The sequence below is a fragment of the Strix aluco genome, chromosome 5 (genome assembly GCF_031877795.1).
Source record: "Strix aluco isolate bStrAlu1 chromosome 5, bStrAlu1.hap1, whole genome shotgun sequence".
Taxonomy (NCBI): domain Eukaryota; kingdom Metazoa; phylum Chordata; class Aves; order Strigiformes; family Strigidae; genus Strix; species Strix aluco.
This window is the reverse complement of record NC_133935.1, coordinates 6276412-6348500: the sequence shown is the minus strand read 5'-3', so window position 1 is coordinate 6348500 and position 72089 is coordinate 6276412. Positions and strand designations below refer to the sequence as shown.

General features: G+C 39.9%; 1 long non-coding RNA gene across 1 annotated transcript; it reads right to left on the bottom strand.

Annotated features, from left to right (window-relative positions):
• Positions 1-37857: 37857 nt before the first annotated feature.
• LOC141923679 (uncharacterized) lies at positions 37858-69505 on the bottom strand. The gene is made up of 3 exons (XR_012623378.1): positions 69428-69505; positions 69047-69256; positions 37858-37965 (listed from the first exon to the last, which is right to left on the bottom strand). It is a non-coding gene; the product is annotated as an uncharacterized LOC141923679 (long non-coding RNA).
• Positions 69506-72089: the final 2584 nt, after the last annotated feature.

The following is a 72089-nucleotide window of genomic DNA, read 5'->3' as shown; positions in this document are numbered from 1 at the left end:
TTAGTTGCATCACTAACACTATAAACCTAAGGTTTTATAGGGTTTATAAACTTCTTTAACTTTTATGAAGTCAGCTATTTGGAGTTCAGTAAGAGCCAAAAAGAAAAAAAAAAATTAGGGACATAAACATATTTCAGTTTTAAGAACTAACTTCTTGGGTATGCCCAGGACTGAAAGCAAATGACATATTTTGTTCTCCACTCTTACTTATTAAAATTGTTCTTGTTTTGAACTCTGTCAGATAAATCTTTTGTACCAGGCATTGACATGTGGTGAGTAGCCATTGCTGCATTTTGGGGGAGTTTTACACTGAGAGGCAGAAGGAGAGAACCTTTTAGCAGTAAGTGTTTTCTTTTTTTTTCAAATATGGCAGCTGCAGAAAACTCCCCAGAGGTCTGGCATGCTGAGAGCAGCCTGGGGGAGATGGATTAGCGAGCAGGGGGCAAGCGAGTTCATCAGAGACGCATGAGGAATTGCAGAACTACGTGATAAACACTTTTTTTATCACAGGGCTATCTTAAGAAACCTACACTCTTTTCTAGAGAGAGGGCCCTAGCTCATGAGGGAGAACTGCCCCACCAAAAGCATGCTAGAGGGTTTTCAAAGCAGGTAGAGAAAGAAGAAAACATCTGATGAGCAATGATGACTTAGACTGCTGAATGTCAAAACTGCACTGAGGGAGTGCATGGTGTTCCCAGCTGGGGTGTGTGTAACAGAAGTGTCACTGTGGTCCTTCCCTCCTTCCCCTCCCTTTGCCCCTCCCAGGAGCAAATCTTTTGCCCTACCCACAAACCCTGTTACTTCTTCAAGGAGTAAGAATAAAGTTAGCACCCATGACACCTTTGTGCCCATTTGCAGTAAGTTAAAATGAAAACTGAATTCCATTATTCAGCCAATAGCAGGGAAGACTTGAGGGGTGGCTTCCTTCCCTTACCTCTCCTCCATGTCCATCGGTTCTAGATGAGGGGCTGAGAGACCATAGATTTTCTACCACCCTCAGCAATCCAAACATAAATAGGAGCACCTATTCCTCAGCTGTCTTTATTCTTCCTGTTCTTCAACTTGAGTGCCTCGTGCTCCTTTATGCATTTTTGCTTAAACATCTATTGGAAATTAGCAGGCCGTCTGGGCAACAGCTGTGTAGAGTAGTCACTTAACAAAAAAAAGCTGAAGCACCTGCATATCCATCACTCCCCTTCACACATGCAAATAAATAAATCTGACAACTAACTCCCCCAATGTATGTGCTAAATACCACCTATAAGTGCCTAGGTCTAAAACTTCAGCCACTATGATGGCAGTTCATTTTCTGCTCCTCTTTAAAGATGCCTAAATTTTCACTTACATTTTGACTGCTGAAGCTCCAGCCTCAGCTTACTGTTTGGAAAAATTAGAATTTAGGGCACTCACCAAGGGTGTGGGAGACTCAACTCCAATGCCCTTCTGGGAGAGTCTCCCATACCCTGGTGCATGTCATAACTGCCACTTACTCTTGCATGGGCTTCATCGCTGAAGCTGCCCTTTTGACAATTAGTCTTGCTAAATGTTCTTCAGAAGAGGGAGATAAGATGTGTAAATGTGACCTCATATGCTAGTGATAAGGGCACTCAGTCAGTGGAGGGAGGCTCTGGATTTCTGCCTCTTTTCCGTTGAACATTTATGCATTTTTAGGAACTGGAACCCGGGGTTAGGTAGGCGTTTGTTTTTGACAAGAGAGAGGTGATGACATCTTATGGAGAAGAGGGAAGAGAAAATATCAGAGCTGATTATTGAAGTCCCTCTTTAGTTCTTAGCATGAGTAAAGAAGCAATGCTTTGGATAACAGAAGTTCAAGGCTCATCTGGTCTGTTTTCTGCTCCATGGGAAGCCTCCTTTCAGCACAGGTGTTTCATTTTGAGCAGGGGCTATATCTCATAGAGTTAAATTAGTTCTATTCTTCAGTTGGACTGATTACAGTTTGGCTCTGGCATATGCACTCTCTCCCATGGGCCAACACATGCAGAGAATATACCCATCCAGCTGCTCCTCAGACCTCCTATGATCTCATCCTTTTACTTTCAGACAGGTACCCAAGCTGTAATTTAGGGTGGACTGTCTCGGGAAATCACACTCTGGGCTTACTGTGTCCTCCATTTGGCAATACCTATCATACCCACATTCCCCACATGGTTCTTACAGTTAAAATGTGACAAGATTCATGGGTAATGAGGACAAACAAAGAGATTTCTTTGGTGTGACTGCTGGGCACAGGTTATTTTCTCTGGCTTTTGCATTCCAAGCCTGTGGTGTTACACTGTCTCTTTGGCTGAGGGGAAATTTCTGCTTCAGGAAACCTGGAACTTCTATAAAACAAGCTTGAAATAATCAAGACTAATCATTGAGGATAGACCATACAGGCTGAATACAGCAGCTATATCAGAGTTGAATACAGTGCCTTGAGGCTAGGTGACTTCTGTTTAGGAAAAAGCCTGTTGTCTCCAACTGTAAATTGCCACTTGCAAAACACAATTAACTACCCAACTGCACAGAGATGAACTGAAAATTTAAACAGAGCTGTATTTGACTGAGTGCCATACAGAAAATGTTAACTGCCAAGAAGGTTCTAGCTGTGGGCAGTGTCTCCTAGCCAACAGCTAATTGTGTCTCTTTGTAGTTTGTGAAGAGAAAAAAACCCACAATCAAACCCCCAAACCTCAGTTCTCTAATGAACTTCACAAGATTTCAGGCATGATGAAGAAAGTCTGAAGCACAGTTCCCTGCCTCCTGTCTATCCTTTTGCTTCTCCCGTAGAAAGCTTGTGGGCTCCAGGGGAGTCAGGACAATGACTTGCCTGTCCCAAGGACAGCACCCACAGGAACTCTTCATCAGGCACTAAAGTGTATTTGGCATATGGTACTCTGAGACATTTAATGTCTAATCTCTGATTTGGGTGCAAATAATTTCCTTTTGCTCTATATTCTACTTCTTAGGGTAAAGACCAGCAACAGTGTGGCTGAGAGCTCAACAGACCTTGCCTGACCCTAATCCCTGAGAATACAGGGATTTGTTCTAATAAAGGAAGATTAGGGAAAATAGTGATAAAACCTTATGTCTCTGTTCCCTTCGTACTATCTCATGGCTGGCATATATAGCAGATGTGACAAATACAGAGGGGTGCCCACTGTTTTGTTGATAAAGGTGGTGGGACTAACACACTGCTTTTCTACCCATGCTCCTCAAAATTATTTTGTACATCTCTGTGTTGTCTCCATCTTTACCTAAAGGTGGCCTGAGAATGACAAAGCAACAAGGTAGCCCTTAGCTAAGAGAAATTCGCTATGAGTTGTTGAAAGTAGCCTTCTCTTTTTCCCTTCTGGTGAGTAAAGGCATACACCAAAGAGGGAATAATTTTGCTCCCATGCTCATGTGTTATGTTATGCCAAGTGTCCTGACAGATTATTTTCTATTTGTCTATCTTTTGGTTAGATCCCAAACTCTGGGAATTTGGCTCTGGGAATTTACACTTTGTTTAGGGAGAGGGTAGGAACTGTCTCCTAGAAACAGAAATAGCATGCTGGACTCACGAACACCAGGATTTAGCTCAGGCATCAGGAGGCATCCAGGTCTTTGCTTTTAGAAGTTGTTCTGTTCCTTGCCAGATTTCTGAACTTTAGTCTACATTCATGTATCAGTGTGAGATAAAGAGAAATGCTGTAAAACTTTAGGTTAATTTAAAGGGGGATAGGAGCCTACAGACCATGTCAGTCAAAGTCTTGAAGAGACCACATTTTTGGTGACTTCAGCTTTTGTGTGCCCTGTAAAATGCATGTGGGATCTTGAACAACACACACTGAACATGAGGCTTCTGGCTGACAATCTCCTTTTCAAAACATCTACTACTGCTTAAGAAGATGACTTCATCTCAGCTCAGAGGCTTAGTCTGGGGAGCCTGTGTTTGGAAAACTGTGTACAAAGCCAGAGTAAGTTTAAGAGGTATGTGAGAAACACACATCTAAGGTCTTAACCTGAGACCTCAATCCTGCCGCAGCAACTAGACGGGAACTTCAAGCCACGACTGGGCTGCCACAAAATCTCGATCCCCCTCATCCTTGAGGGCCTGCTGTCCTCAGAGTAGAACACTGCTTGCACGAGCAGGTGTGGAGATTTCAGTCTGCAGTATTTTGTATGATGAAGACATTTGATTGCATTTGTATTTATTTTAGAAACTGAACAACATCCATGTGCAGTGGCATATTTTTGTGCTGACTTGATGGGAGTCATTGAGTGAAAAGTTGGCAGGCGGGACATGTGATTTAGTCTCCTTGTTGATGTCCCTTCAACTCAGGTGGTGATTTTATTGCCAGAGGAAAGATTTAACATGTTTTAAATAATCTCAGAAGAAATCTTTCCCAGATCCCAGATCTAACACCTAATTCTTCATTAACTTGCCACTCTGTTACCAATTCCCCCACCCAGGGCTGAATAACTGATTGCTATCAGTCATGTCAATTCCCCTCATCATGCTGAAGGCACAGAAATTTCTGCTTTGTAGGAAGATTAATACTAGTTTCATAATGGAGGGAGTAGGTCTTGGGGATGGGAATTAAACACACCTTAATATGTGTAGGGGGAAAAATGCAACATCACAACTGTTGGCTTTATTCCTAAATTAGTGTTAAAACTAGAGCTGTTCCAAAATAACAGACTTCTAAATTTTAAGCCATTGTTCTATATAAAACTGAATAATTATTCAGTTTTCATCTCGAGCAACTTACTAAGATTTCTTTGGGCCCAATGGTGATATTTTCCCCATTTTTCTGTTAGCGTTCTGTCGAGAATTCAGGAATCAGGATAGTGGGGTGTACGTCTCAAAGTTTGCTTCTTGCCAGCTAGTTAAGATATCACACATTTGAAAGCAATTTAAAATTAGTATTGCTACCTAAAAAAGAAATGAAAAGAAAAAACAGCCCTCATACATTTTTGGGAGGAAGGTTTTGCAATTTATTGGTTATTCCAATTTAAGCTGTAGATGCTACAAAACCAGAACCATGGAGGTTTTATTAAAGGCTCTATAGACTGTAGCTGTATTGAATGAAAAGCTTGTAAACATAAACACATCCTTCATGCAAACATATTGTCTCAGCTATTTATTAATAACCTAACATTACATATTCTGTGATTATTTTTTTTTTTTACCAATTTCATTAGATTTGTCAATAAAATATATCAAGTTCTTGCTGCTTGAATTGGTATTTGAATACTGAATCCTCACTTTCTAGAATTTACAGTCCAGCAATGGCAATAAAGTAGATATCCCCATCGTGTTAGGAATTAAGGGAAAAGTTTAAATATACATGTTTTGAAAATAAACTATAAACTCAAACTAATTTAATATATATTCTCAGATTTGGCTTTATATGTAAGGCTGACAAATGGGTCATAGTTGAAGTTTATAATTTCAGCTGCCTTTGAATAATGCTAGAAAAATTCAGTTTGAAAGCTTAGTAACTTAAGAGCAAATTTAAGCTTACCATTCAATACTGGACCAAAAGTAATTTTCACAAACATCCCAAAGAAAATTAAAATATGAGTTCCAAATTTTGACAAACTGCATGCAACTGGTTTGAGGTTGTACTTATTTTTATCACAATATTATCAATTCTTATGAATGGGAGAAGGTGAAATTAGGAAGTGTACTTCACACTAACCTGTAAAAATTTGCCCGGCTGTAAGGAACTAAATTTTTTAACACGGGTTCATTTAGGCAGGGACAAAGTAGATAAAGGCTGCGATTTTTTGTAGCACATCAAAGATAGGAAAAGAGAATTTTAAAATGAGGTAGTAATAAAGGTTTCTATAAAGAAATGTTGGTAATTTGGGCTTTTTTGTTCACCGTAGCTATTTTAAAAACTCTGCAGTTCCATTTTAAACCTTTTCTCTAACATTAAGACAAGCTCCCAAACCTCTTAAAGTTGCTAGTCATCCTTCTGTTGGTCTCAGGATCTCTTCCAGCACTGTTTTCAGTGATGACACCTTATCTGTGATATGGTGATTAGTGCTGCTTGCTGTATTCCAGATGAGCTCTATCAGCAAAAATACAACATCCTTTTGCTTTATATTCACTCTCCCTGCAAAGATAGCCACGTGCCTTGAGTTTCCTTTATTATTGTAGCTGTGTGGTGGGTTGATTTTTTCCCCTGATAACTCCTAGGTTCACTTCCAGATCAGTAAGTTATCTGGTCTGTTTTTAATTCACACATACCTCATGTGGTCTCTTTTCTCTCAGGTCTTCTACTGCATTTTTCAATGATCTGTACTTTATTAGTAGATCTCTGTAGCTCTCAAAACCACAGATAATATGCTCAGACTTCTGCTATTCAGGAATAATATGAAAGAAAAATACTAAGAGATAGGAAACTCAGTCTATTTATCCTGTCTTTCCTGTGATGTAACATCACTGCCCTTGCTATTATATAACTGAAGAGTTGCAATGGCACCTCTGCTAATTGACAGTCACTCAGAGAATATTCCCCTTCTGTCCTGCTTCTGGCTTTGCCCATTCATCCTTTCTCTTTGTGTTTCTTTTATTTCTCAGGTACAGGCCTTCAATTACCTCTCAGTTGGACCTCAGCCTCAGTCTAATTTCTTATCCTTTTATGCAGTTAAACAATCAGGACCAGCTTTTCTCACCCAGAGATCTAACATTTGTTCCATTTATTTTCTACAAAAGTTTTTTATACATATAAATGTATATGTATGGATGTATGCATGTATGTATGTGTATATTCATGAATTATCTTTGTGATTACACAAAATAGAACCTAAATATTTGATTTTCTTTGCTGTCTTCCACCCCCTTAACTCTGTGGTTTTAGAAGAAAAGAAAAATAGTAGAGAATTTAACCTTCAATGGTTTCTAAGCACAGGAGTTTTCCCAATACTTGCTATTCTGTACCAGTAGAGTATCATATAAGGAAGTAATGCCTTCAGGAGTAAAACTTTTTTGGAGGGAATGAGAGTTTATTTACTGCAAGAAAACCTGGATGATTTAACTGAGAAATAAATTTTTAACACATTAATATGTGCAAGGAACTTTCCAAATCATTCCAAACCGTTCTCTATCCCTCATTCCCTCAGTTCCAACAGGAAAGTCTTTTTCTAAACTTTTTTGTTTCATTCTCCTGCATTCTAGGGGCAAAGGCATTATATTCCTTGCTATCATATGAGGTCATTGTACAGCAGACTGCAAGAAAGGAAAAGCACTGAGTTCCTGGACTCATCTAGGAGGGACAGAAAATGATGTGAATAAGTCTGACCTCTCCTGCAGTTCAGATTCACCTCCTTGTCCTACATCTTCCTAAGGAAAATGTATTTAAATGCATTCTGAGCACCTCCCATAGAGTTAGGAGAGCTCTACCCATCATCTCAATAAAAAAAATTTTAATCGTCCATTCATAAATACATTTATTTCTTCTTGCTGTTGTTATTTTTTATGTAACAACAAAATTTCTCCAGCATGCAAAGTGTGAAACTGGGAACTAAAACCAGAAAAGTTTCCCCATGCACAAATCATTACAGCCTGTAAATCTCCTAAGAAGCTCTTTTTCCAGTATTCTCAAGTCTTTCTAGTTGTCTTACAGAAGTATCAACGACTCTATAGAAGCCTTATGGTTTGGAAATGAAGAGCAAACCTCTCTGTATTTACCTGTGTAGAGAATTAAGACCTCAGAGGAGGAACAGAAAAAGCAGCAAAGTCTAATGTGCATGTGTTACAGCACATCCCAAGAAGGAGAAAGACTTGGTTTCCTCAATGGAGAAAACAAAAATTGATCTCACAGCGGTTGGTTATATGTTGGTGATGGCCGATTCTTCTTCTCACTGTGTTTTTGGTAAAATCTGGTTTGATACACACATTAGGATGATGTGTTTTGGAGCAGCCAGTATAGTCAGATGAAGGGAGGAAACACCAAATCTGAGCATCCCCCCATGATTTAGGCTGTTCTGAGCAGTACTAATGGTGTTGAGACTTTTTCCCTGTCCAGAATGGGCATCCAGCCCATTTAAGTATTGCCAAGTGGCCAGGAAAAAAATTAAATACTGTGTACATTAAAACACTTTTCCCTGATACATTAATTAGTTTCACTGTTGTTAATTAAACAGGTTCAACAGATTCCTACTATTTGCCATCTTTGAGAACTGAAATTTGGAGTTTTCTGTATATTAGAACTGTTTTGGGATTTTTTTTAATAATGAGTGGCATGGCTCAAATTAACAATGTCAAGGCTAGAACATCATCTCTGTATCGAGCTGTAGTAAATGCAGGGTTTAAAGAAAACAGTTTGCAGTGGTTTCACATACAACTGAGTATAGTATGTAAACCCTAATGCCAGCCAGACCACTGCTAGACTCCTGCTAAATTCCCAATACCAGCAGCAGGAAAAAAGCTAATCTTGTAAGAGTTTCCTGCTCCCTTGTGAAAGGGATTGAGAAATATAAATGCAGGCTGTGCCCTTGGAGGCACGACTGGAGTGCTCTGAAGTCTTTCACAGGCAAACAGCTCTGGCACGAAGATGTATTGCCATCGGCATCTCTGTCCCAAAAGTGGGGCATTGTAGGTGCTGAGGGGGGTCAAGGTTGACAATGTAGAGAAGGCAATTAGGACCAAGTAAAACCAAGCCAAACAAAAGTCTTACATAGTATGCAAAATCAGTGAGGGCTTCATGAGGTCTTTCCAACAGGGCATATGGAAGCAATAGAGGGATTTGTTTCCTTCTCCAGGCTTCTTAAATCAAAAGGCTTGCTAAAGCAAAAGAAATTCTGATTAGATAAAAGGACCAACTTGCAAGGGTGCTCAAACACTGAAACAGGTTCCCAGAGTGGTTGTGAAGTCTCTGTCCTTAGACCTATTCAAAGTTTGGCTGGATACAGCCCTGAGCAACTGCTCTAATTCAGTATTTACTCATGGTCTGGTTAGGGGGCTGGGCCATGGGACTTCCAAAGGTTTTTCCTACCTAAATTATTTTGTGATTCTATACTAGCTTCTGAAGAACTTTGTGTTTTGACCTAAATGCAAGTGCATTAAATAAGAAAAGCTTTAAATGAATCCCTCCTTCACCCTTGTTGCACCTATTAATTTGAAGGTTCAGGGAAAGATTGAAAAAGTGCAAGCTATATGTGACTGGCATTACCAACAATCTGAAAGTATTTTTTTTAGAGGTGGGATGGGATAACCAGATCAAAGTCACAGTAGGAGCAGTGTGGGAGTGTTACATACAGGTACAACGAGAAATGTCTTTTTCCACAAGCCATTTGAGCCCACTTTCAGTATGGTACATTTTGAAGCCATCACAATTGCAAATGCATATGATCCCTTCCCTACCCTATACCATGGCAGGCCTCATGTATATAAGAGCTTTAACTTATCCTTAATTTGCTATTTCCTACCGAATCTGAAAAGCCCATGAAATACAGTGGTTATTGGCAATCTCTGAGCTCTCGACTCAGTGAATCATTCTAGTTATGTTACTACAAGGGAGTGGAGTCTGGCAGAGGCCTTGTTTGAAATGATTTAATGGAGTAATTCCTTTAAAAGGAATTTATTTTTTTTTGCTTTTTGGCTTTTGCTTTGGGGGATTTTGTTTTTTTGAGGATGGAGGATCTTTTGTTTTCCCTTGTATTTAGTCCTTCCAGCCTTGTCTTGACAACAACATAACAACTAACTGGAGGATTCCCTCCCCCTCAGATTTCAACATAAGATAGCTCAGCATACATTTTGAAAGGAGTTGAACATCTGGAGGTTGGGAACTGCTGTCTTCTGAAGCACTTTATTTCTCACAGAACATCTTCCCTGGAAATTTGAAGGTCCAGAGATTTCAGGGTGCCATTATAGCTTTTGCAGTCAGGGACTTTGTTTTAATATGAGAATACTCTAAAAACATGCCCATTAGCAAAAATCCAGCAGTATATTTGGTACAGTTCAGTAGTAGGGTCCCTACTCCCTCTTCTTCTAGTCACTATCCTTTCACATGTGAACAAACATATTTTCCCCAAGGACATATTTTCATAACCTTTAAATGCAGAAGGACATCTGGCAGCACTGACTGAGGAAGAATATCAGCCAGGTCCTGGTATGAATACCTGTAGTTCAGCCAGCATCACTTCAATCAGACTATTTATACCAGTTTATAATCTAATCTGCTGACCTTTTTCCCCCCTCACTTTCCTACAGCAGTAGAAGCATATGTTGATATGCAGGGAAAAAGAGTGCCAAGTGGTCACCGTCAGTTGTAAGATCACTCAGCTTCAAAGAAAACAGGAGTTGGCATACTGGGTGAGAACTAGTGGCCACGAAAACAGGCTTTCTGTCTTAGACATACATGTGGCAGATGTCTGAGAAAGACCGACGAGGCAGATGTGAGGGTAAAGAGTTCTCCTCTCCTCTTCTTTCAACACCAATTGAAATCTTGATCTGTATTATGTGACACAATGTTTTTGTTGTTATCAAATGGTTACAGATATGCATATGAATATTCAATCTTATTATGGATCTGATTAAATTTATGGCTTCTCTGACTCTTTGTTTCTCACTGTACTTATGCCTCGCATGATTTTTTTTAAAAGCTTTTATCACTTTGAAATTTCTTGCATTTAAATGTCATTAGATACATATCATTATTTGTTATGGACTATCACAAACAGAAGCTTGCAATATAATTACCACACACAATTAATTATTTTTCAAATGCTTTTGATATCTTCTTGTATTTGTCCCTCTTCTCAGTTAAACCTTTACAGTCATTTTAATTTCTCTTCAGGGCATGTAATTCTTTGGTCTTTTCTAACCTGGGGTATGTTCTCACATATATCACATGAGATAAGGATACTGTCAAAAAGATTGTTTCACTGGGATCTCTTTTCCAGATATTTTACTGCCTGAATACAAGGAAGACCTCTCAACAGAATCAGTAGCAAGATTCAATGGTGGGCAAAGCAGACCCATGATACATTCACAGGAATATCGCAGTGAGTGAAAGACAATTTAAGCTACCTGTAAATGCAATGAACAGGGCCTTATACAGATCTTGGTGAAGATATACAGTTGTTATTGTATGTGGGTTTTTTTTCCCATCAGTTCCATGTTATGTTCACTGATAGTCCCTAAATGTCATGCTTCTGCGCAGCACTGTATGGCTAGTTCCCAGCACTGTTAAAATGTGCAAAAATGGATCAGAGAAGAAACTCTGCAAACTAGAAAGGAGGAGAAGAGTGCAGGGCATGGGGGAACGACCAAGAACAGCTAGGAAAAAAATATTTCCAAATGGAAAAAGTTGTGTAAGTTAATGAAAGATAGATGGATTCCCATGTTGCACACAAATTTTGAGGCAAACTTTTTTCTCTAATACTTATTAAAGCCTCCTCTTACCCAGATTCATATTGCTTTCCTTCCTTTTTTTTTTTTTTTTTTTTAAACACAATCCACTTGTCTTGAAGGTCATGGTGTGGAGTTGATTTCAATAAACCACAAGAAATTAAGTTCATGATCTTGATCTGTTTCCCTAAAATGATAAAATCCTCTGTGGACGGCCAGGCCTGTTCCATCTCCAGCCAGACCTTGGGAATGCCTTGGCAGGGGACAATAAATTCAGTTTGACATTCTTCTTTCCCTGGATCCCAGTGTCTAGGTTACGCCCAGTAAAAATCAGCTGACTTTTAAGCAGGCTTTCCTTTGTTTCAGCTTGGAATCTCCTCTCCGTTTTATCTTTTCCTGGAAATTTTTTCTCTCCCTGATGAGGTGGCCTTGGTGGAAATGAAATTATTGTGGCTAAGGAAGAGAGAAGAGAGAGATGCTGGGAGTACCATGTGGCTCATATGTTTGCTTTCTTTCTGACAACATTCCTTTGAAGAGGCAGAAGATAAATTTCTAAGCCTATTGTGATCCAACTTGTTACAGAAAGTTCCTATGGAAGAAGTCTCAAAGTCATTTGTAACTTACTACACTGTCAAATGTTAACACTGTCCAGCAAGGTATAACATTGATCTGCTTGTTTTCTTAGCAGTTCTGAAAGCAGTGTGTGAGCTCCTCTATGTATAATGAGCCTTGCCCGTGGCAGGAGAGTGTCTTATGTTTCTTGTTACAGTGCAAACTTTGTTGATTAGAAACAAATGCAAACCTTTGGGACTTGCCCTGTTCAACAACTACCCTAGAGCCAAGAGAATAATTTCCTATGTATGTTCACATGGTTCCCACTCACTCACACAGACAGAGCCATCACCTCACACTTAAAACATAAAAATAGAGGGTACTGTAGCAACTGCCTTTAGGGAACAGCTCTGTGGTATTGGCAGTGAGCAGCAACATTACTCCAGAGAAAAGTCCACGTGGCATTGTGCCTGCGGCTGGCACAATGTCTCTCAGAGCTCTGCAGCATGCAGTTACTACAGTATGCTTGATGGGAGATGGCTGTGTGTGAATCTCTGGTCTTCTCCATGCTCTCTTAAGCAACGCAGAGAGGAGGACCTGAACAAGGACTTCTTACTTCAAAGAAATGCAAGACCCCATAATACCTAGTGCTTTTGCAAGGGTTAGCTAGGCTCCTTTTGCCTTTCTGCCCTTTTGATCCACACAAAAGCAGTCACAGCCTACAGGGCGTTCAGTCTGGCAGAGAATATTATATCTGATGAGAATTGGCTCCACAAGTGTTTCTGCATTAAAAAAAAAAAAGGGGGGGGGGGGGGGGGGGAAACAAAATAGAGATTAAAAAGTCTGTCTGAGTACAGAGTAAAAACAATACATAGAATTCAACAAAAAACTGTATAGAATTTGTATTTATATTAAGAATAACAGCATTTCTTTGTCAAAGTAGCTAAACAAAGAAATTAAAGATTTTATTAAATGTTTCTGAGGGAAAAACGATCTTGGAAGAGAAAACAGATTCACAGATCATGGAGGGAGGGAGTGGAATTGGTGTTGACACAAAAATGTCTTGCAGATCTACTGTTACTGCTATAACTACTGCTATACTGCTATTTCTGAAATGCCGTAGAGAATGTAGTGAAATACTTGGAGAAAAATAAATAGAGAATATATTTTGTTCCCTAAGAGAAGAAGAGGAAAGGTTGAAAAAGAAGCATAAGTTGTCTCCTATGTCAGTCTGTAAGCTGTGGTACCAAGTAGCTTAAATGATATCACCCTCATTTTCTAGTCAAACTTTTCATTAAGGGGTTTAGTTCAAAGCATTTAGGCAATTACCATTATCTCAAATGCTTCTTAGACCAAAACTACTCAACTGTGAGGTGGGCAGTTGGCTCAAAAGGAAACTTAAATAGGCAGAGCCCTTTGAATCAAACCTTATTCTGCCTGTATTGCTGACTTAGCTTGGCAGCGACTTGCTCCCAAAATACAGGCACTGTGCATGGGATGAGTGAAGGCTGTGATAGATCCCATTGATCCGGGCTACAGTGTGCTCAGATGCTGCTCTGCCTAACTGTCTGTGATGGCTTGAGCTTGGACTGCAGCCAGACACCCACCCAGCTGCTCTCTCACTGCCCGTCCTCAACAGGACAAGGGGAGAAAATGAGATGAAAAAACTTGTGGGTTGAGATAAAGACAGGGAGATCACTTACCAATTACTGTCACGGGCAAAACAGACTTGACTTGGGGAAAATTAATATAGTTTATTGCCAATTAAAATAGATCTGGATAGCGAAAAACAAAGACAAATTAAAACAACACCTTTACTTTACCCACCCTCCTTTTTTCCCAGCTCAACTTCACTCTTCACTCCCAACTCATCTACCTCCTGCCACCTCAAGTGGTGCAGGAGGATGGGGAACAGCAGGTTATGGGGTCAGTCCATAACGGCTCCTCTCTGCCTCTCCTTCCTCCTTCCACTTTTGCCCAGCTCCATCGTGGGCCCTTCCACAGACTGCAGTCCTTCAGGAAAAACCTGCTCCAGCATGGGCTCCCCATGATCCACAGGGGAATCTCTGCTCGGGTGCCTGGAATGCCACCTCCTGCTCTCACCTTGGTGTCTGCAGGGCTGTTTCTCACACTTTTCCTCACTCCTCTCTGCTTATGTGGCATTTTTGCCCTTCCCTAAATATGTTTTCTGAGACACACCACCATCTTGTCCGAGGGGCTCAGTGGTGCCCTGCAGAGGGATGGTTTGAGCTGCATGGGGCAGCCCTAGCCTCTCCTCACAGAGGCTGCCCTGCAGCCACCACTGCCAGTGCCTGGGCACCTGCACCCGGTAGATCCTCATGAAGCAAAATGTTGGAAGACATGGTGTGTAAACAGATTAAAAAGATGGGACAGTCCATCAGGACTCAGATATGTTCAAACCTGCAGCCTGTCAGCTACGTTCCCACCGAGGCAGGTGGTCAGAAGAGGCAGGAAGGAGGTCACATCAAGTCACACGATGGTTATGTGAACTCTGGAAGCAAGGTGTGATGCATTGAGTCAGCACTGGTTCAGAGACGTGTCTAGCAGCAAAAATATAGAAACAAAGAGAAACTGCCTTGGGATACACAGAATGACTGGTTCATGAAGCCAGAAAAAGGGTCAACTGCATTTAAAGAGAAGTGTACTGGGCCAAGAGAATTTTCTTATTCCCACCACCAAGAGATTAATGCCATATCAACTTCTCAGACACTGAGGAAGATGGTTACTAAAGAGGAAGCCACATTTAGATCATTCGTAATCAGAGATATCTTTGTGTTCCATTGCCTGCATGTCAGCTCTGTCTATCCATTCTTTCCTTAGGAGCTGAAGGCTGTACTTTGAACCAGGTGATGACAAGTCTCATACACCCAGAAGAAGCATGTTTCCAACTTTTCTTGCATGTATTTCCATAAGATAAACAAGAATAGTTTGCTTGGCACACAGTTTATTCTAATAATATTCCAAGTAATAGCGTAAGGCAATAACTGGGACACTGTTAGGACTTCCACTGGACTTTAAAGTCTTTTTTATGATCAGTATATCTACCTACAGGAGCATCACTGTTTTGTCTCATTCTGGACTGAATCCCTTGACATTAATTGAATCATTGCTATTAACTTAAAAGGGAGCAGGGCCTGTTTTTGTTGGCTATCTAAAAAAATGCAGGCCATGAGAAATGCCTACATTTCCCTGAAAGACCAAGTACATCTCCAAAAGGCATTTCAAACTTGTAGTCTGTTCAGTTTGCTTTTTCTACCAGCTGCAAAACCCTAGGGAAGTTTGGACTGTAGAAGATTTTCAGTTGCTAACCGGCTTTTCTCTGAAGCAGGAACAGTTCCAGTGCCATATAATCAGCTAAGCTCAAAAAATAAAAACCTAAGCCCCTTCTCTTGGCCTTGATCCCTTGTCTTTCCATCCATGTTCAGTTCTCTCACCTCATCTGCCCTTTGTGTGTTGTCATGTCCCTCAACCCTGCCACTGGATGTCCTCTATCCTTTTTTTCTCTTCTCCACGAATCTTTCCCTAGTGAATTTTTGTTTCCTCAGTGTCTCTTCTCTACTTCTTGTCCAAGCTTCTGGATTTGTTTTCTCTCCCTTATGTCCCACACACACGGCCAGACCTTCTTCTTGCTCTCTGTTTTTTTATTCTTCAGTCAGTATACGATAACCTTTTAATAAGGAATTTGAACAATAATAAGGATTTTGAATGATCTTATAAAAAGAGAATAAATAATGCTATCCTTACTAAGGATTTCCAAATGGATTGTGAAATCAGCCATTTCACAAACAGTAGGACTACTGAATCCTGATTCCTACTCAGTTTGTGCCATGAGGCTGAACTGGGCAGAATCTCTGATGTCTAATAAAAGGAAAAGTCATTTTAGTTTTTCCCTCAAAGGGAACCTTAAAGGATCTCTTGGCTTTTCGCAGATGCCATTTAATAGTAATGTGTTATGTTCCAATGACTATTACCCCTTAGGATAGTTGTCGGTCCCTGTTTGTGCAGACCAGCTGAGCAAAGAGTGTCTATCCTGTGTTTTAACCCATGGCATCCCACAGGGGGATGCACACAGATGTGTGCCCTCAGCCCAAGCCTTCCACATGAGACTGAAGCTTGCAGCCCTGTGCTCCCAGCTGGACCATTAGGAAAAGAAATCTTTAAAAACGCCGCATTTCATTTCAACATGACAATATGTTCGTTTTCTGTCTTTTGGCTGAGGAGACCTATGCAGCCTATGTTGCTTTCAAATGAGCAAAGCAATATTATGGAGTCCAACCTACAAATTACTGTTTTCTTTATTTGTCAGTGCTGATACACAGGCAGCTGTGCAGTAATTACTGCAGAGTGGTGTGCCTGTGGTGGTAAGGCTTACTGAAGCATTCTGGCCTCCGGCAAGAGCAGAAGAAACAACAAAACTGGCCATCACCTTTTAGTAAATCTTCTTCTTCATAGGAGCCCTGAAATGGGGAAAGCAGAAATTAGTCAGAGACCTCAAATTAATTACAAAGTGTTGACTTAACTAGTTCTTGCAGGACAGCAAAGTGAAATGAATGGACTAACATGTAACAACAACAAAACTGTGACTGAGCATTACTGAAATGAAGCAACATTGCTTTAAATTATGTGATGGGGAATCTGAAGATGGGATGGGATGGTGATTTGGATCAGCATTGCCGTGAATAATACATGTTTCTAAACTAGTGGTTTTAACACCAGTATGCCACTACCAAACCTTAGAAGCAATGTGTGCTTCATCACAGCAGAATTCAGTTAAAGACCTATTACCTTTTACTATCAATTACTATTTCTTGAAGTTGAAGGGGTTTTTCCCTTTTTTTTTTTTTATTCTGGTTTTAGGCAAAAAAGAGCGTGCATTATGTGTAATTCAAGAAAGCACATGCCACAGGAATGTCATCCTGCCCTCAGGCAAATAACTTAGCAAACCCCAAACACCAGACTTTCAAAAGCAAATTCATAAGCTCCTTTCTGCAACCCACTATAAATTAGCAGGCGTGAATTAAACATGCTTATCCCTCCCATTGCTTTGCTGAGGCAACTGTTGTTGTATAAGAACAAAACTACCTAGAGGGATATGATCTCAAATGTCAGGTAATAAACCTTTCCTGTTCTCAGTAAATTTTTATGTTTATATTTTTAATAATATCCAAACTTAGGACACTTTCCTTCCTCCAGAATTTTTTAACCCTGCAGGAAATATTGCTGATGAAAACCAACCATGAAGTGTTTTAATATTTGGCTGCATTATCTCATACAATTAGAGGTAATTCTGGGTTAATAGCTGAAACTATCTAAGAACAAAAAAAAGAGGAAAAATAAAAGAGTGGCTTTGCTGCGGATATTCCTGGTTTATGTTGTGTTGAACTAACCAGCAATCAAGGGTACTCTTCATGCCATTAAGTACAAGAATTGGGATTGTTAGCACTCATTTGTCTGTCCAGGTCTTGCTATTTGTTTCTTGAGATGCCAATCTGTTATAAAGGACACTGCCTGGTGCCTGGTCCACAAGAGTTTAAGTCAGGTTCAATATCTACTTCGTTGCCCCTTGTGAGCCTCCATCCTGGAACCCTTCTCCTGAAACAAAGCGAAGTGGTGGCTTGTGCAGCAGGCGTTTATGAGGGACATATATTCCTGCCACTAGAGGGTATGATGTCTCCATCACTTATAGCTGGTCAGGCTTCATTGTGTGTGTATGTACACTTGGCTTTTTCAGGAGTTTTAAAACTGAGGCAAAGCTCCTCAGGGAACCCCAAAGGAATTAAGGATCTTTTGAATATAAGCACCTAACTTCTGCAGTCTGCTTTGACGATCTCAGCCTGAGACTACTTTTCAGAAAGCTGCAAGTGTGAATGAGAACTGACTAATGCATCTAAAGGGAAAACAAAATTCCTAGGATTTGTGGGAAAACGTAATTAAAACAATCAATAACCAGAGCTGTTTAGCGGACAGCGAACAGGAGAGGGAAATCCTAGTCTGTCATCCCAGCTGAATGTGGAGGGTTGATGTAACATGAAGCATAAGCCAAACATCCATTAATCATATTTCTTGGGTGGTAGGATATCTCAACAGTCAAAACAAAGGTCCCAAGGCTGAGCAGCAGCCCTGGATAAAAATACAACTGAAGAGATCTCTGTTAATTCTGAGGAGGAAACAGCTCATTCTCACTCCACTGAGGTAACGAGCTCTGTGCCTGTGCAACAGTCCCATGACAGGGTCCTCAACCAGGACAGAGGGTACCATAGCCCCAGCCAGAGACAAGGGTTGTGCCGTGGCAGCCCTTCTTCCAGAGGATGGGATTCTTCAGGAGCAAAATCTGTGTGTTCAGCTCTAGGATTTGTTCTGCCGGGTGACCAATGTATTTTTATGCTTCCAGCTAATGAGAAAACAGCTTTAAGAGGAAAGTTACTTGTGAACTGTTAGAAGGATCCATGCAATTTATCATCCTAATCTCTAGCATTTAGGAACAAGATATATCTTTGATTGTCTGTCTTACAGTAATACCTTGCTGTACTGTACTTTGGGAATCTTGCTGTTCTACATACTGTAGAAACCCAGTGAGAAAATTTGTGGGCTAAATTGTACATGCAGAAGCTCCTTCTTAACCTCTTAGAAAAAGGAGAAAGGTATTAGGTTCTCAGTCCAGCCCTTCTCTGTCTTGTGATCTCTTACAGACAGGTGAAACAATTAAAAATGCTAAATCCATAGGTGTTGTATATGAGGAAAGAAGGATGAGTATTCCTTTAAACAGCAGGAGATTCAGACCCTGTCTAAAAGAAAGAGGGTGCTGCCTTGCCTTTGAAAGGATCAAAATGCATGCTGACACGAAGTCAGACACTGAATTTAGGTAAGCAGAATGTCTTTCTCAGGCAAATAGTGCTGCCGCTGTCTGCCTCCAGCTCCCCTCAGAGCACAGACGCTTCCCCACACCGCAGTGCTGGGCAGCCAGGGCTTTTAGATGGCACCTGAGTGTTAACGTAAAAACGCCAGCGCCGAGTTCCAGATTTGCCACAGTTCAGTCTTTTATTGCGAAGACATCAAGTAGTCTCAGAAGTATTTGCTCTGCTAATCTGGGCTACATTTAATGGCTATCAGATAACCCCACCATGGTGATTGTTAAGGGGCTTTTGTCCCCAGCCAGTGGAAGGGCAGATGGCCTAGCAGCAAGACTGCTTTTCCTGAGAGGGCAGTGCCTGAGGAAAGAAGGAACGCAGAAATTCTGTGTTAAAAAAGACTGTGGATGGGTCAGGGCTACAAGGTATCCATGACTGAACTCATCCCCCTCCATCCTGCGTGTGGAGGGCCTGGGCAGGTAGAATAAATCCCCGATGAGAAGCCAAGTTGATGGGAACTGTGTCTGCTATAAACCATAAACTGTGAAACCTCCCAGTACTGCAGCTCACTGGTAGTGTTGGGAAGGGGCGTAGGAGGATTAGGTGTATCAACTGTGCACCCATTAGCCATAATACAGAGAGTCTGCTGCTGCTCTCGTGCAAGGAAATAGAGCCAAAACCCTTGTGAACTTCACTGGAGCTAAATTTGTCCCTCTGGGAAAATATGTTATATTGTGAAGTTTCCTTCAGGAATGGGGCAGTTAGGGGTTATAAGTGAGAAGCAGAGAAGATGTGTGAGCAGGATTAGAAATGCCAGACCAGTGAAACTTTGACATCTGGAAATAAGGGACTCAAATCTGGGTAAGATGTGATCTTTGTCTGCAGATTTAAATAGGAAGTATATCAGGCCCTGTTTCTGTTTGCTAACATCACCAAGAGCCTTGTCTGTCTGTCCCGTTTCTAACCTGTCGGAATAGTATCTTGTTTGTTATTTTTTCCCAATTAATTCCTTAAAAAAGTAATTTTAAATAAGAAAATCCACCTCTCCTACTTTCTGAAGATGTGCTTATTGATTTATTTACCATTAAATATTAAAAGCATTGTGTTACTTCTTTTCTCCAAAACACCTGTATACAGGTAAAATAGGGGTATTCTCTGCATAAACCTCCCCACATGGAGAGGAGGAGATTCCAATGGAAGGTATTATATGCTCAAAACCAAAAAGATTATTGCAACAATAAAACATGTACAATCCATTTAAAAAAAAAAAATCACTTGCAGAGATTTTAGAAAAGGTTTTAAGAGGATTATCCTGACAATAAAGGACATAAAGAGGCAGGTTTGTATATTCTGTCAAAAATAGAGGGACTTGTCATGAAACTACTTTGCAATGGAAGTGGGAATTGTGTGGATTATGTGTGAGTCTGAAAAAGGCCTGGAAATTAGTGCAACTACTTGTATTTTGTAATCAGTTCTTATTATACAGTATGATACTCTAACCCTAGTGGGTCCCTTTCAGTTCCTGGAGGGTAAGCTGGCTTTAAATGAGAGTAGCACGCACATGTCACAGGATAGGTTTATAGCTCATATTAGCAGACATCTGGAAACAAAACAATTGAAGACAAACCTATTTGCAGTTCTCAGTCTGTTAGCAGGTCTTGAGGTTGTCTTATGCTTCTGAAGCTACACTTCCTCTGCCCTATCTAGGGTTTTACCTCTTGTGGGTTACCACATATTAACTGTTCGGACTAGAAAGATTTCTGTGGAAGACAGAATTAAGTGTCAGTTGACTCATGGATTCAGATACAGCAGCCAGACAACAGATTTATCCCCTTTGTCCATTTGTAAAATTCCGCTGAACCTGGAGAGGTCAACTGGATGTAAATAAGGGCATGTTTCCTTTGGCTTAAAACTAAACTCACTTAAGTGGATTGCTCCACAAACACTAAACATTGTCTTCTCTAGAAATCAAGAGATTTGTAATTTTAGTGCATTCTTAAAAAGAAAAACAAAATACCAAAATTGCTCTGGGTAGGCACTTGCAAACTTCTTAATGTTTTCCAAATGTATTGCTACTTTCAAGAGTTATGATACAATACTGTTTATTATAGGATTGTATTACAGCACAATTCTTTCCTGTCCTTGTAATCCACAAAGCATAACTGAACTGTGCATTCTGAAAGATAGAAAGACCTAACAAAAGACCCAGAATAATTTTTGTAGTCCAAAAATGCAGAGCACCTAACACTATCCTTGTTTACAGATGTGGCACCCTGAGGAAGTCAAACAGACTTTGGTGGTGACGGCTTCTTTTTGCTCCTTGCTAAACTATGATGCTCTCAGTCCTCCAATCTGAAGTGCTGAACAGCTCCAGCATTTGGATAAATAGAAAAGCCTGATACATGGATGTTTTTAATGCTGAAAATTAAGAGTCCCATCGCTTAGATCTTTTTATGGATGTGTGGAACACTTCCTATAAAGCAGAGCCATAGAGTTATTTAGTCTTTCACCTCAGAGGGAATTTGTATCTTTCTTCCTCAAGAAGCATCTTGGAGGATCATTTTCTTTCCCTTTGCTCCCAGTGGAGGAACAAGTGGGCTGTAAGTTCCTACCCCCTCTCCACTAATCGTGGTAGCATGGGTATCTCAGGCATTGGCTGCCTTGTACAGATCTGAACATATTGTTGTCTATGTGAATTTATATCTTTTACTTGGGCTTTGCAGTCCATGAGTGCTATTGCAACTTCTGTAAGCACACTTGAATTTGCTTTAAATGAGGTGACAGCTGAAAATCCTGCCCTTATGGTTACTGCTTGGAGTACTAAGCTGTTATGTGCTTACCGTGAACATTGGGAGGTCTTACTCATCTCATGTAGAACTAGGTAATGCTGCAGTTGCTCTCTATATTAGAGTTTATTAATTTTAGGGAATCTCTGATATATCTAAAGACCTGCATCCGCACCTCTGAATTGTACTGAGGACATAGTTTTATCTGTTGTACTTCAGTTTTGCAATTTATTTCACTGTCACCTATGCCATCATGCGTACTTTCATTTGCACATGAAAATATGTATATGCACTCTAACTCTTGCTCTGGATATCACAAATGCAAATATGAGTATTTGCTCTCAAGAATTTGTGCAAACATAGGTGTTGGCATCTCAACACTAGATATATATTTGGTGTGCACATACCTTTTCATTTGGAGAAATGTGCACACGGAAAGATAGCAAAACCTTAAGATTAATCATGTCCTGAATTAATGTTATTTCCATTAATTACAAGCAAGTCTAAAGTGGACAAACTTAGATGTACACTTATATAGGGACAGGAAAATCCCACTTGATGCATCTGTGCATTAAAAAAAGAAAAATCTTACAAACTACACTGGGCTGCTTATAGAAAATAATCCTCCCCATGCACACTTTCAATTTCCTCAGTTTACAGCATCGAAACTTGTTAGCATTAAGTTACATTAACCTATGTTTGTAGATATAAAATCCTCCTTTCCACTGAAAGCATGAGAATAAAAATGTTCACCAGCATTTATTCTTATGAAGGCTGGGAGTGTCAGTCACCTGTAGGTCTAGAAGTACATGGCTCATTAATGGAAAAAAGGAGTTGAGATATTTTAGACAGTGTTGAAAACCCCATCTTTACACTACAAGTTAACATTAGAAGGATAAAGATGTGAAATAAAAAGAAAACTTAATACAAAAGGATTTTTTCAGTGACATTCCTACGGGGCAAGCCTTGCATGCTGAAAATTTTCCACTTATTAGTTATAGTTCTAATGAGGCTTCTTAGAACCTTTTTACCATTCTTTGTTAAACAAAAAAAGAGTAGTTAATGTGTTTTCTTTGCGTATCCCCATGAAGTATACTTTCCCAAGTTCCCAAGATGGATTCTCTAACAGTAAAAAGAAACAAAGCTTAAAGGCATTGTTTTTCTTCCAGCCTTCATCTTGTTGAGTTTGTGGTTACTTTTCTATTTGTCTTGTGATTCTTAAATTCCTTCAACTTTTTCTTTAACTTCTCTGTTACTTCTTGAGACTATAATCTAATATACCCAAAAATTCCCTGCAAAAGATTGAGCTACTAAGTGTTCTGTAAAGGAGACAGAATGACTATAATAACTATTCTGTTCATTATTTTGGCAAATAAATCTGGCAATAAAAGAAATTTAATAAAATGAAATTTAGAAATACATAAAAATAAAACCTAATATCACTGTGGGGATTACTCAAGACTCTAGGCATATAGAGGCAATGTGTGCGGTGCCTATTTGTGCTGTACAGATTTATAACCCTGGGTCAGTTCGTAACTGCTCAGTCTGAAAGGGGATTTGGGGCTTTTTAATATCCCAGGTGGCACCAAACTAGGTCTCCAAACAACCCCTTTTACGTGTGATGAAGGTAGCTGAATACAGAGAGGGTGTGAAACAGAGGTGTCATAGTTACACTGAGGCAAAAGCCAAAAAAGGTTTTAAGTTGGGATCTGTCTTCTAAGGAAAGATCTTATGAAAGATCTTAAACTCCTGTCCACAGCCACACTCCTATGGCTGTCAGGGGTGTTTGCAACAAGGAGGACTTCCCAACAGGAGGTAGAAATAAAAGTGGAGAGGCTTTGTGTCACCGCATGCATCCACCCACCTCAGAAGTGTCAGGGAGGCTCTGGGGAGCATGGGGGCACTCAGGATCTCACAGTGGAGCATTCCTTCTCAATTAAAAGTGTAGGTGGCTGCTACCATGCTGTCCCTCTGTGTTGTGTTTATGTTAATGAAAAGGTGCACAAGCACAGTAAAGGGTCATCTCCTCCTAAGCAGGAATAAGAGAACAAGCAAAGCAGGTATTTTTGACCTAATATTAAAAACTGATGTATTTAAGTTCACGCATGCACTGAGATTCTCAGAGGTATCAAGGTTCCTTAAGGTCCCCCATTGCAATGCCAAAGCATCCCCACAGGTTTCTGTCATAGAAGCCTAAGGAACTGTTAATATCCAGTGTGGGCTCTCTATGACATTTTGGTCACCACAGGAGAACCATTCAGGAGGAAGTGCTGCAGGCTAAGCAACACTACGTTGCCCGATACACAGCCTCATGCAGAGCAAGTGACTGGGAGCAGAGCAGGACTATGTCCCTAACCCCCGAGTGCCATATGGCTGCAAGTACTGTACAACCATCTGGAGGTCTGTCACAGGTGGCAACAGCCCCTCAAGCCACTCTAACCAGTGCTGGGACTGTGAGATTTTCAGTTCCTGATGAGGTAAGCTTTGAAAAGGCACATTTCTGCCCTCTGTTTGACTCCTTGCAAAGCATCAGGACCAAACCCATTTTCCAATTCATCCCTTATCCCATCCTGCATGTATGTCTGTGCTGCATTTCTCTGGAAGTGCAAAGCCAAAACCTTGTTGATCGTGTGATTGTCCCATGGCAACTGAGGTTCCCTCCTCTCCAAGTAGAGTTTAAAATTATCAAATGGCTTGCATCAGAAATCCTGGCTTGCATCAGAAATAGTGTGGCCAGCAGGGACAAGGAAGTGATCTTGCCCCTGTACTCAGCACTGGTGAGGCTGCACCTCGATTCCTGTGTTCAGTTTGGGGGCCCTCACTACAAAAAGGACATTGAATTACTCGAGCATGTCCAGAGAAGGGCAACGAAGCTGGTGCAGGGTCTGGAGCACATGTCGTACGAGGAGCGGCTGAGGGAACTGAGGTTGTTTAGTCTGGAGAAGAGGAGGCTGAGGGGAGACCTCATCGCCCTCTACAACTACCTGAAAGGAGGTTGCAGAGAGCTGGGGATGAGTCTCTTTGACCAAGTAACAAGCGATAGGACAAGAGGTAATGGCCTCAAATTGCACCAGGGAAGGTTTAGACTGGATATTAGGAAGCATTTCTTTACAGAACGGGTTGTTAGGCGTTGGAATGGGCTGCCCAGGGAGGTGGTGGAGTCCCCATCCCTGGAGGTGTTTAAGAGTAAGGTTGACTTAGCGCTGAGGGATATGGTGTAGTTGGGAACTGTCAGTGTTAGGTCAATGGTTGGACTGGATGATTTTCAAGGTCTTTTCCAACCTAGACAATTCTGTGATTCTGTGAAAACAATAAAGGTAGTTTACATCTATTGCCGTCTTCCCTCCCAGAAGAGTATAATTTCTGTACCCGCATTGTCACCCTAAAAGGTTCAGTAATCATGCCATAGGAACAGTATCACACAATTAGATCACCAATCCAGCCATCCCTGTATTCTTTTTCTTGTAGTGCCTTGCACTATGCAGCTCATTTGCCAGAAGCCATTAACTGCATGTTGTTGACCAAAGGGGGCATTCTTTCCTTACACTTCACTGGGAGGAGAGATTATACTCAAAATCATGAGGTTTTGTATCTCCTTCCAGTAACTCCTGGGTTTATTTTTCTTTCCCGTGTTCCTTCCTAATGTAACCGTAGATGATACTCTTCATTATATAAGTGTCCAGTCCCTTTGTTAATCTTGCTATATGCTTGACTTCAATGCTATTTTGTGACTAATTAATCCCACACTAAATGGTACTGATACCGTATGAAGACCGCAGTAATGACTATGCAGAATGTGCATTTGCATCAGTGTCAGGTGAGTTCTCCCTCCCCTACTAACCTGAGGTAAACATTAGCACAGTTCCTCCATCTGTCAACATGCTCTATTCACGTTAAGTGACCAAAATCCTTAATGCTATATTATAACATTGCTAATCATGGGAATAAAGGATATTTTGAAATCCAGAGTCTTTTCTAGTTCTCTTCTCTGCTTCCCTCCTTCAGAGTTGAGCAATACCAACGCACACTCTGCAACAGATTACGTTTACTTCTTGCGGTGTTATTTTGATATGCTTAAATCTGCTTGGTTTTATAATATTTAAAATTTACTCCAGCTCAAAAAATTACGATTTGGTCTCTATTACTTGCCTTACAGTGTAATAAATAATAATAAAAAAGACTGTCTTTGGGAAAATTGAGGAAAGCCACTAAGATAACAGGCAGAGAAAGTTTTAGAGATCCCCAGGAACCAAAGTTATTCTTTTTGCATTGTGTGTGAAATACTGAAAAACAATACTGGGTGTGAAGAGTGAGCTGGATGTGATGCCAAATACATGAGTTCCAGGTGAATGCTTTCCCCTGCATAGCACCTTCTCTTTTATGGGGCCCAGTGGTGTTATTGCAGCCTCATTTGCACTGCTGTTGTTATGGCTTTGTCAGTATTTCCATTGGAAAGACGTATTTTCAGGGGTTTAGAAGCTGACTATAAAAAGCCTCAATGGGCAAAAGTCTTGGCAACCTTGGTGTCAGTATGGGAGAAAGCCATTGAGTTTTAAGAGGGTTTATTTTCCTCTAAATTGTAACTCAAATTACTTCATGGGCTTTCCTTAGGGGAAAGTTTGCAGACTGTCTGTGTCCTCTCATTGCCTGGGCTAAGGAAGCCTCCTGTTGCTGAACAAGGATAACACCTGTTGCCTAGTGAGGAACTTCATGGATGAGTCTCTGGGGACGCTTTTGCCCAGACCTCCCAGCTGCAGTATAGTCCTGGCAATTCTTAACCAAGAAGGGGAGAGCAGAAAAAATTCAGGGATAATTCAGCACCCTTTCCCCACTCCCACCCCAAGAAATTCCTGGTGCCAGATCTAGAGATTTCATATCCTGACCAATTCTTTTCCATCTGTGGAGGCCATAAACCAGGGGGAGATTTTTTTCTTTTTCCCAGTTCAGAGTTTAATTTCACACTTTGGACCTTCTTATTTATACCACAGCCATTTTACCCTTCTCTGAACACATAAAGGAGCGATTAAGAATGCATAAAGGTTATTGACACTCGCTTTAAGAGCCCTTTCAAGTGTTCAAGTGATATAAAAGGAACACAAAGTAATAAGAAACAGAAGCAGCAATGCGTTAGTAATAAAAAGAATGGAAAAAACCCAGTCTCTTAGGCTAGAGGGCATCTAAATGATTTGCTTCATTCTTACTCCACCAACCCTGACCGGGCCTATTTGCAGTGGTCCCATGCCTCTTGCCCGCTACCCACAGGGATGTCTTGAGAAATCACATTAAAAAAAAGGAGTGGGAAAGCTTTTACAACCCCTTCTGTGGCCACACCTTATTGTGAAGAAAATAAAACACCTTTCACCCCCTTTTTTAATGTATATATAACCTGTATCTTTGCTAAAAAGTAAGGGGGAATCAATCCTTGTCCTTCTGCTGAAGGAAGTAGTGGCTAACTGGTTGGTTTTATATGAAGTGATTCACTTCGCCCCTGTGTCTTCATTCTTCTGGATTAAAAGCATGCAACTTTTCAGGCTTTTCCACCTCTGATTACTTTACTGTTGCTTTGTTTTTCCAGGAAGGCTACACCTTTCTTGAACTGTAGCACTAAAGATGACACACGGTGCACCTGTTGTGACCTTGGCATCATAGGTATGTTGAAGGGTTGTCTTACCCATGAAGGACCTCTGAGTACATCATACAATGAGATTTATCTTTTTCTTCTGTTGTTACAGCTTTTTGTTTTTGATGCTCTATCACCTACAGTGATCCCCTTCTTTGTAGTACTTCTGCCTAGCAATTGTTTCTTGTTTTATATGTATTTGTTTGATTGTTCCTTCTTAATTGTATCACATTGTTCTTGGTTTTAGTGAGATTCTTTTTGTTTATTTTGGACTGGTTTCCCAATTTTTCAAGATCTTTTGGATTCTGATTCAGTCCTCCAAAGCACTTGGAACATCCTTTTTCTCTATGTGATATTCAGTTCTTTATGAATCCTGTTAAGCTCTTAGCCTCAGTTAATACTTTGTGTAAATAATGAATATTTCAGTCTTAGTCCAAACAAAGCATTTAGCCTTGAACCTGATTTTTTTTCTTAGAGAAACAAAAGAGAAAAAATCGTTATGAGTCAAAAAAAATATTTCTGTTTTCATTGCAGACAATTCTAACAAAGGCGAAGTACTAGAAACGAAAAGTTTCATTAGGTAACACTGAAAAATAACAAAGTGTCTCCCTACCTAACCCAGTGCTTAAGCTCTTACCCAGAATATCAGAAATTTGAATTCACTGCCTTCTCCCACTGAGAAGTTTCATTCCCTAGCTCCCAGAAGAATGTCCTGGCCTCTACATTCCATGCCAGAGCTGGACAGCTTTTCAGTGTCCCCTTTGAAATAACTCTTATTTTTTAAATATGCTTAAGTGATCACTGGCACGGGGACAGGAACCAAGTTATTCCACTTTCCAGGTAAGCATCCTAATGATGACAGTGAAAGCACTATCCTACAGTTACTGTTTCTCATGTCTGCTGACCTGGTCAGTTCTTATGCAGTGATACCCACTTGCGAATAGCAGCCAGTCAAACTAAGGAAACCTCCTCCTGTCACTCTAAACCAGAATAGCCTTAATGTGGTAATGCCCTCAGATGTGGAAGAGGAGAAGGGTAAAAGGTCCTTCACATCCAAAATGGGTGCATCAGTATTCTCATAAAAGAGAATAAAGATCCTTGCTCTACTGGAGTTAGTATATCTACCCAAACAGTTTCTTTTTATTAAAATTTTCAAACAAGTCTCACCAAAATCACTGCACCATTTCAGATCAACCCCAAACTCATTCTTCAGTAAGAAAAACTGTTGAGGCATAGTGCATAGTACATGTATCCAGGCCTTTCTGTAATATCCAAAGCACAGGACCTGCCCACAAGCTTCTTCCTTGTCAAACCTAAGGCAGTTGTCTTTGACCCAAGCCATGGTGTTAGGCCTCTCCTGTGCTACCACACACCTAACCTGGAGGTTGAGGCACACTGACAGTGCAGCTCTGAGCTGTGATATGTCCAGGGTGGTAGAAGCATGGTACAAACTTGCTGCCCTACTGTTCATCTCTGCACTGAAGTCCAGAAAGTTAGTAGAGGGTGAAGTGAACAAAGCTTCCTGGACTGTATTCCTGGCACATCACTGCCCATGACCTCCTACAGACACTTGATGCCTACAGACAACTTGTGACAGGTAGCAAGAAAAGCTACTACAGGCTGTATTCCCTGTGTGCAAGCTACACAACTATCTCCTTGCTAAGCTGCCTGTCACGAGCCATGATGAAGGTGAAGCAACTACAGGTGGTGTATTATAGACTGGTCTAAAGACTTAGCCCTCTGGAGCATCTATCCTTCGCAAGACTAGTTCCCCAATACTTCCACTGTTTCTCAACTCTTCCTCATTGACATCTGTCTCCATTCAGGAGGTTCCAAGTCTGATTCCTTCCAAAACTGATAGCAGGTGCCTCAATCAGCTTCTACTGACAATGGCCGAAAGGCAAATTTAGTGGATCTGGGAAGCCCAGCATGATGTTATTGTGCCACAGGCCTAACAATAAATATCTTTTAACTGTTTCCTCTTGAGGTAATGTTACTCTGAGCTTCCAGATGTTGTCAACCAGAACAGTATGTGCTGCTCTGTTCTCAGCTGCCATGTGGAACTGTTTCTACACTCTAAACCACACTATGATTGAGATGTTTAGAGAACATAATACAAAAACAGACATGGTTCGGTTGGAAATTCATTAGTAACAAATGTTGTACAAGATCTTTGCTGCTAAACTACTTATCAAATAGTAGAGCAAGGAAGCCAGTCCCACGTGCTAGTGACTGGCTAGGGCAGTGAAGAAAGTGCTGAATCCATCAGCCTGCTGCGTTGTATATTCTCAATAGAATAGAAGGATTTGCGCATATTGAGATTGTGGTAAAAGAAACCCTAGAGGAAAAATCAGGGTCTGTTAGGCCCTTGCTCAGTGCTATGTTTGGGTGGGGATTACAAGGCTTATTTTCAATTCTTGTGTTTGAAGCATAACCCCTGGAGAATATGTTGTTGAAGATGTTCTGATGTCTGGAGTAAGTCCCTTGTCAGATGACAAGACTCCAAAAAAAGACTGCAGAAAACTCAGAAGTAATGCAACATAGTGTGATGAAGTTCATAGCGCTCCATAGCACACCGTTACAGTGAATCAAGAGCTCATCATGTGGCCTTGAACATCAGGATTTCACCATGTTAGTAGGGTAACAGCAGTCTAAGCAAAAGACTAAACCATGCCTGGAGTTTTATATACATGCCTTTTTTTTGATATATGACACACTGCATATGGTAATTTTTTTGTCTATACCCATCACGGACTTGACTTATGAAAAAAACTGTCACTTCAGGCCACCTTTCCAGAGGTTTAAGAAAGGTTTCCTATAGTTAACTTTGGTGCAAAAAAAGCTGTCTGTATCTACCAGTCAGATATCTATAAACATAAATTCTTTAATCAATGTTCATCATTATTTGCTCTTGAAAAGTTGCAGGAGTAGCCTTGAAGTATAAAATAGTAATGAAACTGAAAAAACCATTCCCAGCTGGCACTGAATTATAATTCAGCTTTCTCTGTAGGGTTTTAAATGTATCTTTCTGTAGATTTGGCATGGGCCAGCAGTAGAGATGATCTGGCTGGCCAAATGATGCAGTCTAGAACCAAATTTTCCATACATTATTATGGAACTGTTTATGGTAATGTTGAACTCATATACATAAATTTAACCTAAAAACCTCAGGAGATTTTCAAGCCTGCAACAAAAGCTAGCCTCATTAGGAACAGCAAGCACAGAAGAATACTACTTGAGTTTAAAAGCATAAGCATATCTGAAGAAGAATGTGGTTGAGACTATTTATATCAAATACTTAAACCAATATTTTTGTATTCTTATATTCTTAAATACTTATATTTTCAGAATATGAAATCTGAAATTTTTGCAGTTGTGGTGAATATCATACAGCATTCAATGCTACAAAGTTATCAGCATCCTTGATGAGATACATCTAACAAATGCTTTCTAAAGCTTATGTCAGGTTTCCTATCATATTTTAGCCTTTCATTACATTTCATAAAATGGTTATAGTCCTGTATCTATTCTGCAAGTCTAACTTTCCTATAATCCCTGGACCAAATCCTAACTCATGAGAACAAGATTGTAAAGATGTGTTAGCAGGACAACAGAGTATCAGTGAAGAAACGTAAATAGGCAGCAAGGCTGCAACAAGTCTTAACCTTCTTGACAAACAAGAGCACAAGGCAGTTTGGGAAATGAATGGTTCATTCAGATGAGTCCTGACTTGTCTACCTCTCCTCACATCTTTTTCCCATCTCTTCTCACCTCTCACATGTAATAACTCTCATTTCACTTCCTCACCCTGTTCTGTGGAGCAGAGCTAAAGCAATTATGTTCCCGGGAGGTCTTAAGACACTTCCACTAACTCAAGTGAGGAATTGCTCTGCAGCTTGCTACGCCTGTCTCTGCACTGCTGACAGCAGATTTGGAAATGTACAGATGGGAGGTCTCACTGTGCTGTGTTATCTGATCTCAGTAGTTGCTACTCCGCCAGGAAGCGCAAATGGAGAACTGCTACCCAGAAACTAAATGGATCGCTGTGGAGTCCCACTATGAGTCCCAGTTTGCACAAACATGTCATATATCACTGTTAGCAGAAAGAGCAGAAAGGTGGAGGTGGAGAGATGGAGTGAGGGAACCTGGAGAGCATGTGGCATCCAGCAGCTGCGTGATTTCTTTCTCTGCTCAAGATTATTTGCTTGTGCAAACTTGGATTAAGAGCTTTGTCCCAGGAGAGAAAGGGCCCAGGGTCTGGACTCATGATTTTTATTAGAACTGATGCATTTATAAACAACTTTGGAAACATTCTCGGTAGAATTTTGTTGTCCTTGTTGTCCTTGTTGTCCTTGTCACACACACAGAAGCAGACTTTTCTTCCCCACTTTTCTTTCATTTTTTGTATCTTCTCTTCTGCTCTACCCCTGTATCCTTCATCTTTCCTCTTTTTCTCCGTTCCAGGAACAGAATGTGAGTGCCTCAGAGGAACAATAGGTGCCTAAGAACTAGTGGAGCACTTTCTGGGTATACCATTTGAACTGGTTTAAAATACACGAATCTGAGGTATATTTCTATTCTTCAGCCTATTGTCTAATCATCTTGTGCACTGCTTCCAGTTAGGAGGCTAAGTTAACGTGTTTAAAATTGGACAGTGTAAAAAGTTTCTTCCCTCCTCTCCTCTGATCAAAGAAAATTCAAAACGATTATTTGTTTCTTCTGAATGAAACAGGAGCATCTCACAGCCATAACGAATGGGAGAAAAGTGAATTGTAATTATCTGTGTGCTGCTCTGAATTATCATGGCCACAAATCAGCAAAAGACTATCCAGTTTTTTAAATAGCTTTCTTAAAGTCTAATTATCATGACTAAATCTCATTTTTCATAAAAATAAAAGATATACAAACCCTATTGAGCATAAACTTTGGCACATTGGTATGAATTGGAACATTCTTTGGTAATATATATGAATTGATGTGCAGATAACTGAAGTTTAGAGCTCTATTTTAACAGATTTCAGTGAAACTGCACTACGCTTGGGGAAAAGAAATCATAAGCAAATCAAAGGCACTATCCTGAAAGACACATGTGTGGAATTTTCACTGGTACAAATGAGAGCTTTCTATGCTCAGAGCAAGGATTCTGTAGTGTGACATCATGGTGAGCAATAGACAGGTATAAAGCAAGGGGAAAGATAACAGCTCTTTTCCCTCTATATGACTCTCCTCTTGGGTAATTTGTTCTGTGACTTGAAAGTAGAAGAAAAGTCCACTATAGAGAAGTTTAAATTTAGCCAGAGTCTCCCCTTGGCATGGAACAACACCATTTTGATATTTATGCAAGTGGCAAATTCTTTGGATTTTGTTTTGTAGCCACTGAAATCAAAGTCAAACATTCCACTGACTTCAGGTAGCAAAGTCAAGGTCCTTTACTCTTGCAAAGAGCTTTGTTGTACTTTAGGGGATCTAAATACTTCAAAAATACTTTTGGTTGCTAAAATAAAAGCATCATGACATTTGTTTACAAGTTTGCACCCTTAAGCAAGATCTGGATTGACTTCTTGACTCAGTGGAGGCAGCAGGATTTCATCGAATGGAAATATTTTGGGCAGACTTTTAACTTAAAACGCTAACACTTTTGTTTAACATTTTAATGCTACACTAACACTTAATTAAAATGGAGTCCCAATAGTAATATGCAATATCTAAATCAATACCACATGATTAGTGTCATGAAAATGAATATTAGATGATATAATAGCAATGGGACTCACAAAACAAGAAGGGATTTTTAAGGGAATAAAGCCTTTGGTGTCCATTAACTCATGCCTCACTAATGCTAAATTATGATCAAATATCTGGAAAATACTTGTGAGAGCTTCACTAATGCCCACAAAATGTATTCTAATTAATGCTATTATGATAAATGTTGAAAGAATTCATTATGACTCAGGACTTCTAATAGATAGTTACCCATAAACTTAATCTCAACAAACTCTGACATTATCATAACCACAGTGATGACTACTACTTCCACAAAGATGCAGTTTAAAAGCTCACGTTCACTGTGACCGAACTCTTTAGTTAAAGTCTATCAATGACTGATTTTTCTGTCTGACATGTTTCTACTGGAGCTTTCCACCATAATTTAGAATCAACATCTTGCCTTGTTTTAGCAACAAAACCTCAGTTGCGCAGCAGGAATTACACAACGTGCTTGATGGTCAGTGCAATCTCTTAGTCCATGTGGTCTCAACAATGAATACATGCTTATGTGCTCGGGGCAACTGGGGGAGCACAGAGATGAATATGATTTCAGTCTGTCCAGTCTCATAGTAAACAAAAGTTTTACTTCATTTGCCTGAGAAGAAAATTGCTTTGATTCAGATTCTGCTACTGGATTCCAGATGTACATCTTTTTTAAGGTTGGTCCCTACTCAGCTGGGGTCTTCCACATCTTTCACTGTCCAGTGGGATCTGGACCAATGACTTCAATATGTCAAGAATTTGTTTTATATAGTCTGAATGAAATATAACACATATTCTATCAAGATAATAGCTATAAAAAATATTTCCCTACAAAATTAACCCCCCAAATAAGTTAAATGTTCTTTAATATCTAAAACATGAGGACCATTTACAACTTATGAGTAAATGATTAAAGACATACTCAAGCCCAGGCTAATTTACAAGGTATGGGGACTGTATACATTTAAATTAAAGGGTTGTAACTTTGTGAAGATTACAGATATTCTTTCGAGTTTCCCAGTTACCTTTAATTTAATCAGATCTCCTCTCTGAACTATAACTTATATACTCCTGATTTACAGTGACTAAGTGGAAGGAAAAATAGGTCAGAAGGGAAGTTTGGTTTGGTTTGACCAGTGACCATTTTAACCACAGCATGATGATGTTCCTGTGTCTGCTGAAATTAAGCCATTCTGTGATAAACTACCATTGAAGCCAAGACCTTATACTGTGAATTAACATGTCTGCATGTGATGTCTTTCAGAGATCTAAAGGCTTGAACTGCTTTGTGACTGATAAACCTTTAGTCCATAACATTGGCCTATAAATGAGTTGGGTTGTTGTGGTTTAACCCCAGTAGGTTGCTAAGCCCCACACAGCTGCTGGCTCACTCCCCCCTGCAGTGGGATGGGGGAGAGGGTTGGAAGGGTAGAAGTGCAAAAACTTGCAAGTTGAGATAAAGATGGTTTAATAGGCAAAGCAAAAGCTGCACGTGCAAGCAAAGAAAAATAAGTAATTCATGCACCCCATTGGCAGGCGGGTGTTCAGCCATCTCCAGGAAAGCAGGGCTGCATCTCGTGAAACGGTTACTTGGGAAGACAAGCACCATAACTCTGAACCTCTCCCACTTCCTCCTTCTTCCCCCAGCTTTTATCGCTGAGCATGACATGATATGGTCTGGAATATCCCTTTGGTCAGTTGGGGTCAGCTGTCCTGGCTGTGTCCCCTTCCAACTTCTTGTGCACCCCCAGCCTGCTCACTGGTGTGGCAGTCTGAGGAGCAGGAAAGCCCTTAGCGCTGTGTAAGCACTGCTCAACCAGAACTAGAACATCCCTGTGTTATCAACACCGTTTTCATCACAAAGCCAGAACAGAGGCCCATACAAGCTACCATGAAGAAAATTAACTCTATCCCAGCCAAAACCAGTACAGTGTTCAGAAGCTTGTTTGGTTGCAATGCACAGGGAATTGTAACTGTAATTAGGGAATCAGTCCTGTGGGAAGCTGTGTGTCCGTGTTCAAACCCTTGTAAGAATCTTGGCTTTCACCCAAAATGCATGTCCAGCCAGGATAACATTTTTAGAGCATATGCTTTGCTGGATTTATGCTTGGATTAAATCAAGAGAATTCCAGGCTATGTGTATTCTTCTAAACAGGACTGTATTCATAGACATTTACATGTTTTCCTAAATCCAGGCCTTCAAACATACAATGTTGTTTTCATCACCCAAAACCTTCCTCTCCATTTAACCTTCGTTTTTATTGATAAAAAGTTATTTACCAAAATGACAAGCACCATCTGCAAGTCAGGACAGAGTTATACCAAGATTATTTTCTGTGTAGCCAGTAGACAGAAATGAACAACAGAAGGTCTATTCATTGTTTATATGTCTGTTACTTTACATATTTTTTAATAGGTTATGGTCCTCATTTGTCTATACATTGCTTGTGTCACTTATAAATGAATTTAATATCATAAAAAAATTTACTGATCTGCTCAGCTTTTGCAGAACTGAATAAAAAATGGATGCTACATTTTGATTTGCTGGAGAAAAAAAATTGCAATGGGTCAGAAGCATCCCTAGTGTTCACCAGAGATTAATTTGGTCTCATGCAACAGATTTAGAAGGTAATAAAATGTGTTTCTAGTCTGAAAACATGTCAAATGGCAGCTTCTTGCACAGGTCAGTCCCCCGTTCTTAATAATCAGAATCAAAACTGCTGACTTCAATGACAAAGGGATTTTTTTACTGTTTTTTTTCCAAAGTACAAATCTGAGATTGCAACTGAAGTACGTGCGTATGGTTGAATTCAACGTATTTAGATGACAAAGCAAGCTTGAATTAAGTATGTGCTAAAGTGCTGACCCTGAAAAAGATATTTGCCTGCATGGAGTTGGAGGAGGTAGTTAACTTCTGTTCCATCCAAGAATTTAAACAGGTCAAAAAGTAGATCTTTTCTCCTGAAAAAAAAAAAACCCTTCATACAAGACACTACCACCACCACCACTTTATTTTACAGCTTTTTTTTTTCCTTACGTTTTAACTGCTCAAGATCCCACATTAAATCAGTGGAAAAGGAAAGTAGCCTCATTGCAAATAAACTTGATTTTCAGGGAATGAAAAGGGTATGTTCTTATCTGAAAAACATGAAAAGGCATTTAAATTTTCGCATCTGCTACAAATGGCCATCCATGGTTTAAATCAAATATGGATTCTTTACCCTGCATTGCAGCCTATGCATTGCAATACTGTTGCAGCACTGCAACAACTCTTAATGCAAGAACTTATAGGGGCAGAAGGTGATTTTATTGTGAGAGAAAATGGAAACAAACCCAATTTTACTCACGCACACTCAGACTGACAGACCCACACACTGTCAAGCACCATGGCTGGTGTATCTAAGCAGTCTGTCCTGTAGCCAGGCAACAAGACACTTGTAACCAGGTGAACTGTCCAGTAGTCTTTGCAGTGGCACAGATGACAAGAAATGACGGCTGTTGAGTCCTCTCTGCATCTCTGAGGTTTTTCTTAACTGAATGCCGTGTGCCACTTCAGGATCTCCCTTTTTTGTAGTCTCCAGGGCCTGACAGTGATTGTCATCTTCTGCCTCTGCATCCTGTCCCGCCTCTGTGAGACGTTATGATTTATTCATTGTTTTGTGGTTTTCCTGCGACCCTTAATCAGCTCTTCCCTTTCTTTCTCCTCTGGTCTTGTAGTGCTTTTACAACCATACAGACCCATCTTTCTCATCATCTCAACATTACTATTATAATTCTATACACCTAAACTTTCCTTAAATATTTCAGGGAACCTTAATTATTTTGTTTTATACATATATCTTTTAACTTAATTTTTCTTCACTTTTTTATATATAGTCCAAGCTAAGAATCATACTTTTGTTTCAAGCAGAGACATCAAAATGCCCTGATTTTCACAGAGGTAAACCCTTTCTGTCGTTTTACCTCAATGTATGCTTGCTTGATCTTTTGCATGAATCCATAGGTACACATGTGTGCAAGCACTCACATGAAAATGAGCAAATCAAATATCAAATTGGTGCTTCAAAAGAGTAATCAGGCCTGCAGCCTGCAGATTTAATTGTCAGGCTTCAGTTGGCCCAGACTACTAAGTGACATCTCGAGCTGCATTCACTACAAGCCTGATTCACTTTTGAAATTAGACAGTAATCTGCTGGAGTCAAAAGATGGCTCTTCACAGCTGGGCTGCCACTGTCAGGAGGTGTTCTTTGCCACATCTCATTTTAATGTGCATCCACATGGATTACACTTTAAGACTGCATGTCTGGATGCTACAGTCAGGTCAGCGGTGCTGTTACCTGTGAAATTGCTGACAGTGTAGCAACAGCCTCACTGCAAATTCAGCTGTGTGTTGTCAAAATTTGTCTGAATCTGGAAATTATCTTCAAATGAAATACAGATACTCCAGAAGAAGACAAACTTTGGTACAGAATTCCTTCTAGTCCTCATAACGCACCTTTGCGTTCAGAGGTTAACTACAAACTCCAGGTAGCTTTCGTTCAGTCAGCTCTTCACAGTTGCTTCAGCACATGCCAGAGCACAGAGAGGAATTTAGTTATCCTGTGCTGAAATTCATGTTGCAAAACCCACACTGTTTACAGATGGCAAGTTAGTGACATTTCAATTAGTCAAGATATGTCTACATGAATTCCAGCCATCCCTTATGCTCTTCCCCTCGTGGTATTGTAGACATATGCTATGACAAAGGCTTTATTCCTGTCAAAACTGATTTTCACAAGAACAAAATCATTCAGGCAGTCAAAACACAAACAACTCTGAGTTATCACCCCTGTCTCAGGTAATCCTCAAACTGATTACTGGAGACTGGGAGAGTATATTGGAGCAGTATCACTTGATGTTTACTCAGTTCTCACTTGTTTTCCATGGAATGTGCTAGTGACTTTCCCCAGGGATGGGATACTGAGCTAGATAGACTTTTGTCCTGGACTTCTGCTGTTCTTGCATCCAAATTTAACTTACAGCCAAACCATCCACATTCAAGACCTGAAGTTAGAAATAAACAGAACAATAATTCACATAAACTGATATTTATCTCTTTGTTACAATTAGACAAGCAAATTTTTCAGTTCTTCAAAATCTTCTGGCCAGGGTGGGAGCTGAAGATCCACAGGGCTGACTGTCCTTTAGAGCTATTAATTCCAGCTCCTCTGCTGGAAATGAAGAGGCAGGAACTGGGGCCTGATTAGTCCCACTGAGTTTTAGCTATCTGAAAATTAGATGTCTGGCTCAAGCTAATCATGTGGGGCTCTCTCCAGTCAATGTATAAGCACCTCTAGGGGGTGATTCATCTCTCTCATCTGAGAGATTAAATTAAGTGAAGACAGCTAAATGTAGGTGAAATCAATCTTGTTCTCAGTTTTACCCTCTCTTGTCTCCCCTTCCCCTTTTTTCCCCCACTGATTATATTCTAAACAACTAGATAATGATGTATAACAAGTTTAATAAAACTTATTAAATAAACAAACTCTTTTTTAAATGTTTCCGAGTCTGCCAAGGTTTCACATATCTCCATTTCCCAGAGTCTGAAGGAGACAAAAACAGAAATTTGAAGACAAAAATCTTTTGGGATCAATGGAGATTTTTTTGTTCCCATGACAAAAACACCCAACAATATTCATTTCAAGAGTTTTGCTTTGCCTTCTTTTGTTCAGGTTCCAGCCCAGTCTTTTTCACTTTCTGAAAAGGAAAGTTTCATTTTCTGTTGCAAAATTATTTATACAATTTCAAACCAATAGCAAATGTTAAGAAGATAAAGCATCAAGAGTTTTCAGAAGGAAAATGGCTTACGGGCCTGAGATTCCATTTTCTTCTGAATCACAGGACCTGGGAAATTATGAATTGTTTGTTTGCTTTCAATTCACTCTAGAAAGGAAGAAATTTTGATATTCCAAAAACCAGTGTTCTTCCACAACTGCTCTTGCTTTCAGTTTCTTCCAGAGGACTGACCAGTTGTGTATGAGGAAGAACTGTTTCCAGAGCTGTCCATGAGTAATGTCTACGCATTTCCTAGAGCCAAAAAACAGACTTATGTCTCTGGGCAATGACTTCCGAATCTGATTTAATTATTTTAGAAAAAAATGTCCCCTAATGATGCCAGCAGCACCTGTAAGAAAGGATGCATGTCTGTGTAGGATGCTTCCTGAATCAAGACCTTCGTCTCCATCTGAGTTATAATTTAATTTGTCTGTAAACGGGGATAATATTTACATTGACCTCACAGAGGTGTTGCAAGGTTCACTTCATTAAAATTTGCCAAATGTCAGGTCCTTGGAATCAAGATGGGATGGAATTATAAAGAATGTATTTTTAGTATTCAGAAATTCATCTTTTAACCTGACACAACAGATGTGCTGCGCCTTTCTCTGTGCCCTCCAGGCTGCTGAGCTCTGGTGAATCATGAGCAGAAATTAGCTCCAGACTTTGCCTGCAGACATGGTAAGGATTGCATCAGACCTCACGGAAATAACAATATGTTCTCAAGACCCGTTGGAGTCCTTTTGAATCTGAAGACTGTGTTGAACAACTTCATATCTAATTCTGCAGTTTTTCAAAAAATTGTGCTGTTTGAAAAGTCTTCCACTGGAATTGACAGCTGTTTACCTCACTGAAATTTGGCTTTGTTTTCTGACTTCTGCTGATTTTTCTACCATTTTTCCATGTTTGGAATCAGTAATTTTCAAAACTGTAATTGCTGAGATTTCAAGTGAAAGAAGTAAAACTATATGAATACCATAAAAAAGTAGTTAGAATCAACAAAATGAAATTAAAAAACCAAACAGATAAAAACAAGCCTGAAAACTAAAACTGAAGACAAAAAGGAAAAATGCTAAGGCTTTAGAGTATCTGGAAGGGAAAATTTCATAAAGGGAAAATATGGGAAGATGATTTACTTAAGCTTTAGTTCTTTTTCTTAATTATGTTTTAAGAATGCTTAATTTTAATTATGGATGTGAATGGTTCAGTGACTCAACTTACAGACCTCAACAATTACAGTTCAACAGCATGCAAAAGCTATTCCTTCCTCTGTCTTTTTCTCTGATACTTTACCACCACTTCTGTCATATTTCAACTTTGTCTGTGTTACCAAAAATGGGAATGTTATGGAGAAAAACGCCTGCAAACACTAACATTTCATTTGCTGCACCATGCAGGCCTGCTATGAGAAATGCCACACTACCAGTCACTTACTGGCCACACTGCAGAGAGTAGCTCCATATAGAAATCCTGTGGACCTCATTGCTTCAAGTTGTCAATAATTCTAAGTCAGGAAGACCCTGTGCCGGAGGTTGCCAGGATGACATAATCGTTGTTGTACTCTGTCCATTTCTTACACGCTTTGCCTGAGCATCCACTGGCCTCTGCCAGAGACTTGATAATGGGCTGGATGAGCTGACCCAGTCCGCTCGTGACTGCATAGCACCAGAAGTGGAAACACTGTGGTAGGGGTGAATGAAGTTCAAACCTGGGACAGGACCATCACACTACCAGGATCACTTTGTTCTTCAACACAAGTTAGTGGTATTGTGCTGCACCAGACAGACACAGCAGCTTGCTCAGAGCTAACCTGGTGGTTTTGAGAATAGAGCTGCACAGTATTGAAGGTGCACATGGGTCCATGCAAGCACCGTTACACCGACACCACCGACTGCCGATGGGACATGCAGCTGTAGAGTTACCATGGAACATAATCAAGCAGGTATTTCAGGTGAAGAGAGGTAATGGAGACACCGTTCAGAGAACTGAATCATCTCAGCTGAGCTGCTAAAATGTTGCTAATAAAATGTGATGACAGTTTCAGTGTTAATATTGTGTGCACTATCTCTGTGATCAGCAGAATGTTTATTTCAAAGAACGGTGTTTATTCCTCCCATTGCCTGTCCTAGTCATTCAAGACCAAACAAAAGATCATTTGTGTAGCATAGAGCTGGGCTTAATCCTACAAAGGGCTAAGCATTCTTGCAGCAGTGGACTTAATCACATGCTTAACTTTAAGCATGTCAATAGCCCCAGTGAAATTGGCAAGACTAATTATGGCCTCAGAGTTAAGCATGGCTTAAGTGCACTTTTGGATGACGGCCAGCATACTCAGCACCTTGCAAGGCTGATATTGCAGTGACCAAATTTTGTTTTGTAAGAATTTAGATTCAAACAAAACAACACAAAAATCTCCTTGCGTCTTTCTGTATTATCAAATTGGATTCAGGCCAAAATTTTACCATTCCCACCAGCACATGCAGCTGTTCTCTGAGAAAAGGGTGTAATTCCAATCCCTGAATAAAAGTGTACATTTCAGTGCATTTGCCATAAGCAGAAGTTTGCCATTTTTCACAGTAAAAGCAACTTTTCCTGGTTAGTGGTAGTTTCCTTGTCTCCAGTGAAAACTGCCTCAATTTCCTATGGAATGTTTACAGGCAGGAACAGGAAACAGTTTCATTTTATTGCAAACTCAAAGTGTATTTCCCATTTCATCAAGCCCGAGAAGCATGCCTTTCAACCCCGCAGGCTGATCTGTGGCTAGAACACTGGGGAAACACTTTCAGGTACTGTAAGACTTACTTCAAGACCTCAACAAGCTTAAAAGAGGGATTTCAAGAAGCAACTTGTATCTCCAGGGAAGGCAGCATAGTGAGGTGCTATGAAGTAAAGTGCCACTGATATACTTTCATGTACTCTGCCTGCAGGAAGAGAATTTACTGAAATAACATTGAATCCTCTTACAAATGCAGTGAAAGTTGTTCCTCTGTCTCAGGACTGCTCCTTCCTTGGTGACAGCTCCCATGTTCTGCAGTACAACGTGACCGACCCACCCAGCGTGCAGAGCCCATGTAGGTTAAAGATCAACCTCACAGATGTATAAAGAGTTATATTTGCAGGCACAGACCATTTTGCAGTGAAACATAGAATAATATGAAGTGAATATCGTTTAAATGAGATTCAAGCCCATTGACAGCTCTTGCATGAACATGTACCCCAACATATTTCTCTCCAGCTATGTCCCTTGTACCCGAATGCTCTTCCTGATATGCTGCTGTTTAAGTGTATATGGACTTAACCACAGTGCAGAGCAAAAGTAGCACTTGCTACCCTTGACAGGAGTCAGAGCAGAAGTCACTCAATTTGCAGTAATCCACACACTAAAACCCACCACTGGGGAACTGCACTTCCCCACTGTACTGCTTGCCATCTCCTCCAGAATGAATCTGACCTTCAATTACTGCTCTGCTGTCTTTTTCTTTTCATTCACATATATTCATTTTCCCCGCTACAAACCAAATTTTTTCCTTAGGTTACTTAAATTCTCAGCTTTTCTCCTACTACTTAATGCCGCCTGTGCCTGCTCCCTTGCACCTCTGGAAGTGAATGTATCCCAGCAATCAGTTTCTCATAGATGAAATAAAATAACTGCTCTTGCGGAGAGGAAATGGGAGAGGGGAGGGAAGCAGGAAAGAAGTAAGTCCCTTAACTTTGAGCTCTGTAGCCGCCAGTGCTTTTTTAGCAATGCCCTCCCAACTTGCCAGAACCTGTCAGTCTAGCCTTCCTATTATCACTTCCACTTTGAATTTCTGCTGGAATGTACTCGTTTGTTGATTTCCCATTTGCTCTTTGGCGAGGTTAATGAGGAGCAGCTGCAATACCTGTCCTAACTCCTTCATCTCTCCTTCTTCCCCCAGCCCCCTCTTTTGAAACCAGTCACAAACGTACAGCTGCTCTGGCTTGGAGACCCTACACAGAGCTTCTAAGCAATGTTTGTTAAACAGATCTTCAATTAGCTCTAAAACCCCCAGGTTTAGCTCTGGAAACACTCAGTTTAGCAGCTGAGTTTTCAGTTCAGTCAGCTATCAACTATACTAATTTTTAAACCCCAATCTTTCTCTAAACTCTTAGCACTGAAGGAGGGTCTCGCTTTCTATGTCCACCTTTGCTAAATCACACAAGAGTGCCCGAGGTGACATTTTCTGCTTTCTAAGAGGCCAAAAGACTATTTTGCTATAATATGTTCAGTCCTGCTTTTAATGCTTGCCACCTTCAGGTTCAAGTGATTTCAGAATCCACCCCTATCCATCATCTATCAGAGTCATTATATTAGGCCCATCACAGTGGTTCAGGAGAAATGAGGTCACTTTCCTGGAAGGATAGTAACTGCTGATTTATTTAATAAAAAAGAATGTAAGCACAGCAAACTGCGTAATGGAGTGGGATAGTGTGAGTGCCTCCCTTTGCTTCCTAGATACTCTTCTTCATTCTAAATGCCAATGATTACTTTTTTCCCCCAGGAAATCCCTTTTGCTCATTTATTGCTTGTATGTGACAAGACTAAAAGGAAAATCTGAGGCTCATGTTTGTATATGACTGTACTCAATATTTTACTGTGTTTTACTGTGTTGCTATGTCCAAGCATAGGTCCTCTCCAGTCCCATGTAAACAGGTCTAATCATTTAAATGTGGAGTACAAGTTCAAGCAGTCTGGAAAAAACAAGACTTTGGCAGTGTAAAATGTTACAGGAGGTTGAGTGTAGAAAGCAAAGATGAAAGGTAGTAAAGGCAAACCTGCTGTGAGACAGCACTCTGAGTTATTTGCTATCACAAATGCATGATAGCAAAAAAAATTTGTTATGCTATTTTAAAAAAGAAAGCCTAAAATAGTTTCTACAGCCTACAAACCTGTTTATCTAAGTTGCACAGGTTTTCTAGCCATGCTAGCACTGCCAATGCTGTTTCCTGCAAATTCTAAGGCTTTAATGGTTCCTCTGTCCTGTTCAGCAGTAGAAGGGTGCATAATAATCTGCAGATTTTTAAAGGAACAAGAATCTGAAATCATGCTTTGTTGCAATGAGTATTTTCTTCCAAGATTCAACATGCTCCCTTCCTCTGCACACATCAGTGACTGCGTCCTCACGCTAAGCAGGGTGAAACACTTGCAGTTCCTGGACAGCAGATCTACACAGCATTTGAATGCCATGAGATAGCTGAAACATTCAAAGTTTATTAAAAAAAAATATGGGAGTCATCATGAGAAATGTCTGTTTACTTCCCACTGGAGGAATTTGAGACAGTTCTGAGGAAGTAGCACTTAATAACAGTGCAACATTTTTGCAGTCACTGTGACATGAACTCAGTTTTTCTTGAGAAATTGCATAGTCTGGAAAACTATCAATGCAGTGAGAGACAATATATCTTTTCCTGTTCAGAAAATTAAGCTTTTTGGTATAGCAGAATTGCTCTATCATAGGGGTATTTAAGAGCAGAAGAGATCTTTTAACAGGATTATAGTGAGGAAAATCGATCTAATTCATTATGGAAAGGGCAACAGTAAATGAAGTCAAACTTTTTAGAACTCTAATCCAAAGTATTAGAGTTTCTTTCTTTCCTTTCTTATCAGTTAAATACAGCTGATATAAAACAGTAAAACAGTTTATTACAGAAAAAACCAAACATGCTTGTAACAGCATATTGTCATCTTCATGTCTAGAGATTAATGCAATATATCCATGTACCTTGATTCAAGACGAACATTTCTTGTTGAATTCAAGTAAAATTCTGGTGGTTTGCAGAAAATTTTGCAGACAGGAGAGGCCAACTTTGCTGTGTAAACTATGATATGAATTAGTTATTAAGCTCTATTGAAAATATTTATCAATCTTTGTTATTTAGACAATTCTGTTACTGTAGTGTCTGAGCGCTTTACATTTTTGTATTTCTTCTCTAGATGTCTCTGCACAGTATGTTGATTTTCAAGATGAGGAATGAAAACAGAGAGATTGTGGCTTGCCTTTATAGCTTGAAGGCTATCATGGTCAGCACTGCGGGATCTTATCAGCAGGTGCATCAACTCTTGCAAATGGAAATCACAATAATTTTCTGTCACCTAGACTCTCTAGACAATGTATCTAAAAGGATTTCAGTGCTGTGTTGTGGTATCACTCCATTTCAAAGCCAGTTCACTTGGGTGGGAAGCTATCTAAACTGTAAGGAAAAGCCCTGGAAAGGAGTAAACTGTAAATCACATTCAGGCACAGTTGATATTAGTGACAGAGAAGGTGCTTTCCTTCAGAGCCCTGAGCCTTCTCAAGAAGAATAGCTACAAATGTGCAGCTGCTCTGGCTTGAAGACTTTACAGTCTTTTCATTCAAACCTGATGATGGGCTGCTCTTTCCTGTGAAAGGGCAGCTGGAGGATAAATATGCAGTTACAGTGGTACCTTGTGTCTCTTTGCATAGAGTAACCCCTGCCTGAGGTATTTCACACTCCATCTCCTATTTTCTGCAAGAATGCCTTAATCACCAATCTATAAACTAACTGTTGGGAAGTGAAAGGGCATCCAAGGCTCTCCTGCAGTAGCTGTTCCACTCTGGTTCATAGCTCTAGAGGAAAGGACATGAAGCAAAGTTCAGTCTTGACAACAGGCTGTGAGTTGCTTGGGAAAGGAGAACTCTCAGTTTCCCTGCTAGCTGATAGGTTTCTCCTTATACACTTTATCCAGTGTAAAATATAGTCAATAAACAGACAAACAAGGTAAGAAGTGATACTCTGCATATGTATGTATCTCTCTGAGCTCAGTGAATCTTGAATTCTTTGCTATAGGCTGGCATCGCTTTGCCAAGAGCATTCCCCTTGCCCTTGAAAAGCTATAGACAGCTGGATGATTAGGATACTCCTGCTGGGAAGTCTCAGATAAGGGTCAAATACTGTAGGGCAAAATGAACTTCAGCTTGGGTTTTCCACATCTGGGGGGAAGCTCTAAAGCACTAAGGTCCTGAACTGGAACAATAAGCAGCAGAACTAAGAAAATGTGTTTTGCTATGTAATGCTGTGGCTACACCTCATCACTACAGTGATTTCAACTCTTCCCACTCTCTGTTCTGTTGCCTTTCACAGCATTTCTGAACTTTCTGGATGCACAAAAATGACCTCCTTTACTCTGAGATATCAACAGGAAAAATTTCAGTGGGATAAATGGATCAGGACTATCAAAATCAGATCAGAACAAGTACTATTTTTTTTTTTTTCTGGTTTAAAAGATGACTCACCTTTTTCACTGGATGATCAAGTTGAGTTGTAAAACCCTGGCTCATGTTAGAGAAATCTGACTTGAGGCCAACCTTTTTCCTCATAAAGACTGGGGCTCAGATAGCACACAGGAAAATAGCTTTAAAAAGTATTTAGCAGCTGGTGAATAAATAAATCAGAACAATCAAGTCTATGAATATAATATATTAGAAAGCTTGGAAAAGTTAACTTCTTCTTAATTACAGACTGTGAAACATCACCTTTTTGTGGTTGTAAATAAGGGTGACATTAGACCATCAGTCTGAAGGAATATGGCATCTGCAGAAAACATGTTAAATGTCTATTTTTCTTATTTATTTTTCTTCACTTTTACTATGACTAGTAAATCAGATCTGGTTTGTTCTCAGGCTTCATTCCTGTTCTCTTGGTTTTTTTACCAAGTTTTCACTGTCTCTTCCAGCCTCTACAAAATTCCTCAGAGAAAATTAGGAGTGGCTTGCAATAAACATATAATTTTAGAATTGATATAAATGTGTGTGGAAACATGTGTGTACACACATAATCTGCCTCTTTATAATTCTGAATCTCACTTTCATATTTCCTGAGTAAGACAAGGCTATTTGTAGGCACTGCAGTACCAAAGGAGGTAAGGGAAGCTTCAGATGCTACAATTTATTCATGTAGCAAGGCCGTCATTAACCACTGGCAGAAGATTTAATTTCAAGAGTTGTTATTGTAGTGTGTCAGGAAAACTTTGGTGATGGGGAAAACATTATGTTTTTGACTCAGTTGCTGAAAGGAATTTGGTCTGTTAGTGGCCAAAGAACTAAAAATTAGTATCTCAGGAAATGAACTGGATATGATTACTAATCTGCCATGCAACAGAAGAAATCCATCTCCCATTGATTCTGGGGCATCTATAAATGGTGTTGAACAATAACCATTTGAATTGTTCACTGTGTCGATTGCCAGACTGATATATTGCACTGCCAAGCTGGTGAACTGGCAGGATCTCATGCTACAACTCTACAATTCAGAAAAGAATTCCAGAAAGCGGAGGAAGACTCAAGATGAAACCAGAATCCCAGGTGCAGAAAACCAGGGAAAATGGTAAAATATGTGACCATCAAAGACATCTTCTGTAACTCAAGCAACTAAAAGAATCATATCTTATTTTTTAGAAAACAAAACAAACCAAACATTGTAATTAAGAGCCTTGGTAGCTTTTTTTTTTTTTTTTTTTTTTTTTTTTGCAGATAGAGCTATCAAGAACAGAGGCATATATCTTTGTTCAAAGAAAGAGATGACTGAAGACTTAAATACAAGGTCCTAGGAGTGGGAAGACCAGTGGAAGCTAGGGAAGGACCAGAAGGAAGGACTAGGCACTCTCAACATTGATAAAATGACTGGTATTATTTTCCAAACCTCATTAAAAGGCAGAATTTCCCAATGCACTAACAGAGACAACATCTTTCAGCTGGCAGTGACTTATCTTAGATTTAAGCTACATTGCTGTATATTGATTTGTTGACTCTAATCAGGATGTTCTCCTAAGCAATTAAATCTTGTCTGAATATGCAGGAGTTGCTGCTTGCCTCTGCTAATCCTTAGATTTCAATCATTATTGACATACAAGATTCAACCACTACTAGACAGAATGTGCGTGACTGTCCGTTTTAATGGACACTCTGTCCATTGTAAGACTTATCCACTCCCACACAAACTCGTATCTTCTAGCATAGTCTCCTGCCTTGAATCATGCCCTGGAGGAACCTGTCCTCCGCTGACTGCAGAGGGAACCTGCATTGACTAGTCTCTGATTCTAGCACTCAGTTTGATGTTAGTCATGCCGCTTCTTTTCATCCCTAATCAGACTACCCGGAGCAAGTCTTTGCTTCTTTGGCTTCTGCAGCACAGAGGGAATATGATCATTTATGTCTCCAAGGTAGCAGCAGAACATCAGTACCTTCCCTGGCCAGAGGAAGGGGAGGGAGAAACTGTGACTCAGATGTGCATCTGAGTCACAGTCCTCACAGCAAACATCAGGGTGGTGCTGCTTTCACCGTGCTCCTCTCTCAGAGCACCATTTGTACTCACAGCCTCGCTCACTCCCTGTTTGCATGAGACCATTCTCACGAGGGACTGAGGTACCTGCCCTTGTGTACTCGATTTTAAAATTTGGACGACATTCTCTAATACATGGAATAAATGTATAATTATTTCTTTGAAAGGAAAAAAAATGTACCAAATAAATCCTTCTAAAATATCCACGTCGGCCCTTAAGCTGAGTTTGGCTGGACTTCAGGCACTAAACAAACATTTCTGCATGCCAAATAATCCTCTTTCCAATTGGAAAGAGAATGCCACAGAGGAATTTTATTTAAAATTGACAGAAAATCCAAAACCAACACAGAGCTGAAGGTTTCCCAAACTGTTCTTCCCCCTTCCTACATCGGAAGCAAACAGTGACATAGTGACATTCTTAGACACCAAATAAAGAGCAAGCAGGTGGTCAGTATAAAGACAGTGGTCTTCCTCACATGTTCTAAGACCCAGGAGTGGATCTGGGCTTTGTGTGAAGATTCAGGAGGATGATAGAAGTAATAATTATTTGAGGGCCTGCTGCAGTTCAGAAGAATGGGTGTAGTTCTGGTGGAGCTTGAGGTGCTCCTATAGGATGTGGATTTATTTCTGCCTCAGAAGACTTCTATGGGCATTCTGAGATCCAAACAGAAAAAAGAAAACACTTTCATATGAGCAACTTTGGCAGAATTTTTTTCTGTTTTCACTGAAATTTCCTTTAGGAATTTACGTGATTTTTTTAGTTAGTCAGCCGTTACCATATAACCACAGTAACATTTTTATTCTCTCACATTTTGAAATAGTCTTGACCCAACATCAACAAGAGGAAGTAAATTTAAAATAGAAATTCTGCTAAAATACCAGAGATTATGCACAACATGTGAAAAAATACTGTGTTGAACTGAAATTGTTTACTTCATTAAACTGTTTTTTTTTTTAATTTCCTGTGTTGTTGCTGACATTATTTAAAAGAAAAGGAAAGAAGACAAGAAAGCTCAGGTTTATAAGAATCAGTCTGCTGCATCATCATCTTCAGTGTCATTATGTTTTGCTTTTCATTTAGACAGTGCAACCACATTTATGGTTAGGTCATCCCTGAAATGTGTATTTATTCAGCTGTGCCCCCTTTTTTTAGAGCAATATGAGTTCATATACTAGTTAGAATGTGTATTTTAAAAATGAAATAGAAACAGAATGGATCCACGTTTGGGTCATTTGGACCCAATTGAAAGTGTATTGAAAATGGGACTGCCAACACGCTGGATTTCTGGAGTCATCTGAAGACAATTTTTTAAGCACCTGAGGAATGATGTGAAATCTTTATCCTACTCAAAGCAAACACAACAGCCCGTCAGCCACTTTGGAAGTCTCGCTGGTTCACAGGAGATGCACAGAAATACGAGTGTGCTGCCTGGTGCAGATGTCACCACACATCACTGGGAGGGGAGGCTGGCTCGTCCTGCGAGCAGTGTACTAGCAAGAGTACAGCACAGTGCCATACCCCTGGCACTCCTCTCGCCACAGGGTTTCTTGCAGCAGGGTGCTGCCCTGCTGACACAGCTAACTTGCTCCAGCTCTGGATGCCCATTAGTCAGAGGCGGTTTAGGGTTTGCTGTGGGGCACTCAGCAGGAGGTGGAGATGGTGGAGACAAAACCCTGGTGCTGCACGGGATCGTCACTGACAATCTGTGTCACCAGAAACATCAATTTAGGCCATATAAGGATTTTAGGCTTGGGACAACCATTTGAAAAGCAGGAACCTTCTCAAGACAAGCCATATGAGGAGGGGGTTGGCCAGGCCTAGGAAGTCTGTATCAGATCACATTTGTATCCCTCCTAGCTCAATGTCCTATTTCTGACTGAAGGCAGTGCCAGTTATTTCAAAAGGAATTCAGCTGTACACTATTGCAATTTATCCCCAGGGAAAGCCTAGTTTTATATTTAGGGCTTGTGTCTTGAACAGAAGATTTATATCTATTTGAAAAAAAGCTTGATAAACATTTAGGTTTTTGGACAAGACACTCTCCAGTCCCTGGGGCGAAGCATTTTGAAAAGCCCTGGGAGGGGTGATGGGGGCCTCAGACAGACTGTTTAAGACTCAAGCCTTGGGGGTGTGGGAGGAGCTTATGCAAGAGCAAAGTCACTTTAGTTTTTGCAGGCTTAGGCTAGAAACAGGATAATTTCCAGGGAGATGTAAAATTCACATTTTCTGCCATGTTAAAAGAAAGTTTCTTCTTCAGACAGCATTTACTCCACTCTGAAACTGAAGGACTGATAACCACCTCAGTTCCCACCAGTGTGAGGTGCTCTGCACTTCCAGTGAACACCCAACAACTTCCAGTAAATTTGGTTCACCAGTCCTTTCTTCTCTGCCCTGCCAAACCCTGTCTGCCCCTGTGAAGCAGCTGACCCATCTAATCTGCAGCTGGATGAATGGTGATATGCCTCAGATGGGTCCTCTAAATCTGCTTCCTCCTTCAGAAGCACTCAGCTAACTAAAGATTTACTAGACTGTCAGGGGAAAACAAGGCATTCAGGAGACCCTCATGATCCCATCCTCAATCTCATTAACTTTCTGCTTTCCCAAGTGCCCTGGTGGCTGCGTGTTAACGAAGAGCTGTAATTGGTAAATGAAAATTGATTACACAACTGTTTGAATGAGGCAAATTGTCCATCTCTAGAGAAAAGGTATAATTTTCTACTGCACATAAATCAAATGCAGGTCTCTTAAAAGCACTAGGTAAGTAGAGAGCATTTCAAATTGGCTACAAAGTGCTGGACAAAGCACTTGGCAGAAGGAAGGGCATGGACAAAAATGACCTTAGCAGCTCTTTTCTATCTCCAGTTTCTGTGATTCTATGAATTTTAATTCTACTGCACAATTTAATTACCACTTGCAAAGAGCTGCAGAAAATGGATAGCCATTTTCTACTCTAGGCAGATCTTCTCTTTCATCTCTTAGATGTGAGGGTGCTTAATTGTTCCTACAGAGATGTGGACATAAAATTGATTCGTGTCTATTCAAAGGACTGTACATTAAGGCATCACAGCTAGAAAAAACTGTCAGAGGTAGTCCTAAAAATACCCAAACCCCTCTTCAGTAAAACAGTCTAAATCCTGCCACATTGCAAGACTACTCAATATCTTGTCATTTAATCATCCTAATATCTTCATGTGTCTGGTTTTGAATTGCTTCAGAGTAAGGGAATCAGAAGGGAATCAATTCCTTTACCCACTTACTCCATTTATAATAGCCATTTTACTAATGCCTAGCTTTGCCTTTTCCTTCTTAGTTAGAGGATAAATGCATTTCTAGGCTATTTTTGGAAACAGGGAATAATTCCCTTTCCTTGTGAGATGCCCTTGCAGCAGAGCTAATGTCACACCTTCCACTCTCTACTATCCTTAAAGAGGTCCTCCAAGCCTCGTGTCACTTTTCTTCTGAAGGGTCTTCATATTATGCAGTTGTTCCCGAAGCTGTTATTACAGTATAGAGACAAAAGGTTCTCAGTGTCTGGTCATATAAATTCCTAAATTATTAGCCTGTGTATTCATGAGATCATACAGTTTACAGTTTATTACCTGTGTATCCCTTAACACTTGTTTGCTGCATCATGATTTTCTGATTTTTTTTGTCATTTTTACTGGCTTCAGAATTTCAGATGTTGTTCTTTGTTGTCACATATGTGGTCAACATCTGCCTTGCCCATTCCAGTGCTGCAAACCTGGTGCGTTCTAGAGCACAAGCCTGATGGAGTCCATCGGCACAGCTTTCATTCCTCAGCCAGTCAACATTTCTGTTAGAAGTGACATGTTTCATGATTTAACATTTCTTGTGCATACGTATGCATTCTATTCTCATGCTACATCTGGGCAGTTTCATCTCACAAGTTCTCTGTTATTGCAGGAACTAAGGAACTGGTGGTATCTTTGATCTTCCTACGGCAAGTCATACTGTGGGAATTTGGTCTGTACTTGTTGTAAGGTAACAGAGTGCTCTGCGATATGTGATGAGTAGTGTTTGGTGATGGATGTTTAGAGTGCTATGTTCTTTCATTCCCACTAAACTAAAAGCTTATCACTTGTGACAGCTGTGAGTTTTACAGCCCAGATGATACCCCCAATTATTTTTTTTTTTCAAGTGGAGCTATTACTTTTAAAGGATTAACCTGTGCTCAGCAACAGCTTCTAATATTGTGCTTCTGTTGATGATTTTTTCTCTTGTTTGCATTGCATTGATTTGTTTATGTAGTGTTTGATATGTTCTAAAACCTAAAATTATCCTAGACATAAAGTCCTTTCATGTTTCAAGTTTTCTAAAAATGCCTAAGGATGGCAGGTGTCTAAGATTTTCATCAGTATTAAGGAGTTTAACTCCATTTGATAATCCTGATAGAAATGATTAATTCAGCATGGTTCATTAGTCCATAAAGGTAACTACTCCACCATTCATTATAACATGAATTTAGACGAGAGGATTAGGACCTTAAGTAGCTCAGTTTAGCTCACAGAGTGAATAGTTTTTGCAATGGTGCAACAAATAATCATTTGTATTCAAACGCTCTCACTTCTGGTAGCCTGATTTATTCCAACTCCCTGCACCAGAAAGGAAAGCACTATGTTCTATGACTGTGCTGAATAATGAATTCTCCCTAAAAGCTGGCGTAACAGACAAATAAACACTTTAGCCATGGGAAGGCAGCAGCAGAAAGGTGTTGAAACTTGCCTAAAGCCACACAGGGTGTTAGTGTCAGAGACCAGATTAGGATTTTGCAAGTCACTCAGCAGTCTCACTTGATTTGGTATCTGGGAGTTACTCACAAAGAAATTTGGCAAGCTTTGCTGATGCTCCGACCACTGGCATTGAGGTAGGAGGATCTGAGGAGAAGTATGTGTAGGACAAAGATTCTGCCACAGCTTCCTTTCCCTGTAGTGTGTATATGAAAACAAAAAGGATCTGGCAGAAAGGTGCAAAAACTTTAGGTAGAAGCTGTAACATACATTCTGTGTGACTGTGAAGTAAGTTATGATGGGTGGGGACTCTGCTTTGCTGAAAATTCACTGTGAGCAGGGAGGTGGCCCTTCAAGATGTTACTGCCACCACCCAGTTGATTTCTTTTTTTTTTTTTTTTTTTTTTTTTTTTTTTGTCAGAAAACGAATCTCCAGGATCTATCTGCAAAAAGGCAAAGCTTGCCAAATGTCAGTCACCCTTTTTCTCTTTTGAACAGCAACCCAAATCCTACTGGTCTAATAAGTTCCCTGGAGCTAATTAATGACCATCATAGCAAATTTACCAATATAGTTCCTACCTCTGAATGCCACTCCTGTATTTGGGACATCTATGCCCTAATTGCCCTTCAGGAAGACTCACTGACCTGAGCGTGCTGAATTGGTTACTCATATAATTCCCTCTAACAGGAGGGAATCAGGTGAATTGACTCTGTTTTTTCTACTTACGTTCTTTAAGGGTTGTGTGCCAGATAAAATACTGAAGATTAGGATTTCTTAAATGGAGGATCATATCCACATACCTTCACACACATATACTATACCATTCCTGGAATCCCTGAAGAGAGTGACGAAGAGGGTGTAGGGGGATAAGCAGAACTTTAAGAGCATTTCTGCCCTCCTTCATAATTCTTATAATAATCTGTGGATTTTGATCAGTATCTTCAAGACAAAAGACAAAGTTGCCTTTTCTGTTCACTCTCCAGCATTTGGTAACAGTTCAGTATTTCTAGCTGAAGAACATACACCATTTTTAAAGCCTATTGCAATGTCATTTTTCTCCCCACACTGAAATAATTTGTTTTCCCCGGCTCCTTCTGTGGATGAGTAGGCAAGGATGGACAGCAACAGTTAGCACAACCAGTGGCATTACCCACAGTCACACCAGCATAGCTTGAGTGAGGTTCATGGAGCACCATTCCAGGTACAGGTCTTTGAGACCTGCCAGTTTCATGCAGCTCAATGAACGACTTAATTCACAGTAATTGCAACATCTATAACAATCTTCCCTAACCCAAGTGGAATTCATAATTGGACACAGACATATTCCCCCAGCTGCAAAGTTCCTATAAAAGCACTATTTAAAACTAATGGGTCAAACTCATTCTCAGTGTAATTCCACTGAAACTGACGGTGTGAATCAATCTGAAATTGAGTAAGTGGTGCCTAAACCCTTTCCAGCTATGGGCACCAAAGTCTGTGATGTGGTACAGCAAGTGGGAAATAGAGAAAGCAACAAGAGTGTAAGAGCAGAAAGTTTAAATGGGGAAAATCTAAGCCTGATCAGCATTTTTCTTTGTGGTCCAGGAGGGTTTGTCACACGTATATATATTATAACTGCATATATAAAATGCAATTATACTGTTGCGCATAAACATTTGGAGGAATTTTTGCTTCATTTCAAAGGTTTCCAGAATGCAAACCTGGGAAATATCACAGATATGTCAGGCAGACTGGGAGCCACCTTAGTTTTCACAATCATTGCAAATGCTTTTATGAAACAGATACTTTTTCTGGCTAGATTAGATCAAGAGCCATAATAGAGATTTAGAAATATTAGATAATCAGAGCACATTTCAAATAACAAATGGTTCGTTGCCTCTGCTCTAGCACCTATGCTCATTGGCAATATTCATTTTGTTGGGATCTAAGTGCATTTTACTGATGGCACGTAGTCTGTGCACTGACATGACATGATGGGCATGTGGAAGAGAAAAATGAAGCCATTTTAACCACTAAAATGCCACTCCAGTGAGAAAAACAACTGAAGCTCTAGAGAGTGTCAAGATTTGTGATTCATGCCCAGGGACTGTCACAAGGTAAGCAGCAAGTGACCCCAGTAGAGATGGTGGAGAATAAGGAGAGATGGTGAGGACTTAGAGAGTGCTTTTTCTCAGAGTCATTCCACATGCGAGGCCAAGAAATCTCAGCAGCAATTCTCTGATGAGGTAATAGGGTCACCGATCACTCATGATCACTAAAACTCTACTGTTACCTTTCGTAAAACTGGAGCTGGCAAACAGATTTAGGATTTCAGTGTAGTTAAATACGTTTTACCCGCTTAGATTACTCTGCATTTTCAACATTATGGAGCATAATATATTCAGGAACAATAAGGAATGATACTTAGTGATAGATGACCATCAGTTGTCACTTATAAGTTGAGGATAATGTTTGTAACTACAACTGGGCAAACACTGTAGGATATTTTAAAAATGATATTTTGATTAACCATTATATGAGCAATCATCTGTTCTTAGAGAGAAACAAACAAACAAACATATAGTTGTTCAGATATATGTCAGGTGGATATTTATATTGCTCTTTTGAAGTTTATTTCTTTATCTTCTTATAAAAGTTTTCATTGTCCAACCAGGCAAATTAAGTGCCCTGTTGCACAGCAGAAAAAAAAAAAAAAAAAGTAACACCAAACACTTAGACACAGTTTTAAATAGAGAGTTTGCTGGTAAGTAGATGATTAAAAAAATTCTCAACATGTTCATTGAACAATGATGATCAAAAAAAACAAACATAAAAAACAATATACAAATGGCTACATTTGTCCAAAACAAATCACAAGATTTGCACACTTGTTTCCAAGCATGATCTTGTTCTGCTTGTAAGGACTGTAGAGATCCTGTGGGATCAAAGATATTGTAAGTCTGAGGATTTGAATTAGAACTAAAATTCTAAGACTTTTAGTTTCAAGTGCAGCAATGTCTCAGTGACAGATAATCCACCCCACACAAAGACTCAAGGGGCCCTCCCACAACAGTGTCACATAGAAACACAGCATTATTTCTCACCATTACGTCTGCCATCTAGAATCTTGCCACAGGGAACTGGGTAGTCTTGTCATTGCCTTAGCTTTGATCTTACTAACAAAAGTCATTGCTATCACATATATGCTCAATCCTACCAGTCAGTCAACTGTACTAGCAGCATGCAAGCTACTAGACCAGTTTGGAGTTCCAAGACTACACAGCTGCTCCATTGGGTTTTTTTCCATGCTGTTCATAAAATGATCATAAAATTCACCTGATTTGGAGCTTTTCTGTGCTGGATACTCAGTCAAGCAGCATAAGCGAAGCCATATCATTACATTATACTTTGTGTCAAATGAACTAGGACCTTGGTTCAAACAAACATGAGCAGATGCAAACATGAGGCTGACCATTCTCTAGAAGGTTTGTAAAAGCAGATGAAGGACTTTGGTTTGAACTGTTTATTTCTTTTGTAGACTTTTGGGTTTTACGTAATTTACAGTAAAACACTAAGCAAAACAGAGTCCTGGATGGAATCCCTACAAGAAGAAACTGGAAAATAGTGCTTTTGAGCCAAACATAACTTTGCTCTGGTGCATTCAAAGCCTGCACACAGGTAGGTCTTTTACTTGGGATTCCTTTGTAGAAATGGAAGCAAAGTCCCGAGTCTACACACTCCGGAGTGTTGCCTTTTTCCAGCTTCCCTTATTTTTTAGCTTTGGCTTGTATCTTCAAGGCTGATATATACAGCATCATGGAGTGATTCCTCTGGGTATTTGAAAGTGGAGGAGCTAACTGTGTAGGTAGGTTGGTAGTAGATAGGTAGATAGGTCGACACAGTCGTCAAGATGTGCTTGAAAAAATAGGGAAGGAAAAGAGTAAAAACAGCCCAGGACACTTGTCTCAGAGACATACCATGGTTGTAAACCATTCAGTTTCCAGTAAATGTAGATCTCTGCCAAGTGTCTGCTTAAATGTTTGGTCCCATAATCTAAGCCTATCTTGAAAAGAGTTAGCTGTTAGTAAAACTTTCTATCATCCAACTGTCTTGTTCCTTCTAGTCTTTTCTTTTGCTGCTCCAGTCAAAGTTGTTTTTCATTTAAATGTGGTAAACATAACAAGCCCTTTCATGAAATGTTAGAGGTCAAGTACACTCCCCATTTTATTTAGTATATATTTCTTTACTTCATTTAAAAGAACAATAGCAAAACCGCAAACTGAAACCAAATATCATCAAGCACTGAAAACAAAAAGATGCTTATGGGATTGGAGTGCTGGAAAAAACCCAAACATTTTATTTCCCAAAGCATTCAGAAAAGCACATTTGATCTTCTTATTTCATTCTTTGGTGACTGACATTTCAGCCACCCATCCTGGGTTTAATTATGTGTGGTCCTACCAGCAAATCTGTCTGTTCCTGATTGTACTGCTTACCTACGGTGTGATATGGATTAAAGCACATAGCCTTGTGATGCCTAAAGACACCTGAATTTAAAATGGCTGCAGAGGTGTATTTAAGAATATAGCTTGATGTCAAAAGGCTTACACATAAACAGTCTCCTTCTACTCATAGTACCCAAGTGGGAAATGGAGTGAATCCACTTTGTCTCAATTGTAATTTTTTGGGTTTGGTGAAGATGCAAGGTATGCTCTGGGATTGTCCAAAACAAATTACTCTGTATCCACCCTTAGACGCTGGAGCAAGAGCTGCCTGGACTATGAGTACCACTTCTGTGTGTTCTCCATCAGAGGAGTCCTCACTCCTACTGCACATAGAAGGCAGAAGACACCCCCAGTGGCACCAAGCTCCTTAGAGTATCACAGTTACTCTGCTCACTCTTTCATGTTTCCTCTCTCCTCAATGCTTGAGCTCAGACCTGCACTTTGACTAAGTACTTTATTGGGAATTGCTTTGCCTTAACCTTCCTCATTTCCAGACTGTAAATATAATTTTTGGGTGTCTGCTCAATATTTCTATAATCTCACACTTCCAACCATTTCTTTTAAACAATAATTCTAAATAAAATAAAAAATACAGACCCAAGGAGGTGGAAATAAAGAGAAATCCAACCTCCTACACCACTAATTCCTGTTCTTTTCTAGCTTCGTACTTCATAAGATCTCTCTCATGTATGGACTCTGTGTTCTGTCTTGAGTTCTGTCCACTCTAAGTCTAAATATGGCATATTTATTTGCTTGAATTTTGTCATGCTTATATTTTTGGTAATATTTTTAAATTTCATTTTTATCGTTTTGCAGCCCCTAGTTCTGGAATGTCCTTTAGAACTATTTCTGTGTGAGGGACTGCTGGACTGTGCTGTTCTCTCATATCACAAGCCTCTAGCACACATAGCTACTCCAAAAATCAATAAAACAAATAAACAAGATGAAAGAGTTTTCGCTATCATAACTGTTAATTAGCATGTTTCACCTTGTTTGATGTTCTATAGTTTTAATCTGTGATGATTTATATGCATTCCTATACTTTATATATTCAAGACAGGGACGTTTATGAGTTTGTGCCATCTTGTACTTTTAAATAAAAAGACATCAATTCATAAACTTCCATATTTCAAATGTTAAAATACCTTCATTAAAAAAAATACACAGAAGGATATCTTTAAAAAATAGAAGCATTTTAATTATCCAGTATGGTCCTCTATAATTAGCCCTACAGGTAGTGGGAAGATTAAAAGGAAGATATTAAATCTAAGTCAGTTTCAGTAATTTGCTGTGTGAACATGTATGTTATATCCACGGAATCACAAATTGTCCAAACTTTTTGAGTTAATGATGAGGTGGAATTATTCAGCATCATGAGTCATAACTGAACTATTTCTGTGTCCTTGCTCAGGTACTGTGTGGTGTGCACCACTGGAGGAAGGAGCTTTAAATTTCTCTTGGAGGGGTAAGCTTAAATAACCGGGAAAGATGAACTGCGTCTGGATAAGTCACAGTGGAGAGATACTAGAGAGTATCAGGAATAGCAAGCCCCTCAGAGAAGAAATAACAGAGAAGGGTTTGTCTGGCCTAGTAAAACAAAGCAGAGAGGGATTGTAATTACTGACTAGAAATATGAAAGGAGCTAGAAGGCCTGTAGGGGAAGAAGAGGTATCTGAGCAAAGACACTGAAAATTAAATTAATTTTAAGAGGCACTGAGGACACTGAAGCTACATCGTTAAAGCATACTTTTAATCATTCAAGCACTTTAGTTTTTAACGCTCCTTCCAGTAAAGAAAAGTAGCTATGAAAAGTGAATTATTTTTGAGCTGGACCATGTTCAATTTATGTATAGCATTACATGTAACAGAGTTGCTTGCAACAGCAGAGGTCTGGGCTGTTGGGCCAACATTTCTATAGACTCAGGTGTCCTAAAAGCTCATAGCTAATGATGAGAAAAGATGGGGAGTTGAGTGAAGAAGCACCTGAGGAGTCAGATCAGATGCTAACAGACAGCTCCTTCTCTCTTGTACTCAAGTGTTTGAGTACAAGACCTTTTCGTAGATGACTGCTGTGAAGAAAAGGAGGAAAAAGATCCCTCAATCAGCCTGGTAATCACAAATTAAGACCAAGAGCACCAATAGCAGCACCTTAGTATTCTGCTCTAAAAATATCACAGTATGCCACTGTTATTTTCCAGTAGCTTCAGTGCTGCATTCATGGCGAAACAATGTTTGTTTATTTATTACCGGCCAGTTCTTCTGTGTATCAACTCTGAGTGTGCATATGGTCAAGAGGAGAAAGATCCTAGAGTTTGAGTAACCACTAGGAAAAGAAAGACCAAATTATCAAGCAAGGAGGTGCCAACTACTCTCCTAGGATACTGGCACATTCCAGGAGTTATCCTGTAATAAGTACTGAGTCTAGAAAGATGATTTCTCATGGGAAAGGAGTTGCCTGCAAAGAAATGTTGGCAATAACAGCTGAGGCATCTGTCGAATCATTTCCAGAAAGAAGGCGAGAAGGCACACAAAGATTGATTCCAGGGAAAAACAAAGATGAGGAGAAAAAATGGACACTAACACATTTTGTTAATGCTCTAAGAAGTTATATTATTGTTTTTGATAACCTAAGGAAATGAAATGCAATCATATGTGTTAAGAGTTCCTGAATCTCGTAGCCCAACGAAAGCAATGCTGTCACAATTCCATGTGTCCAAGTCCAGCCAGTAGTAAGGCTGAGCAAGTATTCCCATTAGGCACACATGCATACGTATGCATGCTATACATATACATGCACATATACACATATATATTGATGTCTGGCCACACAGATCAACACAGACAGCATCCATGCAAGTGCAAACAGCACCAATGGCCTCATCAACTCAACAACTTAACAGAGATATACTCGGAATTCAATACAGTGAAGAACAAACGGCCCAGGAGATTCCTGGAGTGTGTGGAAGATAACTTCTTGACACAACTGGTGAGTGAGCCAACTAGGGAAAGTGCCCCACTGGACCCGTTGTTTGTGAACAGAGAAGGGCTTGTGGGTGATGGGGTGGTTGGAGGTCATCTTGGGCATAGCAATCATGAAAGGATAAGAGTTTTCACTTCTTGGAGCAGTAAGGATAGGGGTTAACAGAACTGCTACCTTAGATTTCCACAGGGCAGACTTTGGCCTGTTTAAGGGGCTCCTTGACAGAGTCCCTTGGGAGGCAGTCCTGAAGGGAAAAGGAGTCCAGGAAGGCTGAACATTCTTCAAGAAGGAACTCTTAAAGATGCAGGAGCAGGCCATACCCACGTGCAGAAAAGACGAGCAGCAGGGGAAGAAAAGTGGCCTGGCTAAACAAAGAACTTTGGCTGGAACTCAGGAAAAAAAGGAAAGTTTATGAACTTTGGAGGAAGGGGCAGGCAACTCAGGAAGACTACAAGGATATTGTGAGGTTATGCAGGGAGAAAATTAGAAGAGCCAAAGCCCAACTAGAACTTAATCTGGAAACTGCAGTAAAAGACAGTAAAAAATATTTCTATAAATACTTTAACAACAATAGGAGGGCAGAGAATCCCCATCCTTTATTGGATGTGGAGGGAAACATAGTGACAAAGGATGGGGAAAAGGTTGAGGTACTTAATGACAGCTGAATATGAGCCAGCAGTGTGCCCAGGTGGCCAAGAACGCCAATAGCATCCTGGCTTATATCAGAAATACAGTGGTCAGCAGGACTAGGGAAGTGATTGTCCCTCTGTTCTTGACACTGGTGAGGCTGCAACTCAAATACTGTGTTCGGTTTTGGGCCCCTCACTACAAGAAATACATTGAGGTGCTGGAGCACCTCCAAAGAAGGACAACAAAGCTGGTGAACGGTCTAGAGCACAAGTCTTATGAGGAGCAGCTGAGGGAACTGGGCTGTTTAGTCTGGAGAAAAAGAAGCTGAGGGGAGACCTTATCACTTTCTACAACTACCTGACAGGAGGTTGTAGCGAGGCGAGTGTCGGTCTCTTCTCCCAGGTAACGAGTGATAGGATGAGAGGAAATGGCCTCAGGTTGCACCAGGGGAGGTTTAGATTGGATATTAGGAAAAATTTCTTCACTGAAAGGGTTATCAAGTGCTGGAACAGGCTGCCCAATGAAGTGGTTGAGTCACCACCCCTGGAGGTATTTAAAAGTCATGTAGGCATGGTGCTTAGGGACATGGTTTAGTGGTGGGCTTGGCTGTGTTAATGATTGGACTTGATGATCTTAAAGCCTTTTTCCAACCTAAATGATTTTATGATCCTGTTCCCCTCTCTGGCTGATCAGGATGAAAGCCTATTAGTGGAAAATATATACGTGTATCCCTATGGTAATTGAACCTAGACAGTCTATCCTGTAGCTGGTCTCTGGATCCCCAGATTTTCCCACTTACTAGCATCTGGGCAAACAAAGTACTAAGACCTGCAACCCCGCTTCAGCTGTTGGTACTCTGACCTACACACACACACACACACACACACACACACATATACGCAGGCACACTACACATCTCTCCAGTAACTGGCCTCAGACAATCTTTGTTATCCAGTAGCTGGCTCTTGGATCCCCTTTTCCTCCAGCTGCATCATGTACAGACACACATGCAACAAGTTAGCTCTGCTAGCTTGTCCAGACCTAGTAGCTGGCCTCCCAGGAGCTGTCTCTCAGACAGTATCCTGTCACTCCAATAATTGTTCTGACATACACACCCACAATATAGGCACACTCTTCACTTTCTCCAGTTACCAGCACCAGAGACAAATGGGACCCCATGTCTCATGGTGACCTCCCCAGTGGCTGGCACTTAGGCCTCCATACACACACATGCACACAGAATAGAGATCCCTTTCCTCAAGAAAATAGTCAGGAACAGACTTGACTAAGAAGACAGGACAGAGTGTGGTGACCAAGAACAGGGCATGGCCAGACAAGTGTACTGGCCAGCAACCTGTTTACACGTGACAACTGCTTTTATAATCTTTTCTATCTGTCTTCCCACACTAATTTCCAAAGATCCAAAATAACCTTGATCCCTCCTTTTCCCAGAACTTGTTTTCTCCTCATGATAAAAATGTTCTTACTGGCATCCCATGATGTGTCCCATATCCCTTTAATCCCCTCAGTCTGTAAGGTGTCCAGGAAGAACACCTCCCATTGACACATCTGGTGGGTCTCCCATCCAGACGATGGGGACAGTTGTCCCCCTGCAACACCCCTGGGTCAGGGTGCACCATTGGTTCTGTTCAGGTTTTGGGGGTTCTCCAGACATTAGTGTTCTTCTGTGGCCTGCATATCTGTGAGTCTTTGTCTGTGTGCATCTGCTTTTCCCTTCTGCCTTTTCTGCTTCCCTTCCAAACACAAATCTTTTAAATTCAAAGATTAAATCTCACTATATTTTTCAGAGAACCAGAGATTTCAAAAATGCCAAGGCCTGAAACACTGTGTAAAAATGAGGTGTTGGACAGCAGAAAGAGACCCTATTAGGCCTTCACTCAGGGGAAAGATGGAGCATGACTCCAGTCTTTCTTAGCTACAAGAAAATCCACACCAGGGATCAAGCTTAAGATATAAACCTATGGGAAAATGGACTGTGTTAACTTCACTATAAATAGAATGAATTTGAGCAACAGTTAGAGGCTCCTTGACAGATTGGAACATTTTGTGCTGTGAAGTTAGGAGCTCTGGAACCAATATTGCCATAGTAAGAAGCTTTTTTCCTTGCAACTAAAATTAAGAAACATGAACGTAGATAATATGATGAATAGCACACTGACTGGGAACCTCATTGCTTGGGAAGCCTGTGATTACAGCAAGAAAAGAACAAAAGCTGTAACTGGAAATGGGATAAAATAAATGTGTGTGTGTGTGTAATAATAATAAAGTAAATCTAGATAGATCTAGTAAAAATATTGAACACTGAAAAGAGAATTAGTAACTTAGTCTGACAACAAGCTGCATGTGGGCTTCAATGTCACATGATAATAGACCAAATAGCATGTCTTACTTTATTTGAATTCACATAAAGCAGGTATTGCTTTTAAAATGTATATTCTGAGATAGTGAGCCTAATATTTCAGAGTCTCTCTTTCAGTTTGTGTAAAGTTATGCCTCTGTGTATTTCTGTATTCATTGATAAGTATTAAAATGTACTGGTTTAATTTTTGTGCTATCTATGCATTTTCTAATTTGTTCCATTCACACTGTTTGGAAATATTGAAGGGACTAGTACAGAATGGCAATATACTGGGTTCTTGTTAAGCTATGATTTTCCCCGAAGAAGCAAGATTTGCCACAGCAAGCAGGATTACAGTAACAGAGGCATTTAGAATTGAATTCAGGAAGGGTGTGTACAGGTATGCTTTTATGATTTTAATTTCAATGGGACAAGTTCATGTGCAGGATTATATTGGATTCAAAACAGTACTTGCATATCCTCATATTTCAGTGTTACAAAACCCCCGCAGATCATTTCCTACCACACAGCTCTGATAAAAACAGCTAAATATGGTTGGAATGTAACAGATGAAAAGAGTTGTTTTTAAAGGCTGCTTGCTATAGGTTAAGTGGCAGAACAGCAGTTTTTCATTTATTCCTTTGTAGATCTGCAGTGAAGAATTCCAGGGAAGGATATAGATTTAGCAACAAACAGATGAAGTGGTTGGGACGTCTTGGTCTAATGATATTTTGCATTATTTTTGTTTAAAATGGAGGAGTTTATGCCAGATCCTTATCCAAACATTTACTCATTTAAGCAGTTTCCACAGTAATTGACCATTGCAAACACCCAGAGTCTTATAGGGCTGGCATAATGGGCCTGCTCTTTATTTACAAAAATAAATCACAATTTAAATGTCACTTTGCAGTTCCATGCAGGGAACTGATAGCCAGCTGGAGAATGTTAACAATATGGTAGTTTACTTTTTTTTTTTTTTTTTTTTCATATAGTGGCCTTGAAATTTGTTTTCAAGGCTGACCAAAACCCCAAGACAACATAACAGCATCAAGACGGGTGAGCACAAGCCAATACTTTGGGTCCTCATTGTTGGAAGATGGCTTTTGGTGAACTGTACATCACAGAACTCTTCAAATTGCATACACACATACACAGATGCTATATAGGTGCATATCTTTCCAATGTAAGGTTATTTCCTGCTGTTAAATTCCTGAAGCTATATAAGCATCTTCCCCAAAGCTGGCAACAGGCACCAGCTAGAGCTGCCTGGAAGACAAGGATTTCCATTTTTATTCACATCTTAGAAGCTTCAGTGTTTGTTTTGTCCTGCTGATTTTGGAAGAAAAAGCACATTGGAATAAAAATTGCACTGGAAAAAAGTCTTCCCCTCTTAGGAGAAATAAGAAAGACCAGCCCTATCATTTCAATACGTATTGAGGGACAGACAGCACAACTATGCCATTGAGGGACATTAAGGTTCAGACCCCTGCTTTGTCTCCTTTGGCCACCTGGATCACTGTTGCAGCCTCTGGGGTACAAAATCACCCTGTTGTCCTCATTAATAGACTTTAAATTATTTATATACTAGCAAAACTAATGCCAACCAAAACAAACAGCCTTTGCTGAATCCGTGAACCCTACATTTGTGCATGTAAAATAAGACAAACTTATCCAGTGTACTAAAAGCTAGTAAAAAAAAATAGGTCTTTCGCACCAAGATGAACCTTTCAACAACAGATAAATTTCAACACCCATTATTGACAGAATATTTTTCAGTTAATAATAGTTCTATTTCTGAGCTGACAGAGATGATTTTGTAAGGAAGCACATCTTTCAAATGTGCATCTGGAAAACAGACTTTTGTTATTCTATTAGATACTAAAGCACACTGACCTGATATAGATACTGGTTTTACAGCTCATTACAATCTTGTCACCCACATGGTGAGCTCTCTCTGTGTCAGATAGATAGCAAAATAACCCTCTCCTCCAAAGAATTTAACTATTCTTTTTCATCTCATTTCAAATAAATTATCAGTCCAAATGGAATAATTTAAAATTATTTTAAAATCTATGTTTAGCTTTAAGTTTCATGCTTTGACAGACCTAGTTGTATGAATTTTTCTTCGGTAGCTTGTTTCTCTTTTCCAGCTACGTCTGATGAACTAAGAAGGTACTATATTTCCCTATTTCATTTGCTTTTGTTTCTCCACAGAGTATTAGTTACAACATTCCTACTATTCTTCAATTTGTGTTCTTCAAGTTTAATTTCAATTTTTGTTTGTTAGCCATGAAGGTGAAATCTAAGTGTTTGAAGCAGATTATGCTGTATCATCCTCCTGAAAGGGTCTTGCAAAGCTTTTCCATTGCTGTTAGTAGTTGCTATTACATTTAAGATAACAGAAAATGCCAGGTAACCTGTCTTCTATGTAATTCTTGTGTACTTGGCTAGCTAAAATGGTCCAAAAAATCAAATTAAAGCCATCTGGCCATTCTGCTGCTGCTCCAAAGATACTGTTCTCAGCTGTGCTTCTCCTCTCAGTGCATGTGACATGCTATTGCTCAGAAGGCATCCAGTCAACACCCTGTTTTGACACTTACAGAGACAAAGGGACATCTGCAAGACAGGCTGGAAATAGTAGGTCTGTGGATTTTAGAGAGGTGAATGAGAAGGGATGCACCAGAAAGGGCTGGCATAAGGAATGCAAAGGGTGTAGTTTTGTTAATTTTGACCTATAATTCAGGAGCAGAAGGAAAGCAGTAAAATTAAAAGTCAGAAATTTAAAACTGATAAAAAGGAAGGGATATTTATTCCAAAGACCAATTCAGCTGCCTTTTAACTACCTATTTTTCACAGCTAAAAGGAGTAAAAAACAGTAACAGAACACTACATTCTTTTCATGTTAGAAAGTGTAACTGAATGTACCCCAGAAGCAGCTATCTTGAGTAAAAATGTATCAGACTTAATAAAGCTACTTTAAAGATTACTAAAGCTTATTAAGCCAGTTATTAATAGAATCATTCAATTTTTAAAATTATAATGAATATGCATTTAAAAATAGATATTGCACAGTTTATCATTATTATGAAGGGATAACGCTAAATCTAATATAGCCTTTAAAGTCACTTGTTTCTGGACATGAAATGTTCAGAATAATGAACAGTCAGGATAAAAATCAGTCAAGATAATGATGGGTTGCATGCACTTATGTGCATGTAAGTGGAAGTACTGTGTGTGAGGAAACAGAGGATTAGGCCCCATTCACTTTAAAAATATTTTAAAAGATTAAAAATTATTATTTTAAACAATGGTAGAAAAGTGACTTTCTAGTGTAATTGAGATAAAAAAGTAGGCTGCCATGGAACAGAGATTAAAAAGTAGGCTGTCATTAGACCTCTAAGAGGTCATCCTGTCTATTCTCCTACCCTAGGCAGGGTTACATATAAGCAAACTTGAGTCTCATAACTCACCTGGCAAATGTTTGTCTAAATTGCTCTTTAAATCTCCAGTGAAAGACTCCATAGCTTCCTGAAACAAGCTAATCCGGCACTTCACTATCTTGACATTAAAAAGCTTCTTTTGCTAATGCCCACCCTAATTCTGTTGAGGCAATTCAAACACATCATGTTTTGTCCTGTTCATAGTGGCTATTATCACGTCTCTCCACATTCTTCCCTTCCCTAGACTAAACAAACCCAACTCTTTCAATCTTTTCTCACAAGTCATGTTTTTTGGACCTCGAATAATTCTTGTTGATCACCTCTGAATTCTTGCCAATTGGTACAGACATTTCTCGAACTGTTATCTGCCCTTAGCTGGACACAGTACCCTAGACAAGACTTTATTCATATGGCAAAATATTGCTTCCCATACCTTATATAGCACACCCCCACTTATACATTACAAGGATTCTTTTTTTTGCAGCAGGATAAATCTGCTGACTCGCATTCAAACTCCCTTTTGTTGGTCTGCCACCTACTCAGATTTTCCACACCTTGTATTTGTCCTCTTGACTGTTCCTATCAAGGTACAGCACTTATTTATCCTCATATTTTTCTTCTTATTGGGGCATTTCTTTGAACACTTGAATTGAAAAAAAAGAGCAATTTCTGAGTTCAAAAGATGAGATGCTTCCTCCAAAAAAGGAATTGTACATAGGTTAATAACGATGAAAACACAGGTAAAAAAAAGTTGCCATATAGAATTAGATGCATTTTCACTACTCCACATTTATCATTAACACAGTCTCTAATCTCTTATTATAAATGGTGACAGTAAAGTGACCTCTGGTACAAATTGCTTCATTCTGGCAACATTTGAGTTTTGACTTAATAAAAGGAATCAATAACTTCTTACTTGTCGTTTGTAAATAAAAAGAAAAAAATATGTGATCATTAACCAAACGAATGAATGGAAGGACTTCAGAGAAAGGTGAACAAATGTGTGGGTTTTGCAGGCTTGCCTAGAAAATTCAGGAAAACAACTGCATTTTTTTTTCACTTCCTGTTGACTTTTTGGAATAAAAGTTTTCATTCTCTTCAAATGAAAGAATAAGTCTGTATCTACCAAGATTTACTTCAGTCACAAGTCTTTCCTAGGAACATGAACCGTTCCATGATCAGCAGAATGCCTGAAGCCTGATTCCCTTGAGCTCCAGGTTTTGTAGTTGAACTCTCCTCTGAACAACAAATTCTGGCCAAAGCTTTTTTCATGACTAGAGCATTAACATTGCCTTGCTCCTCTGTTGCCACTCTGATTTCTGATTATACTTGAGCTTCTGGTTTTCTCTCAGTAAAGACTGCTTTGGACCTTCTTCTGTCCCAGACACTAATTTATTGAGATTTGCAGTTCAGTGTCTCTGAAAACTGAAGATATCTGTCAGATCTAGCTGAAAATGGAAAAGGGTTTCAAGATTATGAAAATAGAGGACAATAACAGACATCAAAACTGGTTGTTAACACCAATCTGATTTCCATAGGCAATCAAGCTAGAAAGCCTGCTGCTGTCTAAGCACTATCACATGTCTTTCTACAAAATACAAACTGCTTTGTCCAGGCTTTCAAGAAATAAATGGGACCAAAAGAAGGTCTTGCTGTAAAAGAAACTGTCTGAGGATCTGGGTGTGAGACGAAACCAAGGAAAAGGCTCCTGTTGGCCAGAGAGAGTTTGGATAAAACTCATATGAACAGTGAGACAAGGGGCAAAATGAAAACTGAAATTTCATGCTTAATTGCAGCTGGCATCAGTAAAATCCCCCTCCTAATTCACTCTGCAGCAACAGCAAAGACATTATAATGACAGTATGATTTAAATGCCAGTGATAATAACACAGGAGAACAGACACGTTAGAATTTGAGCTGGACAAAGCTTTTAGATATTCCATTTTAAATAATTTCTACATTTCTGTCACTTTCCCCTCTTCATTTAGAGATACTGGGAACTCTCAGGTGTCAAAAGCAAACTGTGAAAAAAATGAGGAAAATGTTATGAAAATTTGTGAGATCTCAGCCTAAATGTTTTCTGTGGTCATGTATCTGAAAAGTGAAACAATAGCCTGCTTGTCAGTTTTCAGTTATGATGCATTTTCTTTTTCAAAAAGTAAACAAAATCCAGTCCTCCTCTCCTCCCTTACAAACCAAAGAACTGACGGGGTCACAATCACATATATTTCCACTTAAATATTTATTTCTGAGGAAAAGGATTTTTAAAAGAGAGAGAAAGGAAACAAACTAGCAAAAGTATCTCTGATCTGTTTTGAACTTGATCATTAAATTGATAATTTTTCCTACCTTCTTGCTTTTCCAAGGTCCCTTCTGTCTTTCCTTCGGAAATTCCTTGCATTGTTTCAACAGCAGTTCCTAGTTCATTAATTCAGGCTTAGGCATCCAGTTCTTTTAAAATGGGGTTCCCTCAATCATTTTCTGGTCATGCAAGTAACCTTCTTCTCAAATAGTATTTTTTTTTTCTCTCAAAAGCAAATCCACCAGTATTATATTTCCCTATCAGAGAACAAATATATGAATTACAAATTCTTCCTTCTTCCCTCCCCACAACAGCCCATTGATTTCATGCACACTTTCCCAGAAAATCCAGCAGCTTCACATTCTCCCTGCCCCCAAATCCTTCAGGTTTCCCATTCCCACAGTCTACTCCAGCCCTTCTGAACGCACCCTGCTTCTTATTCCCAAGGACTCAATAAACAGCCCAGAAGCGGGGTGTCTTCTCTGGCAGCTCTTCCATATAACAGCACCAGCATGACAGTGGCAGCAGATGGGCTGCCTTGAAGCCTCTGCTAACAGCACGACGTGACAAACCAGTCTTCCTGTGGGGCTCTAATTTTTGGCTGGTTGGCAGGCTAGGAAGTGGGAGAATACGACCTCTCTCACTTCTGTACATAAGGCAGGAAACAAAAGCCTTTCCCTCCCTCACTGATTTCAGAGAGAGACAGGCTTAAGACCTTCACATTGTGCAGACAACATAGACTGCCCCATTCTCCTTTACTGAGCTGGAGAAGGTAAATACTTCCCACTGCTACATCACCTGCCTTCCCATGGCATGCTGGAAAGGTGATTCCTGCTGTATACACCTGCCTCTCTTGCTTCCAAACCACAGAAGAAGGACAGATTGCTGTTCCCTTGCCCCAGCAATGGACAAAGTATTGTGTGTGTGTGTGTGTGTGTGTGTGTGTGTGTGTGTGTGTGTGTGTGTGTGTGTGTGTGTGTGTGTGTAGGGTGAAGCTCCTCAAACCTTTTGGAGATACTTTTTGAAAATAATAGTAACTTCTGTGATGATACAGCAACTGTAAGTAATTAGTGATTTTCCAGGTATTCTATCTCTTTAGCTTGTTTGCTTATTGGATTTATTAGGTTCAGCCCTCTAAACATGAGTGTTTTCATTACTGATGTTATTATATGGAAATCAGTCCAAGCAAGTTCACCCAAATCAAAGAGCATAGATGTTAGGAAATTTGACTGCAAAAATCAAGGTTATTATAACGAAAGAGAAGTTTTTTCATTTACCCACATGGCAGAAACAAGATGAAGATCATTATTTGCAGTGTTACTTTAGGAAACAACTCCCAAAAGTTGTCCTTTAATATCTTTTAAAATTAATTAAATTACTTCTTATTTGATCATCCAAATATGGCATATGGAACTCCATAATAAAACCCAGGCTGCTGTATTCTGTTAATAAACCTAACTTAATTAACATTTTCATCACAGTAACACTAAATACTTACAACATGAAAAATTATTTTACTTGGAGTAATACCCTAAAATAAAAATAACTGATTTCTCACAATAGCTGATCTATTACAACTAATAACTTGCCCTCTTCTTTCTCTGCTTTGGAAACACACTCCAGTTCTGATAAACTGACAGACCATAATATAGTTACAAGCTAATCCTTGCGGACTGAAAACTCCTGAGATTTCTTGTTTCCCTCGCCCTTGGCAAGAATTAAAGGCTTCCTCTTTCACACGGCAAGTCTCCTTTTCCCACATATTTGCTGTCAGATCTGCGTTTCACTAGGCCTTTTACCTTACAAATCCAAATTCTGGGGTATTTTTTTGACTGAAATCCCTATGTACAGGCAATAGGAGTAGTAAAAATACACATACTCTTCCTCCTCCTGACCTCCTCTTTCAAGGCACTTGGCTCTCCAATGTCCACAGGTAGTTGGTTCCTTTCCTTGCAGCCAGTACCATACAGAAGAGAACTAACAGCCTTATGTTTATAAGTTCATATGTACCTTGCATATGTATAGGAAAAACACTGTGATTCCTGTCAGATTGCTCATCTGTGTCACCTCTTCCTCCACGGACCATTTACCTCAATTGCTTCCTTGCTGCTATCCCAAGGGAAAACAAACAGCGAAGAGGAGGAGGCAGCACAGATGTGGAAAAATGTGGAGTGGGAGGTGTTCTGCTTCGATGGAGGAAATACAGGAAAACCAGCATTATTCCTAGTTTTACGTTACTTCATAGCTGATAGAAACCCCCTTGGTTCCTCAGTTGACACCTTCTTGCATCAGTGAGGCTTAAAACTGTAACAGTCCACCTTCCACATGAAATCCATCTGCAAACATTAGTGTTTCTGCATGAACATAGCTCAACACTTTACTTATAATAGTTCCCATCCTTTTCACTTGGAAAAATATGCTCATGTGTTACCACTCCCACAGCACATTCATAATTCTCCAACTGCAACCTTTAAGAATCCGATTACGTACAGATCTATATAGCTGCATTATATGTAGATTCAAAACTCCTCTATAAAATTGATCACAGTGTTTGTAATGGGCTTGCAACAGTTTCTGTCAAATTAGTCATATACTGACCTTTATGGTGTGAAATGTACAGTAATTATTTGTTCCATTGCCCATCACTCTTAGCTTTGGTGAGATGAAGCTGGATAGAAGTAGGAAGCTTGCACCTTCTGCAGCTAACCTACAGAGAGAAAGAAGAGTCCTTCCAAAGCAGTTCTATGAATGGGAGTCTGTACAGATGTCAGAAGGGGTGTCAAAGTGACACTTCAGGTAGGAAATGTTACCCTAGCTGACACTAAATGCCAGTCCTAGTGTGGAACCAGCCTTGCCTTGAGACTTTTTTCCAGGCTGCTACTCACCTCTTCAGTAATACTTTTGAAGAAGCTTGACCTGATGTTGAGACTGCACTTCTTTCAGAACGGGCCGTCACGTCCAAACTCACAGTGGATTTTGCTGTAAGAAATTGCATTGTGTCCCGCCTGCTGCATTAAGACCCTCACAGCCAGCCTTAGAGCACCTCAAACCTCCATCTGGCTGCTCTGCCACAGCAGAGCTGCACTGTGG